Source organism: Musca vetustissima, unplaced genomic scaffold, assembly GCF_032173495.1.
Source record: "Musca vetustissima isolate MV318-11 ecotype Yass unplaced genomic scaffold, APGP_CSIRO_Mvet_v1 utg25509, whole genome shotgun sequence".
Classification (NCBI taxonomy): domain Eukaryota; kingdom Metazoa; phylum Arthropoda; class Insecta; order Diptera; family Muscidae; genus Musca; species Musca vetustissima.
Window position 1 is genome coordinate 1 of NW_026885149.1, and position 52,402 is coordinate 52,402.

Genomic DNA, 52,402 nt, shown 5'->3' on the forward strand with positions numbered 1-52,402 from the left:
ATTATACAGGGTTTTTAATTGTAGTTGGGCAATTTATTTCTTTTGAATTGTGTTTTAATTAGGAAAATACTCGATATATTTTCAAGACGGAATGAAATAATATAGTCCAGAGGATAAGGCGGTCCTCCCAGAATGTCAAGAGTAACTTTGGTTTTAAAATGTGAATAGGATAATTATATATGAAGATATAGCAATTCCAGATTAAATGAAACCTTTTCCAAATTAAATGAAACCTTTTACAAATGGAATGAAACTTTTTCCAAATTAAATGAAACCTTTATTCTTATCCAAGGAAATATAATATTTCCAGTAATTTTAATTCATATTTAATATAATCATAATTTTATTTTTAAAAAATGCTGTTTCGATTGGATTTACCATTGGAGAATAAGGCGGTAAGAATTTAAAGTTGCATCTTTTGGATTCGATCAAATCTTTTATGTCATGTCGCTTGTTTATTTGAGCGTTATCGATTATCAAGAACGAATTTTCCAACTCTGATTGTGATTCTTTGATTTAATTTTCAAATATTGATTTAAAATTACTGGAAATATTATATTTCCTTGGATAAGAATAATGGTTTCATTTAATTTGAAAAAAGTTTCATTCCATTTGTAAAAGGTTTCATTCCATTTGTAAAAAGTTTCATTCCATTTGTAAAAGGTTTCATTTTAATTGGAAAAGGTTTCATTTAATTTGGAAAAGGTTTCATTTAATTTGGAAAAGGTTTAATTTAATTTGGAAAAGGTTTAATTTAATTTGTAAAAGGTTTCATTTAATCTGGAAATGCTATATATTGAAAAATGTATGCAATATATCTTCACTTTCCAGCAAACCGGAATATAAAATTACAGATACTTCGGTTGAAAAATGTAACTACCGTAACCTGATATATGTCGGGATTACGCAAAAATGAACTCATATATCCCATTTTTAATTTCTAAACTCAGAATGAAACTTTTCGGCATTAAAATCGTAGAATCGATATTGTACTTCTGGTTTTCCAATGTTGATATTTTCCATTGATGATATTTCTAGCTATTGACATTTGAAGCTATGAATTTAAAAAGAACTGCGTTAAACAGTGTGGTTAGTAATTTACCAAACCATTGGTTGTGATTTCACTTCCATATGACAACATGCTGAAATACAACACTGCTAAGCATGTAGTCGAAATTAAACTGAAATACAGATGGCGCTACAGGTCTTAAGATAACATAAATAAAGATATAAAATATGGCCAAGATAAAACGTGATAAGATTTTACAATTTATTTTTTAATAATAAAAAACAATATGCAGTAGAGTTTCGATATAACGATTTATATACACACTGTAATGGAATTGTTCCATCTTTATATTACAAAATCGGTTCATATTTAGATATAACTCCCATATATAATTTCGTCCGATTTAATGTAAATATTGCACCAAAGTCCCTGTATATCTTCGATTTGCACAAAATTTGTCATAGCGTACTTTATTGAGTCTAGAATGATGTGTGCTTAGTTTCGTTGGAATCGGTTCAGATTTAGATATAGCTCCCACATATATTTTCGTCCGATTTTATGTTAATTGACAATTCTTTCGATTTGCAAGAAATTTGGCATATCGTACTGAATTGAGTCTAGAATGATGGGTGCTAAGTTTCGTGAAAATCGGTTCAGATTTAGATATAGCTCCCATATATATTTTCAAATGTTTTGAAGAGGTACACCTGCCATAAGGATGAAATTAAGGATATTGGAAATGAGAAAACATTCAAATATGTTTAGGACTCTTCTTTTATTATTGAGATTTCGTTTTACTTTACAACTTAGACATATGTTAAAAGCAATGTTAATTAATTATAAGCTGTTAATAAGTACAGTTAATAAATAAAAAAAATAAAATAAAAATACATAACACAAAATCAAACTAAAATTAGGACGACATTTATTGTCATCAGCAGTGAAGAGATGTGAACACAATAAAAGTTAATTATGTTTCGGTTTGTTTAAAATTTATTTACAATTTATTGTAGAATTCTTAAAAAAAACGGACATTGTTTTATTTTATTAAATAATTTAAGCTTACAGGTAAATGTTAAAAATAAAATCAATAAAACAGTATAACAACATACGAAAGCCTATTAATAAGTTCGTCTTGTCAACGAATCGCTACAACTTATTTGAAGAGGGGGTTTCTTTTGTACAACCGACTTGAGAAGACCGACTTATTAGATATGCCTTGCATCATACATACATACGAACAAAATATTTTAGGCTTGCACTTGCAACAAACATTATTCGCATAATCAATTGTGGATTCTAAGTCGTTGGTTAACTCCATCTTTTGTATAAAATTAGTTTTATTAGTTATTGTTTAATAATTAAAAAAATACATAATTAGTTTAGCACTTTCTTGACAAAATTATATTTCCAATAGTGTAGTTGTGCGTGCGTGTGTGTGTTATGTAACTTATTCTATAAACACATCCAGATGAACACACTGTCAATTTATAAAACACACAGGACTGCAGTGATGGTCATTACACTCGACCGATGCACCTTTCACAGATGTGATTAACAAATAAAAAGTTCTGAACACCACAAATGGGTTTATCTTGGCTTAACTAATCGATGCTAAACGTTCGTTTTTTATTATGGCAAATATTATTTTAATTCAAGTATAAAAATCATTATTTTTATTTTTTTATTCGTTTTGTTGTTGTTGTTTTTGGTGACTAGGAGCCGTTAGTTGAATATGAAAATAATGCCAGCATTTCAGCATTTTTGGTTAATAGTGTGAGAAAAAACAGGAGATATGTTCAAGAGATTGGCGCAATCCGTGTGATCCGCGCTAGAGCAACTTCGGTATAAGTTCAACATGAGCTTTTTTGAAAAGTTCATGTCGATTCGCGTTTGTTTTAATTTCGTTTCGTAAAGGAGTTTGGATAACAAAGTTGCTTCAACTGTTATTTAATAAAAGCAACACTTAATTGGGCACACATAACTCTAGGAGTTCTTTGCTAATTTTGACTGACTCTTTACAGATGCTCATCGCCGTGGTAACCATTTCTAAGAGGCTGTCGCTCCATTGTGTGATCAGCGGGACGATTGCGTTTGAAGAAACCGACCTATAATAAAAGAGAGCAACAATTTAGTCAAATCACTTGATATAAATTTTGAGTACATGGAATGTGACCAAGTGTATTCAATAATCGATTCGAATATCTTACCTTGTACAGCAGATATATGAGCAACAAAAGAATTAGAGCACCAGCACAGGCGGCCAAAACAACAACCCACAGTGGTACCACATCGGGTACGGGTGTGGGTTCTGGTATGGCTTTGTAAAAGATCTCATGCGTCCTAATAATGTCATCGGTGGGTGTTCCAATGTTGGGCAATTTGGTAACATGTGACACCGCCATTGTCGATATATTCAATGGCACACTGCCGGCTATTTTCTCCATGGTCTTGGCCACCATGCGCGTACGTATAGCCACCCAAACACCCTCATCTTTGCGCAGATTGCGGGCCACACAGCGCAGTGTCTCACATTTTGTTGCTTTGCACGGCGAATTGATGCCGATTTCTTGGGGCTCTTCACGGCGTGTTCTACTGTGTACAGCTGAGGGGTTGTGCGCCATTGGCATGTCGGAATCGCTGATGTCTTCGTAGTAATCGGTGCCATAATATGGTTTGCTGTCGTAGTTTATATTACTCGAAGAATAGTGTGGCGATTGCTGATAGCTGGCATGGGTCTGTTGTGGTGTTCCGGAGGAATAGTGATACGAATAACTGTTAGACTGGCCGGGACCGCCGTGGCTGCGAATTTCTTCATCGACATTACTGCGGCCTAAAGCACCAAGGTCCATTGTGTTGGTACGGAAACCATGGCCACCTGCTGCCACCTTACCAAAATCTCCAGCAGCATTATTGCCGAATTCATTGTAGGCAGCACCACTGCCTACGCCGTACTGATGCTGCTGCTGGTGATGTCTTTGTTGTTGCTGTTGTCCAGGATAAGAACCACTGGACGAGTATGTGTAGGAAGTTCTTTGCGGTTGGCCCGATGTTTGTTGGGAACTTTGTTGGTAGCGGGTTTCGCTTTGGGCAGGGCTGGCCATTTGAACATATTGGCGAACATTGTGTGGTCCTGAATCCTGACTTTGATGATTGACATTCACCTTGGCATCGCCAGCTCCGCCTCGTTGTTGTTGATAATTAGCAGAGTGTTGCTGCATGCCAACACCCGCAACATAGGGCTGTCTGTGGCCATCATAGTTTGTCATTGTTCCATTCCTTGTTGTCACCGTAACTGTACGACCATCACCACTCGTTGTAGTGGTCGTATTCCAGTCCCAATTCCATCTTCCACCCGGTACAGATGCTCCAACATTGGCGTTAGCTGCTTCGTTAGCACGTTGAACATGGATTCGGGAGCCATCACCCAACTCAGCTTGGGCATCCTCCGTCTCCAAACGTTTAGTTTCTTCAGCACTCAATTGTTTACCCTGACCAATGGTGACAGCGTTGGCACCTCCAGTATTTCCGTACGATTTCTCAATATGGGTCCATGACGATTTCACCACAGCACCACGTTCAGTCAAGTAGGATTTACGCACCAAGTTTTGGTCCAATTGCAGATTCAAGGGATTCACGGCCACATGGGGATCACATAGAATACTTCCAGAGGTTTCGGGCTGATTTGTCATGTACATGAGCATATCACCGGAGAGGGTCTGGTAGGGGTAGTGTATGAGAACAACCGCTTCGACAATATCGGAGGGGCCATTATTGAAAATATTGTACAAGTGTACAACTTGTGGACCCAAATCTTCTTCTTTGGTTGCATTTTCAACAGATTGATAATCGGAGGCTTTGTACAGTTCAAAGTCGGGCACCGATGTACCATCAATGGCCAAATCAGTTTCAACCCAGATACTGATATTCTTGGAAATAATGTTGTCCAATGTCGAACCGTCATTTTCAGGATTTGTCGAATTGGCTTCCATGTAGAATTCATAGCTGGGGGACATACCTCTCTTCATCGAGGGCATCATGTAAACCCTGAAGTTGGCCACCTTTTGGGCGGGCAGGGGGTTGCCTATGTCACATTTCAAGGTGTAGTTGTTATCATCGGAAGGTGCGGTGCAGGTGATGGTAGCATCATTGGTATCGGCAATCTTTTCCAATTTCATGTAATCCAATTCCTTGGGCATGACCAGGTAGAAAGCAGCCTCGAATGCGTCTTCGTTGTTGTTGGATATGAAGACATCAATGGTCAGTGGATCAGGAGAGCCGGACAAATATTTATCGACGGTCCTGTGGAAGAGAGTGAAAATAAAGAACACCATATTAGCACCTTAAAAATTGTCGGATCATGGCAGGGTTACTTACTTAATTTCCAATTTAAGATCCGGTACACAAATATTATCTGGACCACAATTCTTCTGAATGTGGACGGCATCTCGTTGTACAATTTCACGATTTTGATCAATGACTGGTTCTAGGGCTTGACGGCGACGTCTCACCAATGATGCTGGCGCCATATTACTCGTCAAATTGTAACGCGATTCTACCTCCAATGGTGTCAATTTGTCCTGGACATTGTCAATGAACACCTCTTCGGTGTGACAGAATTGCTTGCCAAATTCCAATGTGATGAGCCTCGAACGCATATTGTTCAAATTGGACATGAAGAACATACGAGGATTCTTTGGTTTCTTGGCATCCAAAAGCCAGGACACTGTAAAGTTCAGTCTGGGAGGCAAATAGTCCCCAGTGTAACTCCAACACGTGGTGAGACTGGTGCAAGGTACTTGCCGACCATCACGTTTCGATACACAGTTCTTCTCTTCCAGGTTAATCAGTTTGGAAGGACTGGAGAAATATGTGGTGGATTCTACAGCTGCTACAGGTCGAGATTTGAAAATGAACACTTGGGCACTGTTATAAGCACCGACAGCCAAATCGGGATAGGTATTGTCATCCATGTCGAGGCCACCGGACAGGGAGAAACCAAATGTGGTAGGGGGCTGAACGCCAACAATGTCTTCGGCTCTGATCACTTGAGAAGGTTTCTGCAGGGGTCCATTGGCCGAGCCATGGAAAATGTAGATGGCGCCACGTCCAAAGGGACCATCATAAGGAGCACCCACAGCAAAATCACCATAGCCATCACGATTGATGTCACCCAAAGTGGTGAGAGCCAAGCCGAAACGGCCCTTGCTGTTGTAGCCATCACGGATGTGCTCCACGGACCAACGATCAACCTAAAAGAAAAATACCCAAATTCGTAATCGGAATCATGAGATTATATTTTTGAAGAACTTACACCACGTTTCTGCAGCAGTACATAGACACGACCGACATCGTATTTTCCCTCAGTATTGCCCTGTTCACTGTACATGGGGGCACCAATGATCAAGTCATCCAAACCATCACCATCGACATCGGAGGTGGCCAAGGCATAGCCAAAGTATTCGCCAATTTGACGACCGGTAATATTGAAAATATTCACCATGTTCCATTGGTTAACAACAATTTTACCCAATAGACCAGCACCACGAGGCATGCCAATGGCCACATCCTCAATGCCATCGCCGTTGAAGTGACCCGATACCATGGAATAGCCCAAATAGGAGTCGTCATCGGTGGAACTACTTTCAGCAGTGGAGTAAACTTGATTTTCGGGACGCGTAACATCATTTGAATAGGTTTGACCTAAATCCAAAATAAAAACGGGAAATGATGGAAACTCAACATTAGCGGATGATCATACGGCTGTGTGAGGTGAATTAAATTAGGGGTTAGTAGGTGAATTAATATTTTTACAATTTGTACAAAGATATAATCACACATATATATGCATGTAGGACCAACACCCTATTTTCATGCCATCAACATGCAGACATGCCCGATAAACAGAACTCACAAGCGCAACATTGCATTCGAATGAATGGATCCGAACTAAGACGTACATAGATGATGCGATAAAATAATATGAATGATATCAGATCCAGGAAATACATAGATGAAATAAAGGACAATATGAAAACATAAAAGCCCATATGAAATAATGATGATATATGAGAGCATAGTTTTATAACAAAATATTTGATACAGCCTAGAGATGGTATGTAATTTTAGTGATTTTGAAACACATTTTAAAATAAATAATTGAGATTCATTTGGGGAGTTTTAAAACACTGTAAACCACTGTATGACGAAATGCCCAGAGTATTATTGTCATTGGATTTTATAATGGATCGACAACCAAAATTGGCCAAGTCTATCTCTGCATAATTCAAACACTGAATTTTGAAAAATAATTGAGCAAATGATAGGTTGTAAAACACCCCAAATTATTCGAATCAAAATTTATAGAAATATGCCCTTAATATATTTATATAAAAACAATTTTTAAAAATTATATTTAGTTAGCTTATTATATATAATAAATATATTCAATTTGTACAAAGCATTTAATGAAAATGATTTATGTATGTATCGTATGTTTAACTGATATTGATGGTTCTATAAAATACGTATTTGAGTGAATACATTTTGAGTGTGCAGTAGGCCAGGTTATTTTTATTTTTGACAGGCAGCCATAGTGCAATCTTATTTTATATTTTTTTGTTTTGTTTTTTATGTATACATGTATGAACAGGATGTACACCAAATAAAGAAACAAATTTTATACTCTAGAGAAGCATTAACGGCGACTACAATTAACGATTAACTTAAAAATAAAATGGAGATTCTTAGTAAACTAAAAAAAGCATGGTTCCTTTAGCAGTTCTCGTTTTGATCCAGATTCGTTTAATGAATTTACAAAAATGGTAAAGCGTTCACTTTTTCCAATCTGTGTATGTGGTTGGGTTTAATGTGGAAATTTTGTTGTTTATCGGAATGCGTTTTTGTATGCAATAAAAATGATATTTTAAGGCGTTAATGTTGGTTTTGATGTTGTTGAATTTACCTCCAGTGCCAAAAGGCTGATAAAAAGGCGGCTTATATGGGAAGGTGGCATTTGGTGACACGGAATATGTTTGTCCTTTAGTTTAACATATTTGTGATTTATTGTGGGATTTTTTATTTGTTTTTAATATTCGAATAAATTGTTCATAACCATTAAAATTACAGGGTGTTCAATTGTTTTTATTTTTAAGGTGAACGAACATTTTAACATCAAACAAGGAGCGTCACAACATTTTAGATTTAAAAAAATATATATGGACATTTAGAAGAAAATTATTTTCAATGTTGTAGTGGGAGAGTAGGTGCACGAACAAAATAATAAAAAAAAAACAAGAAGAAAAAATAGAAATTAACAAATTGAAATTAACAATTTCGGCGGCCACAATACAAGCAGTAAGAAATATATATTTATATGCATTACATTTAAATACAGTTATAGAATATTTAGCGCTTATAATAAATCTTTAATTAACAATTTAATTATTAAAATGGCAATAAAACATAAAAATACTAATTATTATGGAAATATATTTTTAGAACTAAAAATAGAGCGGGTATGAAAATAATTGATCTGATGAGTTTTTGATAATTTAATATTTTAAAAAATTATTTTTTAAATTAATAATTAATATATAGCTCATTTGGTGCAAAACGGACATAAATCAAAAAAGCGATTTTTGCAGAAAATGCGTTTTATGTTTTCAATTTAATCACACTTAACAAGAAACAGAGGAACTTCTACAGGTTCTCAATTAGAGTATAAAAGAGATATTCTTCTGAGTTTTTGCACAACATGAAGTGGTCAATTCTGCATCAATAACTCAAAAATCACGATTTTTGATTTATGCCGCCATTGCAGCAAATAAGCCATGAGTGATTATTTAATATATTTATGCTTATATGCAATAAATAAAATATTGAGATCTTCATTATAATTTTTTATTGAACTCTCTATTATTCGGTTTTGTAATTCGTTTGATAATCAAATATGGCGTAAAATTATCATCATATTTCGCATAATGCAATATTGAAATATCTTACATTTACCCTACTGAAAAAATATTTTTTTTAAATAAATGAAATGCACACTTGCACAATAAGAGATAATGTGCGTTCTTGAGATTTTCATTTGAAATTTTGTAGGGAAATTATTGAATTAGGAATAGCTGAGGAATAGGAGATTCGAATTAAATAAAAAAATAATTAAATTTTTTTTACACCGAGAATGGGGGGATCCCCTTAAGTGATAGGTGTGTATTTTACGAGTTTTTAATCCTATCGTTTTATAACCCCGTACATGTAAATGTTCTTTAAAAATTGAAATAGAAATTCAAATACAATTGATTTATAGCCTAATTAAATAACCCTATGACAAATATTTTGCGTTAATCATTTTTATCACAGGTTATTATCTAAGGTATGTCTAGGTGTATTAGACATGATAACAATTACTAATTTTTTTTTTAAATAACAACAATGGAGTTTAGATAATTCGGAGGTATGTCGGATATTTTTTTGTTTAATATTCATAATACGTTAATTATTAATAGTCATTCTTATGAAACGTGTCATAACTATATTTCGTATGACTTATTCTGTAGTTTATTCATAATTCGTCCATATTTAGATGTGTAATTATATTTTTATCAATAAATATTCTATGCTTTCCAAATTTACATAACTAACTGGTAATAGCATATGTTTTCAGTATAATAAAATATACTAGAAATTGGATACATGTTTATTTAATTTTAGTTTTATAGCTTATAAATACTTTACTGAAATTATATATACTTTTATATATATTTTTGGAAAGCATCATGAATTTCGATACCTATCGTAGTATTGAAATGTAGGTTTTAATTATTAAAATATAAATAATATAATTGTCTTATACAAGTATATAATTGTCTTATACTTATAACAATAATAACTATTTGGAATTCATGCAGATTTCCACTACACATTTCAATACTAGAAATAAGGTCAGTATATTGATATAGGATTTTCGTATAATTTAAAAACATATATATATTTACGCACAGGAATACAACATTCATATACAAATCTACGATTGCATTTTATTTTTTTTTTTTTTTTTGTTCCAGTTACATAGATATACACATAAAACATGCAAATTCTTGGAGATCAACTAATCTTTAGATTGGATTTTATAAGGGAAAATAGATTAGAAAAAGAAAGAAGAGAATAACTTAGAAGAATGGGAAGCGAAAAATAAGACCAGTATGTTGTTTGATATTTTTGTTGTTTTCATATTGAAAATTTACTCAAATTTTAACACAATTTCAACATATTTTTTAAATGACATTTATTTTAATTCAAAATTTTCAGATTTAATATTTTATAAAAACAATAATTTTAAATACATGTGTGATCAAGAAAGCATAATATTCCTTTCAAATTTTTGTGTGAAAAGTTTAGTCTGACCAAAAAAAAATTGCATTTTAATAAATATGTTGGAAATGGAAAAAATAATTTGATTTAATATTTCATATTCAAGTAATATTTCTTGTTATTTTTTTTTTTAATTTGTCTTCATTATCAATTGGCGCAGAACAACGTACTTGGTAATTATTTGCCTTCCCAATAAGTAAAGGAATAGCTGAGGAATCAAATAGTTACGGGTACATATATAACGACAAAAATACAACAACTTCTATACAAAACTACCAATATATAATATTTAAATATCTTTAATTTAAGGGTAACGTTATTAAAGAAATTAATGGGATAGAAAGAGGTTTCTTTATAAATTTTGTTATTATCAAAATATTATAAATAAAAACCCCACATATATGTATATTTTTTAAATATATTTATAAAAAAAATACGATAAATAAACATTTGAAATATTAGCTATAAAGGAAATGCAAATAGTTTACCTTGCCAATACCAACTGCCTGGAGCTCCAATGTACAAACGATCGCCGTTCTGTAAAATTTCAAATAAAAAGGTTCTATTTAATATATACATTTGTATATGTGTTTAAATAAAATTTGAGATTTTTTTCTTTATTGAATTTCATGATTTGCCACTTTTTTTGGCCAACCACCACATTTGAATACAATGACAGAATTTCATGTCAATCGATGAGGTGTTAATGGCTATGGTATTCCAGTGGTCTCGTGCAAATAGTTTTTTTGGTATTCTCAACACGTTAAAAATATCAGTTATTGTTTGTATCTTTTTCAGTTTTGTCGAAGAAACGTGTCAATGATCTTTGTATTATTGTTCTTTTTTTTTGGTTATTGATTTGTATGCGTGAGTGTATTTGTTTTGTTTGTTTATTTTTGATTTTGTAAAATTTTCTTAGAAATAATTTTTTTTTTGAAGAATGGTTAACATAAGTGTAGAAGTGTATGGGAATACTTACGGCTGTGGCTGCAGCACTAAAACCAGCTTGACAATAGCCTTGGCGGTGATAACCCCAGTTATCTGAAAAATAAAACATTAGAATTATATAAGTAAATTATCGATATATAGGTTGATATTTGCCAAGATTTGGGACCTTGTTCTATAGATTGCAACAATTGTTTCCATTCTCACAATGATCTTCGAACTAACAGTAAAAATTCTGATCTGATGCTATTTTGCGAAATTTGTTTATTGCATGTCTTCACCACACTCAGAAAACTTCAAAACAGATATTAATATTATCTCTACGATTTCGAAAATTTACATTTGTATGCGTGCCACAAGTAAACGATGTTAACTTTGAAGAAAACATAACTATTTCCACGGAATGCCAATCCATAGAAGAAATACACATTGCCATTGTTCCCTGTCCCTCTCTCTCGCTGCCAGTACTCCTTTAAATGCCGAAGATCTTGCCGTGTGATTTGAATCTCTGTTTATGGTCACTTCCTGAACGAAAACAAAAACAATTCTGCATTCTTGATTGAAAAGTAATTTGTTAATCATTCCTTTTGCGTTGTTGTTTCTTTTGCACCATAACCATAAAAGGATAATTGTCCTCTGCGGAATTAAAACATTTAAAGGAATACCGAACAGAAAAACTATGCAATGGACATGCAGCCAACAAAGTAAAAACGAAACGAAACATTTTGGGTGGGAACGAATTTGAAATGCCCTTCCAAAGGGCGACTTGTTTTAGGGGAGTGGTATTTTTTATTTTGTTTTTTAAAAATAGATATAGATCCATAGCTATAGGAGTTCATCGAATTCCACCTCAGATAAACCATAAAACCCAATATGGACTTGTACCTTTTCTACGATTTTTATGGAGAATACACCAAGGTGTTACATATGCCACGACAGAACCAAATACACATTCTATGTCTCCTCAGATGGCCTCGCTGCACAGGCACACATCCAGAGTCCAGCACAGCACATGTTCCCGTCTTTGCTGCATTGCACAAAAAAGGAATAAAATAAAATACAATTGCCATCCAAGGCAGTGACGAAGATGTCGAACTTCAAAGCCCTTCTCAGCAACGCCAAGTAAAGTGTGCAAAAACACATGCGAGCTCTATGTACCTCCGCCGCAACACTGCAGAGCGATCGTGCGCCAGATCAAATTAAACGATAACAATTTGTCTCCGAAGTGTTTCAATTTAAACATTCAGCATGGATGGAATGGTTTGGCTGGAGGCAGGCGATCGAGATTGCGATTATTATGGCAAAGGAAAGCCCGCCGCAAATGTGTCACACCGACAGCACAAAAGCTGAAGGTTGACTTGCCAGCTACTGCTTGCCTCGAGCAAAAAAGCCAGCTCTTTAGGAATTACTGGCCAGCAAAGGAAAAAAACAGCCAAACGACGGGAATGTCGAAACTTTGTTCGTCGTCATCGGCCCCTAGCCAGTGTACTTGCTTGGATTTGAAGTTCGCGCTTGGTTGGATGGAAGAAAGCTAAAAACAAAACACTGGGCCGTGTTTGTGGCCTGGCTCCTGCTGGCGAATGGGGGAATCTGTTGTATGGACTCGAATGGCTGACTGACGCTGTCTCTTGTCTGTTTGCTAAACATTTCAGAAGTTGGTAATTCTCATAATAAAATCGCCCCCGTATAGAATTTCAATTAGTTGTAACATTGCGTTTCGAGGTTTTTTCTTTTGTTTTGTTTTTATTATTTATTCTCCTAACCTGAAAACATACCTGATGGATGGATGGATGGACGTACGGTGGGATTGTTTGGAATAGACTAAAAAACCAAAGCAATGGTCAGGCGAATGTTCGAAAGGGACATTCGACACACATCCATGTATGCTATACATGTGTGCGAGTGTTTTTTTTTGTTGCTTTTGTACAAACAATTGTTTGCTGATTTCTTGTTTAGCTTGGAGAACTGGGAAGAAAAAAGTTTCATGTCACATGAGCACTTGTAATTTCTGAAATATTTAATGCGTTAACTTGGTATTTATTGCTTTGAGTAATGTCGGAATGCTTGGAGGGCTTCTTCAGCGTCGTTGACTTTAATTTACAGAAAAAGCGATTAATCGTTCGAGGTTCCGAAGAAATGACCGACAGACAGACATGAGTGTATAAATGCTTAGATGGACATCATAGCATAAATCGAATTGTTTTTTAACTTTTGTATTTATGTTTGTCGTATTGTTGTTTGTTACTGTTGCACAATGGGATTTATTAGGATGGCATACATATAAATGATTTCGATATATTTTGTATAATAACCCTTAACGCAGATGACGCCAGAGATTTTTACCTCACATCTAAACATTTTATTATTACTATAGAATTTTTGAATATAATATGATCTTACTATTGATCTACGTTCCATTATTAACATTTACTTTAATGCAATTTTAAGGTCGGATCGGGAGATTTTATTAAAATCGAAAGTATTACAATAACATACTTATTTATTTTGTCAGGTAAAATACAAATCTACACGATTCCATGCCAGTCAAACTTTATTTCCATCTCTACCTTAACTCAATTTCAATTTTCTTCAAATTTTATTATTTACAAGTGTCCAACAGATGGCATTTTGTTTGTGTGTGCGTGTGTACCCCCGTAATAGCAAACAGTAGTTTTCCACATCTTTCCCCCCTTTCATAAACAAAATTGAAAACTGACTGAAAAATGATCTGCTATTTTTAGGAAACTATTTTTAATGTTTTTGTTTTGATGCTACTTTTTTACCGTTGCCGCTGTTAGCCTGACTCTCAAGAAGGAAATTGAATTTCTGTTTCCACACCACATAAACATTGATGGCAGAAGACAAGAGACATAGTCATTAACATAGACTTCCTATGGATTGGCTGACGATTGTCTGTCTGTCAGTCGGTTGGTAGGATGGGATAGGATGAGTACATTGAAAATCACTTCCAATTTTATGATTTGAGAAATTTAATTTTAGTGTTTTTTAAGGATTCACAGCGGCAGAACATATTTGTTTCACATGAAACTCAATACATTTTAGGTGGCGATACGATACACAACGAAACCTCAATTTTAATAAGATCGAACAACAGAAGACACACAAACTGACAGAACACACATGCGTACATTTCAGCATTGACAGGGTGACCATCTGTATGTCGAAAAAATACTACCTCAATTTATGCATCGAATAAAAACGGGGATGACGAAGGTAAGGGGGGATATGCATTTTACTTACTTGTACGGCAGGGTGAGACTTCATTGAAATAGGTAAAGTTCCTGGTTGTGAAGCATGTACCAATGGGATCCCAGCGTAAGTTCTTCCTGGGTGATATTGTATGGAAAACATATCGTGGAGCACAGGCCTGCAAAATACAACAAAACAAACATCAAATTGCAAATCAGAAGCTGGTCGAACTTTTAGTTCGGCATAAATATTATTTTATTATGTAGATAGGTTAGTTGGGAAAAGTCAATAAAAGTCCACAGCAATAAAATGTTTTGAGAATTCTATATAAAAGCCATAACCATAATAATAACCATCATCGTGATGATATCAAGCAAAGCCATTAAGCAGGAAACAAAGGATCCCCAACAATTCAAGGAAAGGCAAGTGAGCATCAGACAGTCTTACGAGCATCACATGAACAAGTAATCATCCATTAATACATACATAGATTCACACAATACAAATGTAGAGGGGCAAACTGAAAAATAACTCCACCCGACTGTCCGAATGTCTTGCCAGTCGCAAATATCAGAAATACCTGCCTACACTACACAGCAACAGTCGACGAAGGCAAACAACCTGCTTTTGCTGTTGGCTGCTCCCAACCAAATATGGCTTGCCAAAAGCATTGATCATTTCCTTCACTTGCCTTTCAGTCTGTCGTCATCTTTGCCGTTTGTTGGTGACTTGCCCGCCCCAGAGAGAAAAAAACAAATCCTTCTCAGGTTGAATCATAAAACAATTACCTTTACAAATTTATACGAAATCTTTTATCTTCAATTGTCTTGGCGGAATAGCAGGAGATGATGGCCAAACAACAATCTCAACTCAAGAAAGAAATAAAAAAAAAACAAACAGTAGACAATGGAATTTTTGCTTTAAAACTGTGGATTGAATTTCAAATGTCTGCTGGGTCCAAGTACCGTCCTGCCCAGTGAACTCACTCAACATAGTGATCTATTGCAAAGCTTTGCCATACTTCGTAACTTTGCAAAGTAAATAAGTTATTCGTCCTGTCCATTTTCTTAAAAAATGTTGTTTTAGTTTTATTTTAGATATTTTTTCGATTTGGAATGGATTACGAAATTTAGGGATTCCAAGTTAAGTGAATAATTCGATCATAAGCATGTCTAGAATTGGCCCAATAAAAGGACAACTATTGGTGTTAATTATTTTTTATACATTTCCCCCAAACTGAAAATTTCACTATTCGGGACTTTAAAATTTTGCACTATTTGTGGACATTTGTAATAAAAAATATTCATGTATTCGAATGAACGTTTAACCAAATGGAAATTAGACGTGCATTGCATTGAAGACTTGCAACTTTGTATATAAGCACTTGAAGACTTAATGGATAAGGAAATGAATTAACATAATTTGTTGTTGTTGGTTGTAATAAGTGTAAGTTTTTGAGTTATCGTGGCCGCTATTTGTAAAAACACTCTTTAGAGAAAACCGCATTTAATATTTGAGAAGCACATCGGCTATATCTTCAAGAGTTGCTGAGATTTTCACTTGATTTTTAAAAGAAAAATTCTTGAATTAATGTTCGAGTTAAATAGGAAAGGAAAATTCAATTGTTTTTATAATTGGTTAATTTTTTTGAAATTTTATTTTGTAATGTATCTCCACAAAAGATTTTGTTGCAATTTATTGCTTATGCATCGACCTTCCCAATCTATCTTGGCTTACTAAAACTTGAACTTGAAATTATTTTAATTCGTGTCAAATCCAAATCAGTTTAAAATAGGCTAGTTTAAAAATCTTGAAAATACTGTAATACATCCAAGGAAATTATCTCCCAAAGTGCTATATGGCATAAATATTTCGTTTGCCGAACCCAAAAATAAAAAATTACAAATAAATCGATTAAAATGTGTTTCAGTCCGAAACGGTTTGTTCATTATATCCCCGATATTTAAATAGTTGAAAATTTCTTTGTGCACCGAGTTGTGATTTCTCTGTGCTAAACCTCTATCGACAACATTGGACAACATAATTTATTCTAAAATAATATTGTAGAACACAAATACAGCTACAACAACAAACAAGTTTTGCCCCACCGAAAAACAGTTTGGAATCTGAAATGTCCAAAACAATACCAAAGACAATTTTCAGTGATTTTATTGCAATTCATTGAAGATTTGGCGATTTTTCGTTTTGCTTGCAGTGGTTTCTGGTGTCTTCCTCGCTGCACCTTAGATGGTCATACTGACCATTTTTGGTAAATAATCGTTGTATTTCGTTGTCGGTTGTTGGTACAAAACATCATCAACATAATAATAACAACAAAAACAACAACAAGGTAAAACTAAAACAACAAATCATATACAACAAAATTTGAAAACCAAAAATAAAACCACGAAGAGCAATGAAGTTTACAGCCAAACACTCACGAATATTGTAGTAGGTACAGTGTTCAACAAATTTGAGATGCGAAATATTTTCTTTTTTTTATATCGACAACTAAAATGAAACCTTTTCACACAGCATAAACTGTTTTATGATATTTGAAGTGTAGCCATAAACAAAATATATTTCGAGTTTTCTGATTCATTGCATTAACTGTTCGATAAATTTTATAGAAATCTCTGATATTTACATATCAAAAATGTTACTTCAATAAAGTGCTAAAATGTTGAATATTTTTTTTTAAGTTTAAAAAAACTGATATAGATTGATATTATAGGATTTTCTTTTGTAAGATAGAGCTAAAAAAAAAAAGATTTCACATCATTGAGTTCTAAAAATGAACATAATTCGTTGGTCTGAGGGAAGTTGTCATGGCCCTTTAAAATTATTTAAAGTATTGCTATTCTTTTGTAAAAAAAAATCCTCAATAATAATATAAGGAGCCATTTTTCATCAGAGTTTTCAAACTTACCAATCCAAAAAGACCTCTTGCGAAATGAAAATATGTATAATTTTCCTCTGCCCTGAAAATCCCAGTGATTTTATGAAAATCTCACACAAAGCGTTCATATCAATGGATTTTTACAGCAGTGTTTAAGATATCTTGCACTGACTATATGAAGATGCATAAGCCACTACTGTCACCATAGATACCCACTACATACATACATATATGTATGTATGTATACACATATGTATGTATAAATGCACATAGCTTGTGCCTTTGTTTTGTATGTTTAAATATTCGCATGATTATGTTTATCGCGGACATTTATGTTTTATTTTGTTGAATACAATACTAACCAGCGAACCAACCAGCCAGCCACGAAGCCAAGCCAATCCAAAACAACCAAACGCTGACCATATAAACGGTTCTTATCGTTGGCGTGTAGATATTCCTGTCATCGTTGTCAGTTTATTGGAATGAGAAATTGTGAATCGACAAACACCCGCACAAACATTAACTGGCCCAATGCATTCCCTGAATGCCAAGACAAAACAAAGCTGCTGCTGTTGTTGTTGTTGTTGTTGTTGATCATGATGTGGATGTGGATGATGACAATGGAAATCACATTGACTTGCCACAAACACTCAAATAAAAACGAGAAAAGGGTATCAGTCGTGCAACGAATATATCGATTCATTGTAGACTGCGAAATGTATTTCTTCAGAGGAACAATAGCACTGCCGCAAAGGAAGCATCACTGATAAACAGACTGAACAGAGATTCACAATTTTGAATGGGGTAATCGATGATTGTTTAATTTCCAGCCATCCAATGGAACTTCATTGAATTTGGAAATTGTGTGGTGCATCATTTGCACATTTGTGGATTGTTGCGGATGCACATGATTGTCGACATGCAGGCTCCTAAAACTGTCGTGTCACGCTGTCAATTCCATGACCGGGCTTTTTTGACGCTGCATGTCTGTCCACGTTTAAAAGTCGTCTGCACCGTATTAGGTGTGAATATGTTGCAAACAATATAGCGTGTGGAGCGATCGGTTTGGCGAGCAGACGGACAGAAGACAGCATCTGTTTGCAAATCACTGTATGGTGGATATGACTGGCGATGGCGATGCCATTATATTGCAGACAGGAGTGCCATGTCAAAAGTCAACACGATCAAATCAATGATCTCTTGTTACGTTCATCGTCTGATCGGCTTTATGGCTCTATAGGTTCACCACAAAAGATTTTTATCCAGTTTGTGCTAATTCACAACAATTGATTTGTTAATGGCATTTAACGGCAAAATGCCGACAACCAAATTTAATATTCATGAAATTTTTAGTTATTGTTTGCTGCTTGTGTATAGAGGAAATGGACTAAGTCACATATTAAAATAAAAGAATAAATAAACTTTACATGCACTTAAATAGTTGTGCATGATATAAGGATAACATTTTGTTTTGGAACTTTAAAGGAATACAAAACGAGATAAAAAGTTTGAGCAATAACATTTTTATTAAAAAAAAAAATTACTTGGTAACTCAAGATGAGCAAATTTGCTATTTAGCTTAAAAATATTATAAAGAAAATTTAACAGATATTAATAAGTAAAAATGTCATTCCATTTATTATTATGAAGGATAATTTAAATTTATCCGTGCAATTTAAATGCAATAAATGATAGTTGATAAAAAATTTAAATACAGATTTTAAATATTCTATTGTCAGCCTCGTCCTGGTGTGACATAGTCCATAAAAAATAAACCACAATATAATTTTGTTTGATTATTCTTTTTTGGTTTTTGAATTTACCACTCTGCTGACATCGAATTGACTGAATGTGTCATCGTCAATTTCATTTTAAGAACTGGTCATCAATGAAGTCTCAGTCATAAAAATACGAATCCATTAAACCACACACAACAATGAAATAATTGTTTGCACACGGCCATCAGGATTCAATTGGAGGTCATGTTCGCCACAATAAAGCGAAAACCAAAGGCAACAACCACATTAAACACAGAACTTTAAAAGGCCGCAAAGAAAATGCCTCCTTTAAATACAACCTGTGCACAGCGCGTAAAAAGAGGGGAGCGTTCGAGGGAAATAACTACGACCCTCGATTGTAAGATACTTATCGCACATTAATTGAGCTTTCATTAGTGCAAAATACCAACAAAGCAAACAATAGCTGAAGGAAAGCAAAATTAATCACAACATAGATTACCTGACACCGACCACCACTTAAACTAAATAACACAGTAATCCGCTAGTAAGGATGAGGAGGAGGAGCTGCGTTGGGATTAACAGTAAATGGCGAAATGACAAACAAACAACAACAAATCGTTAACAATTAAAAATCATTTAAACCCAAGACCCAGTGCCCAGCGCAGTTCACGGGACACACCTTAAACTAGCGAGCCATGGTGGGGCAATGTACCATATGACCGACCTGTATAGGTTAGCCCATAATTCCACTGGTGGATAACCTGATGATGACAATGATGATGTGATAGCAGTGCAAATGACCCAATAAGATTTCCTCCCCCACCACCGCATAACTGACACAACATTTACACATTCCGTGCCGTGTCATCGAACGAAGTTAAGTGAATGTTACAAATTCCTTTGCAGGCAGATAGATACTCGACCGGGATTACACATACGAGATAACTAACGGACATGTCGACTCTGCAGGTTTTTACGTTTTAATGAAAAGTGAAAACAATGTTTATGGCCATTTGCTCGTATATTTTGGTTTACCGCCCGAACACTTTGCTCTTTGGCTCCGTTCGTTCGGTCAGTCAAAGCAGCCAAAAAGGTAAATGCTGAAGACATGTTTATTTTGACCAACTCCCTCCCACTCTGATAGCATTGGGCGGATTCATCACGTTGTAAGCGAAAAAATGTGATACGAATGGTCGCCGACCGACCGACTGGCCACCCACTCACTTATTCACCCAGACATATTCTTTGGTTTACGGTTGCACATAAATGTGTCACAAATTATTGTTATTTCTGTTGTTGTTGTTGCTGTTGTTTAACGAAATAAAAGCCCACCAAGAAAATTTAGTTCATGGTTATCGAGACACAATAACAACAAAAGCAACAACAACACATTTATAAAGGCGAAAGTAATAAAGACATAATCTTTAAAGCTGATTATAAATTACAATCACCGCCATTAGCCACTTTCATTGCTCCAGATGAGGTAGGTCTGGTCATTAATTTATGAGAATTCCAATATGATTTTCATCATATCAACCGAATATAAATTAGGAGAATTTAGTATTTTTATGAGGAAGTTTAGAAATCGTTAATTTGTTGTAATCTAAAAAGTTTAAATTGTAAAGTCAATGTTGAACAAAAAATTAAATTTTAATAGAAAAGCAGGAGGGTGAGCTATAGTATGAGGCCCCGAACAGATATATAAATTATTGATGTGACACTGCAGTGTACAATTTATAAATTATCCAATGTAAGCCCGACTAACACTCGAACCTAGGTTCCCAGAGCAACACACATGTTGTCTGACCACTTAGCGTTCTGAACCATCAAGACACTTCCGAAGGTTGCTCAAAAGCATGGGTGGACAAATATCAATAGCTAAACAAAAATCTGCTCTGAAAAGCACTACTTTTGGAGTGAAGTCGAAAATTTATTGAATTACTTCGCAGATGCATTGAATTTGATTAGAATCCACAGCCCATGTTCTTTTTTATAAAAGTATTATGCACAAAGTGCATAATGTGAGCCCTCATTTTTCAACCCTGATTTGCATGTGTTCCTATTGTTTGTTTATTTTATCCTAGAATTCCCTATAAAATATAAAAATACTGCAGCGATACAACTGTCAGAAAAAAATATTGTAAATATAGAAAATGTTAAGAGTTTGCTCCTTAACAAATACATTTGTAAATATTCCTAATCATCCATGAAATGAATAAAATGACAATTTATTACCAGTTATTCGCGAACGGTAGAGCTTTTATGGTACACTTATTATAATATTATTGCTCCATCCATCATATATTTTGTTATTAAAGAAAAAGCACCGCCATGGACTTATTATTTATATGATTGTTATTTACACATACTATGTATGTTTGTAACTATGTAACTGTTCATTATGTATTTATTAATATATCGATTGATAGCAATACAACTACTTACCACAACTAAATCACTGTCACGACTTGTCGCTACTGTTGCACCCAGCCATTGATTCGATTTGCGATCAATAACATCGCCTTGTGTATTCCGATTATTGCCTGTGGGGAGGGAGAAGAGAGCAAAATAAAAATTACAATAAAATATTAGCATTGAATAGTGCAGAGAATACAGGCGTGTGTCTGTCTGTTCTCTATCTACTGACACAACTACAGCTACAACATTTTTTTAAACAATTAATCAAAAAATATAATCACAAAAGAATGGCTCAATTAAAAAGTAGTTAAACAAACAAATATTAAAATAAATGGACTCGGCGAGAGTTGTTGAGTTGATGATGCTGCGATGGGATGTGGAATGGGGAACTGCGCATACATACACATGTACATATATATTTATTTATGGCCATGTGTGTATTTACTATTGTTGATGGTCCACAGCCAGCATCAGCGACACACTAGCTCGCGTCTGTCATAATAATAATCGTAAATAACAAAAACAACAAGAAAGCAAAGCTAAAATTGAGTCGAGTGGAGAGAATTTGAATCCAAGATTTATGCATTTATTTGTTTGTGGGGCTGTCGCTCCGGTCCGGTCCGGTCTGATCTGTCTGTCTGGGTCGTTCGGTATGCTTCGGAAACATAAAAGATCAGCTAGGCATTTGAACGGAAGTGTTGTGCTTGTTGTTGTAGGCATTTGCGACAAAAAAAGCCCAAAAGAAATAAACCAAAAGCAGAGAAATCAAATCAAAGAATCTTGAATATCGAACACCGATGAGAGAATGTTAGAGAGTGGGTGGCAGTGTTGGGTGATTACATGGGTGGGGGTGGTGTATTTACATTAGTTTATATGGTGTTGTGCGTGACGTTGTTGCTGATGACTGTTTCTGTTCCTCTCTCGATAGATTGGTTGTTAAGAGTGGCATTGGTTGTGTTTACATCGATATTTCATGTTTTATTTTTTTTTGTATTTTTTGGAAGGTGACAATCCTAATGACAGAGCATTACCTTTAAATTTGATAAAGCATTTGTTGCCATCTTCATTGGGTTAGCATTGAATTGGGAGTGGGAGAAATCAGATAAATTGTCAAAAATAATATTCGAATCATTAATGACAGATATTAAATGCACGATGATGGTTATGGTCATGGTGATGATGATGACGATGCTCCTATGGTGATATGTTAATGTTTTGTGATCTACATATTTACGATGATAAAAATGTATTTGATCCACACCTTTCTTCATAGGGGAAAATATATGAGTATTTAGGTCTGGATGTTGTGAACTTTATTCGTTGTTTATCATTTTCACTTTCGTTTTTTTCTTCGAAATGTGGAAATGTTCATCCATCATATAACAGATAAATACAACGTATTCAGGAACGGAGAAAAACATGTTCACTTATATGGGCATGTGCAATGCCGAAAAACACAATCACTATGAATAAAGCTTCTTATATAATCGAAATTCGAAGACAAATCAATAGCTCAATAGGGACAAATTCAGGAAAATATGTTGCATAGTGTACGGCTGTAAAAAACAACAGACGAAACACTCGAAAATTTGACTGTAATTATTAAAATTAGTGCTCGATCAGATAAGTGTTGCCATGGATATTACGAGGGCTGTTGACAATGTTTTAGACCATTCAAGGTATGCATGATCATGGTATTTCCATATATCGGGTTATTTTTAAGAGTGACATTGTTTAGTTTTGTTTTCATAATTTTTATTTATTTATATTATTACTCCCTACAATAAAGTGTTAAATTAATTAAACGGAAGCTTTTGTCATGTCCCCTTTCCAAATTGAATCTGAACAGAATCATGTTGTGATATTCTTTGATTCATTCTCTTGTTTTGCAATTTAGCTCAGCACGGTGCCTTGGCCCTCTTTTTTAAGTTTTCGCTTCGCAGTGACAACGCGATGACGATGACGACAACGACTTACGAGATTTACATATGACTGTGGCCACTTCCTAAATTGAATGGCAAACGGCTTCCGCTTTTGTTAAATTGGAAACATAATGGCGAATTGAAATTCAATTGACGAAGTCACATATAGAAGTAAATGATGTTGATGTTGAATGTTGCTGGTGTAATTCAATGGACTGGCCGACCGAGTGACAGGCAGAGCTCTGTTGGAGCCCAATGTTGTGTCGTCTGCTAATTTTATTGGCGGTTCTTGATGTTAATCAGTCAAATCACGTTGTCGACTTAGCCAGTCAGGCAGCAAAGCGTCCTCCCGGCTCGCTGGTAGAAACGAAAGCAACAATGCGAAACAGAGTGCAAACAGTGTATTTACTTGTGTGTAGATGTACATAAAATGGATACAAATCCATTGATCCATCAATCAATCAGTGATGGACAGGAGGGAGTTTTCCTCCAGTTGCTCTCTATGAAGATGAGGAAGAGGCAGTGTTAAGTACCAGTTAACGTGGCGATTATTATTATTGTCATCAATATCGTCATCACCCATTGTCTTCTACAGAAATGGATGAAGCACAGTGGGCCGAAAGACTAACAGCTGAGGTATTATTTAAAATAACTTGGTCAGTATTGATTGTTGGTGAAATCTACAAAAGGTGACATCACAAATAGACAATGACGTCCATTAGCTTCCAAATTTTGCAATCAATCAAGTCTGCGATGTCATCATCATTATACGCCCGCTTTTCTCAATGGCATTGTAATGTGCTCGAACCAAAAAATAATATTACACCATTGCTTTATTAAATCCTGTAGTAGTGCTGTCAAAATGTTATGGTATTTTGCCATGCGGTTTGATCTCATCGATACAAATAGGTTCTATTGGAGTTAGAAAAAATAAAACTTGTCAACATTTTCCCAAGTTCTTTCTACGATTAGTTATTGATAAATACTTGTATACATTTCCATTTAACATCCCTTTAATCACGGTCCAGTGTTAAGACCTCTTTCATTCACTTGTAAACACTGGCAATTTTACATTAATTATCACATTCGTCTTTCGGCTCGTGGTCATTGGTGTTGGATTTGTGGTCTGTGTAAGCCTGTGTGTGTATTTTACGCTTCTGTTGCCTAAAGTCATAACTGAAAAGTGTTAATGTTCGACACGATCCCAAGATCTTTGTTCGCATGATCTATGCTATCAAGCAGTAGCGTAACAAACAAAATCCGATGTATACTTCTTGTTAACATCCCCACCGAACAGTGTTAAATGCAACGTCTCTGTGGTTTAAAATTATGTGAGTGAATGCGTACATTGGCTATGTTATGTTTGTTTGTTTATCCTTGAGGCCATTGGTGCATTCACTGTTATACGATAATCATAATCATGAATTAGCTTATTTATAGCACTTCATGGACAAGATGCCTCCCCATTTATGGTGAAGATTTACTGCCAAGTTTTGCCTGAAGTGCCCAGCCACCACCACCGCCGCCATAATCAATGATCGGTTAGAACACTAATGACCATGCACTTGGTGATTATTTATCCTTTGGGTGATCGCTGTTCTTGTTGGTTGTTGGTGTGCGGCAAGGGAAGAACAATGTGCTGCGGAATGTTTCCACCAGTCTATGGAGCCATCACCATCATCATTAGTTATTATCTTCCTGTCGACGAGCGAATAGACGACCACATAGGCATTATTGCGTTCTTCACGGCTGCAGACAAGATGTTCTGCATAAATTTACATTTTACGCACACAAATTGTTATGGTATTTTATAGCTTGCCACGGGCATGTGGGTATTTCCATATGCATATGGGTAATGAAAGGATTCAAATTAAAGAAGTAATACTGGCTGGTAGCAGGTGGAAATAATTGAGGGGCATAACAAAATGAGTGTCAATATTGCTAAAATTCCGAATCTAAACCACTAGATTTGGTCATGTCTTTTTCTATCAACAACTCAAAATCTGCTTTCTGATAACTTTGGACTTTTTTACAAAAGTTTTATTTCGGCCAATATTTTTAGAAAATCCATATAATCCGATTGTGAATATTTGTTTAATGTGTATGCCATAGTTTCCAGCAATAGTGTTGGGCACTGGTGAAATTTGTATATAAGATGTGTGGTTTATTTGCAGAAAGTTCCTCAAAAATTGATCTAAATTTTTGTATAGTCCACATCAATTTCTAATATCCCCATATTCACAAACTTCTTTATGCAATTCATGCCCAGTGCTCTGCAATGCAGATCTCCATGAGTATTTTAATGTTGTTGTTCTTATTTGCAAATTGTTGATATAACTGAGGTATGCAGTTTGCGGCTATAACCCTCTTCTGGCAAATGTCGGCACTCGGCACTGCATTGGAAAACTCCAATGAGGCATCGTCACACGGTCTGCAACATGTGATGTGTGGTTTTTCGGTTAACTATTGTCGGTCTTCGTAGGCTGGGCGCACGCGCTGGCTTTCATCATCAATCGCATTAGCCACAAAAAAGCATATAATTTTATTTGCACATCCGTAAGCATTTGCCGTCCGCTATTCACCATTCATTTTCCATGCCACCGCAAGCCTGGATGTGGAGTACTTTTTGCCGCAATTTGTTTTTATTGCAACACATGATGATGCTCCAGCAATTGTTGCATGGGTTTTTTCATCTTAAGTGGGGGTAAGTAAATTGCCAACATAGTTTTCGCTGGCTGGCTGACTGACTGACTGGCAAATAAGTTGCGTATCAACAACAACATAAACACAAGAATCATGCTAAAGACCATGTTCCAGCACATAGACCGCTACAAAATAGCAGAGCATACATAGCAACTTGTTGTTGTTGTTTCATTCTTATGTAAGAGAAGTTGTTTGTTTTTGTCTGGCATGTGCTTTTTTCCCTTTCGCTGGTTCGCAGGCTGGCTGGCTGGATCGGTGGGTCGGTCATCTCAAAAACAAACAAATGCGGAAATGTGGCAAGCATTTGTATGTTTATGGCCAGTTTTATTACAAACAGATTTCTTAACCGTATTGTAGAAGTTTATTTCATGTAGTTGCCCGGCAAACAACATCTTTTACTTTGCAGACATGTTTCTTGACAGGCATGGAAGGCATAGTGGCTCCGAATTTATTTCAGACGGTTTTTCTTTATCTTTTATTTTAATTTAAATTGTCCCACATTTAGATTTATGTATTTCAGCAGAAAGTAATAGCAACTAGCAGTGACAAAAATAATTCAAAATGATGATATGCTAAAACTTGAATAAATACCGGAAGACTTGTCCGAAGTTATTTAAGGTTATTTCTTTAATGAGAGTTATGTTTGTTATGGTACTACTCATCAAACTTCCGGTTGGACCAATCAAATTTCTGGTCGTAGTCGTTTCCCCCACCTATTATGTATTTTCTAATTGGTAATATAAAATTGTTCCAACATGATCGAAACCACTGTGTAACCAACCACATCCCACTGATGGGGGGCAATATTTTCTAAATTTGTTTAGAATAGATTCACCGTTTGCCAATTGTGGTTGGCAAAGGTGGACCAGTTTTGCCCTAAATGAAAAACTACCCGCCAAATAGAGAATAAAATGTGTATTTCAGCATAGTTTCAAATCATAAAGATAGATATGAGCAAATAGTACAGCGAGATACCTGTGTAGCCTATATTCGTTGTGTATGATGTATGGGGAATATGCATTTATGCATACATTAACCAATGGGGAGCAAAACTGGCGAGGAGAGGGGGAATGTTAACACATTGGATGCGTAGGTTTCACCTTTGTACAAATTGTGGCATTTTTCTGAACATGGCATGTGTGTGTGTGTGTGTGTTTCTAACGTTGATCTTGTTGCTATTTCTTTGATATCATAAATGTGTAGGTTGCATGTTGGAAGGTGAGGAAATATGAAATATCCAAAAATACCCTAGAGAATTTGGCGTTTTGTTTGTGTTGTTGTTTATTCAACACGTATAAATGATAGTCATCAATCTGACAAACAAACTGAATGGATTTGCTTACAAATCTACAAAAGGTGCAACTGACAAACCAAATGAAAGCTCCAATGTAACAAATCTATTGTAAATCTTTCAAAGATCACTGGGATAGGAGAAAATACCTCCCAAAAATTATTTGTATTAATGACATGTTTGCCCAGGGGATAATTAAAAATAATGGCGTGTGAAATGAATGACAATTGAGTTTTTTGTCTGTTGGCAGGGTATTTGCTTGTCACGAAGATGAAAATGTTTGATCATGCCAGGCGCATGTTCACATCCATGTATCAAATATTTTGATAGCCCACATATTATTGTAAAACACACAAATCGACAAAATATTGTTAAACGCCCTATTTTGAATCCATTTATTATTATTATTTTCAAATTATATTTATGCTGGTATTTGTTGTTCAATATTAAAGCTAAAATTTGATTATTTTACTTACTTGAAGAATCAAATCTCACCAATGAGCACTGATCATCCTCCATACCGCAATTGAATACCGCACCTGCTTCCACCACGCCTTCCTGATAAGATGAGGTATCAAATTTGGGTGCACCGACCACCAGCCTGCAATAAAAATACGAAATATATTAAATGAAAATAAATTAAAATAAAGATAACCCATTTCATAAAAATTATTTTTTTTTAATTTTATTTGGGTTAAGTTGGTTTTTAATGACTCAGATTGATGACAACGATGATTGGTTGACTAGTGTCGGGGACAACGACTTTGTAGAACACCAGACTTGCAATGAAGGAAATTTGAGCTTACGATATACGTTTGTTGAAGTTCATGGCACCAGTGGTGTTGTTGTTATTGTCATATCAACAATTCTCCAAATAGTTTTTTATTAAAAAACTGATGATGTGGGAAAATAAAATTAAATGCACTTTGTAATTATGATTCAATATATTTCCCCGTTTCAATGTCAATAAAGTGCTAAGAACCCGGTTGCTAAGTGTATAAATAATAATGTAAGAATGCGATATTCAATCTGAAATGTTCAAATGCTAGATTTTTTTCGACCTACCACACTAGCTGAAATGTTTACCATGGGTTTAGCCTTTCATTCTGTTTTTTAAAATCCTACATATTATTTATCCCTTTCCCAAAAACATTTTTAAAAGTCGAAACTATAATAAAATTCTAAAAATATTAAACTCAAATAATTAAAAAACTAATAATTAGAATATTTTCTTACAACAAACAAATATTGCAGGCGTCAATATTTCCAACTGCTGAATATTGCCTCATTGCCCTATTACATGAAATGAATTTCAAGTGGATTTCCGCCGACAATGTAAGGCGAGAACATAAAAAAGTGAGAGATTGTTGTTTACACTAGAAAATAATTAATTCGAGACTAATTAAATGCTGTCGACATTTCAAAATCTGTGGGAGGGGTACTTCCACACACACGCACACACCCATCGCCATAGCCATATGTGGCCCCCAGTCACAGCGAGATACAAAATGACCATTTGTTTCAATTTACAGGTTTATTCTAAAGCTCTTTACTCTTCTCGGTACAGGTGTGTATCTGTGTGTGTGTGTGTGTGTGTGTGGAAGGGAGAATAACTACTGGACTGCAATGCAAATGAAATTCGACTTTGTAAAAACAGAACAAAAGCCAAAGAAAACATTACAAAATATAGAGCAGCGCATATGGAAATTGTGCAATCAATTCAATGCAGTCGACTGAGAGAAACTAAAACTACATACATACACACATACATAGATAGTTATAATGAAATTATGTGCCTGCCAAACAAAAACAAATGCAACAATAAAACTAATTATTTACAAAATAAAAAAAAACAAAGCGCCGGCAATCTTTTGTTGGCACGTGCTATAAATAATTGTATTCGATTTCAACAACAATAACAACAAGAGAATATTATGTAATTTCCTCAAACAAGCACAAATATATTTATAATTGGCAATGTCCCCTCTCTGTGTAGAATTCAATGACAGATGTTGTGTAGATGGCGCGAATAAAATATACGATGTGTCAATAGGTTCCATAATTTCATATGGATCGATGAAGAAATGTGCCATGTAAATCATAGATCATAAAATATAAGAATGGGTCTATGTTGTTTTCCGTTGCCTACAACAACAACAAATAGATAGCAAAATGTTATATATTCCCCCTCTAAATGTTGCCTACATTCCTTTGCATTCCAAATAATTTAAAATAAATACTAAATTATTTGAAAACCAATTGGGTGTAGCAGGATAGATAGTAATTTTTTATAGTAGACGAATATCCTATTAGGCCGTTCAATTAATTAAATGATCATTATTTCTTTAGGGTGTATTCGGTGAATTCCAAGAACTAATTGCATTTTTTTTTTTGTAATTAATGCATTTACTGACCAAATGATGCAGTAATGAATGAGTAATGATCAATAGGTAAGATAATGAATGATCACCTCCGCCAACACTAATTTCTCATTCTTTATTTGCTAAATAAATAAACAATTGGATACGAAAATAGCACACGTTTTTCTAACGTCAGCTTCTGACTCATCGATGAAAACAAATTTCGTAGATATTCTCTAGAGAATTGTTTATTTTCTTTTATTCTATGTATTTGTTGTTATTTTTTTTCTTTTTATTTGTTCTTGAAATCGACGTTGTTGGCAGCCTACAAATAAATTAGGAAATATTGGATTGAGTTGTGGCATAAATTCAAAAACAAAAAAAAATCATAATCATAATCATAATCACCCATGGTACAAACTCATGGCATTGCGTATCGTTTCGTTCCAATTTTTTATAAAAGAATAATGTTTCAAACAACAGATTTTTATAGCGGCTATTTGGATCAGTGAATTTTATTCAAATTGGCGTTCCTATGGTCGGCGAACATGTGTTGTTTGTATTCACGGACGTGTGCAATGGAATTGTCATGGTCAATTTATGTTTTTGCACATGTTTTTATTTCGATACTGAAATTTCACTGCAAATATTGATTTTCCACAAAAAAAATTAAATAATATTTATTAAAAAAATAGGAACAAAACAACGATACACATCATAAATCCAATTCGCCAAAATTAATTAATGATGTTGTTGAAAATAACAGTATTTTGCAAAATTTGAATTTTGTTACATAAAAGACAAATAAATTTAATTTCAATAGAATTGAAATTGGCGCCAGCTATTATCAGATTCTATTGCCATTCCTAAACTTGCTACATTATATTGTGATTAAGTAATCGACTTGTTTTGTATAACCAGTTTCGTTTCGATTCCAGTTGGATATTGAAATTCTATTGAATTCAATAACATCACAATTTGACAATATTTTATGACAAATTTCTGGCGAATGTTTAGTTCATAGAACTAAAATGAAGACAATGGGTATGGGCGGTCGGTCGGAATGACAGATATTGGATAAACAAATAATAAATACACGGAGAAAAATAATAATTATATAAATTTAAAACAAATATCATTAAAAAATTATTATTAATTAATGAAAATCAAGGTTTTGGTTTAAATACTTTTATTTAATTAATAAATAATAATAAATAAATTTAATTAATAAATAATAATTAATGACGTACATCGATTTATTTCTTGATATTTATTTTTCACAGTGTAAAATTAAAAATGTTTGTTCGGTTAATTGTAAAAAATGAATTAATTTTTATACAATTGTTGTATCTATGACTATATGTATGACGACATACTGTATTTAGTAATCGGCTAATTGTTATTGCTCATTTATGAGATAATATTTTTAAAATAATTTCCATTTCAGAATAATACAATATCGAATACAACAACAATATTTTAATCGATTGTATATTTATTTATTTTACCATTGTTATTATAATTTGTTCGAATTGGCTGATAAATATTGCTTTTGATTAGTCAACATAGAGTAAAGGAAACAGAAAATAAGAAAACACATACAATAAAATAAGTATTTTATTAAATTTACGATTTCTTGAAAATCTTAAAGAAGTATTCAAGTATGAGTTTTTTAATAATATTTTCTAAGGGTTATTATATGAAATATATCATTTGAGCTCAATTTTTTTTGATATTTAAAAGTTTACTGGTTTGGTTTTTTGTTTTTTGCAAACTAAGATCGTCATGATGTATCGATGTATGACTTTACATTAATGAAATGATTTATATATATTTGACCCTAAATGATTTTTTAGCAGATGTGCCTCTTTGAAAGTATTTTTTTGATCACTTTTTATTTTGCCCTATAGCATTTATTTTTGTTATTAATTCCGTGAACCGCCACCCTCTTTTTTTCTCTCGGTTAGAGGGTGTATTGCTCTTAACTGCACAAGGTCTTCCTAGTATTATTTTCTCCCCCACCCTCAATTCATATGAAGTGCTTAATAAGTCGAAATGTTATATTTAATCGGATTTAAAATATATTTCTTCTAATAATATCCACAGTTCGGTCTTGAACATATGATGGCTATCAATTTTAATTAATCTTTACTCTCTCTTTATGAGACATCATTCTGTCGCTGTCAATATTTCGTTTGGATTTGCTGTGACATTTATGGATATTTAATGAAATCCTAAGGGGATGTCAGAAATTGAAGCCCAAATCTTGTGGTGTTTGGGCTTAATACTCGCTTTTTTAATTCAACATATCTAATAAACACAATTGATATTAAATGTCATCGAAATATTAATGAAACTATGTATGAGCGAAGTGTTTCAGCAGGGCAATGAAACTCGAAATTTTTAATACAACTGCGACTTCAAAGGCAGCAAAACTTCCGCAATTATTTTCGACAACAATGGCTGTCATCCACAAAATCCATACTCCATCCACCCATTAATACAAATTCTATTCCAAAAAAAAAAACATACAGGAAGAAAATTCAGTCTAGAAGTCTTAGGGAATGTCATCATGGCATGAAGGCGTAGCAATTTTAAATTGAAATTTGAATACAAATATGTAGGGAAAAAATAGATGCCATTCTTTATAAAATACAACACATGGCTCATAGTCCCATGGCCTAAGGGATACAGGCGACATCCACCACAAAGGCATTTGCGTTTAAGATGCGCCACATCACACTCCGACTGCAATTGGTAATGGTAATGCACATGTTAATGTTTTCTTCCTTTATTTCAGATGATTGGTTGCTGTTGTTGCTGCTTTTATTTTTAGAATTGAGTTGTAAACATTTCAGACAAAAACTGCAGCAACAACAACAACAAGAGGGAACTCTAAAGGAACTTAGACAAGAAAAGAGGAAAATGAAAACAAAAGGAAAATATCAATTTCCTATCTCTTGTGGTTGAGCTCCTTGATTATTGTGCCTGTACTGCTACGACATTATATGGGGGAACATTCGCCTGCAAGAGGTGTGTCCGCATGTGCAACACAATAGACCTACAATTACATGTTTTGAACGAAGCCTAACCTTTGTTAAGTACGCCTAGAAAATAAAAGTCATTACTTATTCTCTATTGTCTCTCAAAAGAGAAATGTTAAAGAGATGTACAAATATTACTCTCGATGCACCGTGGCTCAGAGAACGATCATTTAAGAGCTCTGTATTTATTGATTTATATTAATGTGTTTGATAAAACAATCATTTGTAAGGTGTTCCAATTTTGACTAGAATTTGTTCGAATGAATCCACGTACAAAATGTTCGTTTGTTTGATCAGGTGTCATGTCGGGTCAACTGACACAAAAATTAAAAATTGATAACAATTTTGAATATTTTCCATGTTGAAACAAACTACATTGTGTTATATCAATAAATTCAATGAAAACACTATTGTATCATTTGATATTCACCGAATTCAAATAATAAACATTTCACAACATTCATATTCGTTGATTCTACATTTTACGGAGTTGATATAATTTGCAAATATTATTATTAATATTAAGTTGGAAACAAAGAGGCTTTAATTTTGAAGTTAGTATAATTTTGTAACTCATTTTTTGGTACAAAAATTACGACACTGAGTTTGACTTCTTTGTTACAAATAGGCAAAAAATTAACTTATATAACTTATATATAAGTTCTGAAAAATATTATTTTCGGTACCATTTTTATTTCTGTTCTTCTATGGGAAATATTTCCCAAACGTAACTACTGTGCCATGCCGTTCATACCCGCCTTTGCTTCCTGGCAACGATGACAACAACAAGAACAACGCAATATTGATTATGATAATGATGTTCAAAGCAAAACATTAATGCTGGCTTTGACATTGATCCCTTACATGTGTTCAACATCCGTTCCACTGTGGATAATTTTAGACAGCCATCGATCTCGTCGATCGGCCTGTCGGTAATTTTTACAGAAAGAGCCCGAACACCCAATATGAATTTGAAACAATTTCCAAATGAAGAATTAACCCATAACGAAATGTGGCGTATGTCTGTATGGCATACACGTGAATGCAAAGAATTAAATCTCTTTCAAAAATTTCAAGAGCAAGAAGACGTCTTTCTTTTTTTTTTTTTTTTTTTTGTTTTTTCCCTTTCACATGTGGTGAATTTACAACTGCTTCGGTGACTTATGAATGGGAGAATGAACGAACGAACGACTACCACTACCTTCAGAGTGCCAAGTTCAGTTGGAATTTTATGAGATATTTCGCATTGTTGTTGTTATTGTAAATCACAGTGGGCAAATTGTAGTCTGGCCTCCGTGTAAGTCATGTTCCAGCCCCTTTGTTACTGCTGCTGATGATGTTCTCGGGTATACGAATAGAAGAAAAAGTGCTTTTGTGGATTGTGGTAACGCATTTGCTTTTGTACTTTCCCTTATTACAGTTGCCATGATCCGCTCATGGTTTTTATGGGTTTATTACATGACATTGAACTTCCTTGGCAGAAACACAGAAAGAAGTGCAAAGTGACTACAATAAGACTTTCTTTGTAGCGGGGCAAAAAGAGGCTTAAACACACACTACCAATACGACAACGAGAACGACAAACGAACATTTAACTCTCATAAAAACAACATTTATGCGATTTTACGGAAATTACTAATCCAATAGACAGAACGGACAGACAGACCGTTGAACATTCCCATATGTTCTAAATAACAATAACAACAACGTTGAGAAATTAAACGTATTGGCTGCGCGTGTGTGCCCTCGACCCTGAGCATGGATAATTTGAAATTGGAAATTTATTCACTCTAGTCTACCTTCGTGCAAGTGAATGGCCCTTGTCCACTCGAACGCTGTCGTCCGGGTTGCCACTATCCGTGATGGTGGCGATGTGCATTTCATGTGTGTGTTGATTTCCCTTATTTTCCAATTGAAAGGGGCGTTCGGAATGATATTAAATTTTAACACGCCTGCTTGTCAGCCCCTGACCATGTGTGCATAGCGGGGAAAACAAACAGCCCAGAAAAAGGGAAGAAGTTTCCCAGAAGCTTGTTGTTTATATTTTTATTCCATATTGTGTGTTTTACCTCTCACCTCTTGACGGAAGAACAGCGCAATGGGAAATGCTAATCCATACATTTATGCATGCATGGCATGCATGTTGACCCAGGTTCGTTTCGAACATTTTTAATTAATGTCTTTGTTTGATAACAAAAGTCACTCATGCGCATATCCAGCCAGCAATTGCTGAGTAAGCGTTGTAATTATAATCACTTAATGCGGGAGGCAAATGACTTTATGCGCTCCGTTTAATATGCAGTAAAAAATGGGGTATTTTCTTTGAAACCACAAATAAATATAAATTCGGGAAATTTATCACTGCGAACGAACATGTTGTGACTGCTGTTTACTGTGGGCCTTCAGGTGTTAACCGGCAGTTTTTAGAATTTCATTTTGCCACAAACTCATGTGGGAGATAAAACGTTTATCAAGAATTATTTTCAAATTGTTTGGGGGGGAAATGTAAACGTTTCAACAACTTTCTTTCTGTATTCCCTGTGTAAATATTTTAGCACTTTTCCTGCCGTGGGATAATTTTTCCATAAATGATTTCATCGGCGATGTTTGTTTGCTACATTTCGGAGAAACAAAAGAATTCAGGAGAATTTTTGAAACAGCTTGTTATCAACAGAGTTCAAAGAGAGAAAGAGTAATAGTAGAGAATCGATACAAAAAGTCTTAACAGAGAACACATATATCCTCCATAGTGTATTGCTATCGATTATATTTTCTGAGGACTGCATTTGCATATCTCTGGCTTAACATGAAAAGTGTACAAGTCAACTATCTCGCTTTTAGTTCTTGTTTTGTAGTAAATATTTCGATTTATATGTAAGTCCATATTTATATTCTTTATATCCAAAGCCATTAATTTTTATAATAAATATTGTGCTGATAGTCAATCAAAAGCTCATAGATGTGATTAAATAGTTAGTTATAGGAGGAGGGGATATGTTAAAAATCCTAAAAACCTATAATGGAATCGTTTTAATTCAAAAGTGGCTCTTGGATAGATTCTTGGGAAACTGTTGATCAAGCTTGATGATATTTGATAATCGATTGATGATATTACGGTATGTTATTTTTTTTTTTACAAAAAATAAAACAATTTCAATTGAAATTCTCCTTTAAAATAATAAAAAGGAAAACATTGTAATCAAGTACTTAAAATTTCAGACTTGCCACCACAAACTGTGGTCTTGATCGTGTCGTAATTGTTTGATTGTCATTCAAAGATTAATCGATTGTTTCTGGTTGTCGCTGTTGTTCCATTGAACGTTTTTAGAATTTTTTTCATACGAAAATGAAGTTAATTGTCTGGCACTGGAGGCATTCTGATTGAAGTACAGGCATGATTGAAGTACATGCATGCGTGTAGGACAATGGAGTTATCTTGGCCACAGGCCAAACAGAAACACAAGACATGCATGTTTGATTTTTCCAACCTAAAACAACAACAACAACTTGGGAAAACACCGATAGGCTGGGGGAAACCATTTGACGCCAGTTATCTGACACAACAAAACTTAAAGGAAAACCTAGCCAACAATTGTTCGATGATGGCTAAGCCGGGCAACAATTATGTTGTTTAACAACAATGGATAAACCTTATCGCGGTAAGGCTAGTTGTGGGCAGGCGCATGGGCGCTAAATGTCTTGTAGGTACATATAGGTGAGGGTGTGTGTGTGTGTGAGTGACTATAAGAAAGGTAGGATAACACAGCCATTGATGAATATCAACATTTAATCAGCGAATACGCATCTATCGGATATTTGTTATTCATGTTGACGTTGTTATTGTTGCTGTTTGTGTGATGCTCTTGACACTTTGTGCCTACCTAGGCCTTGTTTATTTGATTTGTTGACGGTTTTAGTGGTTCCATCCCTTTTTGATAACCTTCTGGGCCATGTCAAGCAAAATGCAATGTTTTCAGTTGTTTGTTGAGATTGTGTTTTTTGGTGGTAAAACAATTATTGTTTCATGTTTGTCAACTCTATTTTGTCGCCGAAAGTGAAAAATAATAACAATGCCCTGCAGCTATTAACTAAACATCAGCTATGCCGACAAGGCAGCCTGCCTGGCAGCCAGTCAGCCAATCAAACAAACAGGAAAACAGCCTCAAGGAGGAAATTGAGTTTGGTTCCTTGTTATTACTCATGCATGACATGTCACGTCCAGTAAAATACACAGATAATTTGTTTGTTTAGGTTCAGTCCCGAGATCTATTATCGATCTCGATATTTGGTTTGTGTTTGCCCACCGAAAACAATGCAGAACGCCTTTGGTGAAGCCATTCAAGCAAACAAATATGAAATGGAACTATTTTTCTAGGAAAATGGGAAATAAAATATTGTTTTAATTTCATTATTTATTACAAATGAAAACACCATTACTAAAGCAGATGTATTCCAATGGGTCGTAGGGTGTGTGTGTGGGTAGGTATTTATAAATGAACCATTAAATATATATTTAATGATATTAAGTGTTGGGATATTATGTTAGACATAGACATAAAAATAGTCCTTACATAAACACTTTGGAAAAAATTCTATTGAATATACTGGATTTTGGCATGGACTGGTAACATCATATTAGTTTCGTTCCAGAACCTAAAAGAGTTTAGAAACTTTTTACTCGAAACCCGTTCCTGAACCCACAAAACTGGTAAAACATTGAATCAAATTTAAGAGAGCACAAAACAAAATGGCGTTCTCTTTGTAAACTTTTTACTCGAGAAATCTGGACGAGTAAACATGGTAAGCAGGGATGCCTACTTCTGATTGGCAGTTATATTGATTTTGAAGTATTGCCATCTAATTTTGGCATATTTACTAGATTTCCGTTCCCGAACTTTTTAAATTATTTTGTACTCTGAGAGCGATTTTAAAATGTTTCCCTTTTACTAGCTATACTATTAAAAAAAAATACTGGAACAGACCAATTAATTGTTAATATCCAGAAAATTATTATTATTATTATTATTTTTTGTTAAATTGTGATGTCTCTTCACAATTATCGCTGATGCTTGCATAAAATTAACAAAACTTTGTTTTCTATATAGAACATCGAATTATTATGTATTTATAATTATTCTTTATTTAGAATATGATGTTCTCGTTATGTTAATAATGTTTCTCGCATCAACGACTTTGAAGCCATAACCTTCTGTGTGCCCCTACATAAAAAAATAAAACTTTCCATCAATTGTATATTTCCAGAAAGTATCGCAATATCAAATCTTGTCTACATCATACTAGACATTGTTAAGTCATGATACAGGTCGAGTAATTGTTGCCATTTATATATATTTCCTACATAACAAACAAGAAGAAGAAGAAGAAATAGAGGAATGTATGTCAAAGTCCGCAATGCGACTCTTTGAGTACAAGATCCGACCAATCCGACCAATCCAGCCAATCCAACTATCTATCAGCCGCATAAGGCAACTTGCAGGCAATACGCATCGAGTGTGGTGGTCATTTAAACATTAAATCCATAACCAAAATTGGTCATTTGTCCATCGTTTTCGTAGTCGTGCACTATTTAACCATGTTCGAACAATGGCACAACAACATCTTTTGCACCACCTGAATGGGTCATCATCATTGGCAATTGATGTTATGGCTTAAACCACAATTTGTTCTTGGCCATCATACTAATTAGGTGGGCTACTTGCTGAAGTATTGCCACATTGACTGCAACATGTATGCTGCTGACCAGTTCTTTTTGAACGCTCCACAACAACAACTCTTACCCGGTGTTTGTGTGCGTCTGACATGGTTGGCTATTTGGATTTGGTTCTTTTAAGGAAAGTGTGACCCAATATTTGGGATTTGTTGACCAAAAGTGCATTGTGTTAACGTGATTGCCCACTCTTGACTTACGGCCAATGACGGACGACTGTTCGTTGCCACTGCTGTTACATTTGGCTGCTTCGTTATTATCTGAAGTGCTAACTTCTCAAGTGTTCAAGTGGCGGATTGAATGGATTTCCAAAGTATTTGCAGAACGTTAGGAACACATGTAGCCACTAAATGGTTATCACTTGTTTTCTCAACAACTCAACATAGAATGCTAAACAAATAAATTTGCACCATCGGTAGCTGGTTGTCGTTGCAACTGGAGAGGGAAACAATAAAGTTCCCTGCAGCCAGCCATGGGTTTTATCTAGTGTCAACACAAAAGTGTAAAAGTTTAACAAAACAAAGAATAAAACACTTTTTTCATTGGGGATATGTTGTTGTTGTTTGTAAATGCATTTGAACATATGTAGATATGAAGACAAATATGGGGAGAAGTGTTTTAGTTTTTGAAAACTGTATCATGTCCCAAAATATCCAAGAAAATTTAAAGTATTCTAGTAATTTTAGTAATTTTATTTTAACAATTTTCTTGATTATTTTTTTTAACAATTTCGGCCTTTATTCAGGCCATTTTAAGGAATTTGTTTTAAAAAGGAAAAAATACATTTTACAAGAACAATGTAAATATTTTAGCAAACCATTAAAAGCTATTTGGGGCACAAATATAAACACACAAAGATTTGGTAAGTTACAGATTTACAGCATGTATTCACTAAATGTAAATATATTAGGGTGTCACTTCGTTTCCAATAAATATGAAGCCATGAACTGATGGTGTTCTGCCGCTCACCGAACAAATTATCCGATATGTAAAGATATTTTTTCAAAAAAAACAAATAATTTTTTTTTAAGATTATAGACATTTGAAATTGATATAAAACCATTGTGAATGTTTTTTTATTCAATATATCGATTAGAGCATCCTAATATCTTTACATGAGCACACAACGTTAAATCCAATGGACCAGTCAACTAGCCACTACAACACAAAAAGCTTGTACTAAAATGTGTGTGTATGTATGTGCCTGCGGTTTACAATTTTCATTTTAAAAATAAACAAACAAAGAAAAACGAATTAAGAAACAAATATTTCTTAACTTTTAAGGTAATAAAAAGAAATCCCAAAAAAAAAATTAATGGAAGTTTATTAAAGACTTTTTTCTTTTGGCTAGGGATATGTATCGTACTACATATATGGCCCCAAAGAGGAATGAAATTCTCTTCACACATTCTTCATGTAAGTGCATCGATTTATCGGTGTTACCTTGCCAATATCTAACCCTTGTTGGAAAAATCTCAATGTGCGACTTTTGACATTAGACAAGAAGATTCGTATATTCAAAAAAAAAAACAAAAGAAATTTTTGATTAATGTAGTCAACGAGTTCAAGTGAGAGTTCTCCGTTTGTAGGCAACAAATTCAAAAACATACACACATACTCGTATGTTTGCATTCATAGCAAAAAAAAAATAGACATAAGCGAGCAAGATGAGCGATCAAAGGCTATCGTATTAAACAGATCATAAGCAGAATACAGCTGTCGGCTTACCAAGCAAACGACCGGCCAGCCAATCAGTCAGCCAACCATCTAACTAATGGATCCATGCATTTTACATTCATATAACTTTGTAGGCTTGCTCGACTTAAGTGTTCATATTTCATATGACTCGCAAAAAAGTCTCACGTTGAAATAGTCATATTTATTTGGGAGGGAGTGCTTTACTTAAGGTCATATGTGGGGGATGTGGTTATACAATGTGATTTCATTTAGTATTTAAATTGTGTTGTGGTATGATTGTTACAAAGATTCCACATTAAATAAATATTTGTATTTCGATTTGAAATTAAACTCAAGGATATGAATCATAGCAGATATATACATCGATGGTGTAAGTCCACTTTTTCTAGAAATTGAGATTTTGAATCAGACATGTTCAATAAGTAAAAACCATCGATTTAGGGGAACCATAAAGTCCAATTTATCACATGTCACTGACTGTCAGTCCTTCAAAATTGTAAAATATAAACTTACGTGTTAAGCCAACAATTGGGGACTCATGATAATTATAGGAAAAGTGGTCGGGATGAACAGCTGACGCTGGTCGAACAATTGAGTCCCAAGAAGTCGGAAAACTCCCGATATGGAATTATACGAGATATAATGGAGGTGAATTGGTTGGCCTCGGAATTGAGTAAAATACATTATCTGTGTTTCGAACCCCGATAAGATATCCAACCAAGATAGCTCCCACGAATTAAGGATATAACTGAATTCGTGATTTTATTCTAATGCGGGTTTTTCTTTTTCAGCTTCCCAACGGCAGGTTTTTCTTCTCTCTTATACCAAAGTATGGTTATTTATCATTTTCCCTCATTTATCTGTTTCCATGTAACCCGACAACAACAAATGCCTTATCTTTTGTGAGAAGGGGGTGGGGTAAGAAGTAATACACACGAATGTGCTTGTTTACTTATTGTTATATCTTCACTTGAATATTTAAGCACAATTATTTATCTGCTTATAACATGCCGCATTTTCATATGAAGAACAAAAACTACACCAACACTCTATGACGATAAGCGACCAACGTTTATCTCATCGGAGTTTGTTTTCTGTTCTCTTGAAATAAAGTAATTTATTAAATTATCCAAAAAATGTATGAAGAGATTAATTCCAAGAGGAACCTAAGGGATTCTGTAGGGTTCGTTAAGACACCCCCAATAAATCAAAACTCAGGAAAAAAAAACTAGGTTACCAAACAAAGCGTGGCGAATTAAATCACTTTACAGGGAGATGCGGAGGAATGTTATAAATAGGATAATATTAATATAGAAAAAATTACAGACACTGTATTTGAAACCTTACTCATAAGGTTCCAAAACATAGCCGTTACTAAGAACCCTAGACCATAACCCTAGATTTCCAACTTTCAAATATTAGTTTGATGGGTTGTTACAAATTTTTTGTAAAAAAAAACTTTTATCCACAGATTCATCTGATTTCCGTCAACCAACACGACACTTCAACTTGACACCTCTCATTACATTTCAAAATTACTTAATAATTATATTGCTAAAATTAAGAATGAATTTTCAATTGGATACTTACGAATTTGTGTATTGCCCCTTGTGCAGGGCAATGCTGAAACCAAACATGGAATCATGTTCTGGCCGCTGGTGTATTACATATGTGGGTATATCAACGTTGTAGGCTGTGGCCAGAGGCCACACTAATGTTGAACAACAGATGGCCAAGATGATCATCCAGCCCGAGGTAGTTTTCGTGATGTAATAATTGTTGCTGTGGCGTGCGGCCGGTAAGGATCGATGCCGTGCCGTTGTCGTCGATTGAAGTTTTTTCATGTTGAAAATGTGTTGTTTTCACTTCTAAGAAGATTTTTTTATATCTTGAAGAGGTGATGGCGATTGCGTGATATTGGTGTTTCCGAATTATTTATTGATCGAAAAGTAATAGATGAACACACACACAGACACAAAGATTTTTTATTTATTTCGAAATCCGATTTCTAATATATATTTTTTTTTTTTTGGATAACTTAATTAGAATTCGTCATTATTTGTTGCGTTAGAATAAGGGCTCGTTCGTTTATTAATTTTCCAAGGTTACAGATGATGATGATGTTGTTGCTGTTGTTATCTATATAAAGTGGAAAAACACAATTGTAAAATTGATAAATTGCTGCTGCGGTTATTGTTCTATGATATGAAATAATTCTACATTCCATTCAATTTAATGTTTTTTTTTTTTTTTGGGCGGGGGTTTCATTCAAATCTTTCTCAAGGTCTTTTGCTGTACATCATGAATTGTAGATGGGTACATTCACCAGACTTGCGATGTTTTTTTTTTTGTTCTTTCATATCTAGACGTTATCACCCCTTGTTAGCAAAAAAAAAAACGAAATATAGTCTGAGAAACAACAACGAAGATGCGCCAAACACCATAAGGCTTTTTATAAGCAATTAGAAACGATCAAATTACCTATCTTTACAGAAACATTGTCGTCATAGGCCGAGGTAGACACTATTCAAGAACACAATTTAGGCGAGAAAAACATCAGATGACAGTGGCTCAAAAAATACAAAAAACAAATCATTTTTTCATCAGTCATACTAGCGATTTGTATACCACATATATGAATTTAAACATTATCGATTCATCAATTAAAATGTTATTCAGTTACCCCTTTTGAGGCACTGTCATTGTTTACTCTACATATTGGTGCTCTACATATTTACACAGATACAAACATATTTCAGTTGTTTTTTATGAGTTTTTATATCTAAAGTAACAAGTCAAGGTTGGCCTAAAAAGACAACTAGCTGAACCTCAGAAAACAAAAACATAAAATACGCACACGATCATATAAACAATAATTGTTGTGTATTTTGTCACATTTTGAGTTTGTCAGGCTTGGAAATTGAGCGCCCCAACGTCATAGCTCCATTTTTTGTGTCTCTCTTAACCCACTCTGGTCGCTTGTGTGGGAGATTCGAAGGAAAAAAAATATTGTATGCTGAATATATGAACTTGCCAATCTGAAGGACTGCTATGTGTTTCTATAATCCTTCAAGTATATCTTCCTATTATTACTGCAGATGGTTCTGATCCATAGAAGGCCTAATTTGCATATTCTCTCGTTGTATACTTTATGCATGCAAAAATAAATTTATATTAATCTCTATTGCATGTTTTAAAATCAGCACAATTGATAACATAAAACATTAATCCACATAACTGCCAAAACCTAGACAATTTTGAAATTCAAGACGGATGGAAATTTCAACTATAACCTTCCCTGTTAACACAATTTTGGTAGTTACGTTGACATATCAACAAACCCAGGTTCATTATAGGTATGATTCGAGTTTTAAAATCTCATATCTTTCGATAACAATGGGTTAAATGTCCAGGCAAAACATAGTATTGCTACAAACAGTGATATAAAAAGTTTAGCACTGTGCTGACGTAATTCCGCAAAAACGAAACACACATTAACTTGTTCAATACGAATACGCCAGCGGCGTCGGTAATGACTGCAAAAATAAACAACAGAGACGCCAACCAAATGTTTGGTTTTGTAAATATGTTTGTATGTACGTACGTATGCCAGAGATCTGCGAGAATTTCGATTTCGATCATGATCAATGTTTTCATTTACTCAAGACGGCAGCAAACGCCAATATTATACGATATGTGTGAATGTATGTGTTCGTCTGCGTGGGGGAGACGATTGGGGACGTAGGTGTTATTGGCGTTAGGCATAGATGCCGGAGGTTAAGTGTCGGCAATGTCTGCTGATTGTTGGTTGGTCATAAACATATCAATGATCATCTATTGTGGAGCTATTAAAAACTTACTCCAAATTTGAAAAAAAAAACAACAACAATATGTTCTCTGCCACAATCATTCTCATTAACACTCAATGGAAATATGCGAGAAGAATATTGTATTTGTGAATGTGTATTTGTGCAAAAATCTAACTAATAAACATTTGCCGCGCCAAACGATAGAGCCCCAAACAGCAGTAGTGTTTCTTTACTCTTGACACAGCACACACCCATACAAACACTCGACCTCTGCTAATAACCGTTGTCTCTTTTCCTTTGAAAACGAATTGATCTCGTGAGCACCACAGTCTGGTTGGTGTTTTGTTATGAGTTGTTTTTTTTTTATAAATGTATAAAATACATGTATGAGATGTAGAATTAACTCAAATGACAGCATCAGATCTTGAGAAGACGAGAGCAGATAACAACAACAGCAACAACGGTAGAACAACGAATTGTTGATTTCACAGTTTTTAAATATTTTTTATTCGATTTTTGCTTTATTTTGTTTCTTTCGTGACATCACTTTTGACTTATTTTTATAAATTTATTTCACTTTTGTTTGTTGTTTTCATTTTTCATTTAAGGTTTGCATAAAAAACACACACACGTACAAATATGATTAAACGAGTTGCACTTGTTTTATTTTTTACTATTTTATGTTCAGTGTCACTTTTTTGATTTATTTTGACAATTTGCATTTGATTTTTGTTGTCGATTCGTTTCTTCTAATATTTCTATGAATGGTTGTTTGGCTGTCTTTTTGACGGACTGACTGACGGACGGACCATCCATCCGTATCCGTTCAATGGTGAGTAGGTAGTGGCGTATCGTTGCTGTTTGGACTGCCTGCTTTTGCCATTATTTTGAGACCAGCGTAGGAGGTGTTGTTGTTTTTGTACTGGTCGTAATAAATATAAGTATGTATGTATATTTTTTTGTTATAAATCTTTTCATAAAATGACTTTAAAATCGTATTTATTTTTTGTTATAAAAAAAGTAAACAATAAATTTATTTATCTTAATTTACGTTACTGGAACTTTTGAAATTGGGGGTTTTTGCCCCTTTTTTGCAGTTATATTTATTTTTTTATTTTACCAATTGATTTTTGTGTTTATTTTTTAATACTGATTTTAATAAATGGAATATGGTAAATTTTACTATATTTAAAATTACCCTAAAATCAGATGTTTTTGAAACATTTGTATAACATTTCTAAAAAAACCTACAACTTTAAATTTAATTTGTCGTAAATTCTGTGATGCCTCGTAAGTCAATCTATTGTATCCGTCATTAAAATAATAAATCAAATTTATTTACACTTTAGAAAAAATAATAGAGCCAATAAAAACATAAATCATTAATGGATTCAAATGGAGCATTTTTCCTATACCAAAGTCACGCTCCCATACTCGTTTATGGAGGATTGTAATTAATGTGGAATTCCTAATCATTCACAAACACACACTTGCATATATTTATAGAAATGGAAATGAATATCAAAGTCAATTTTTTCCACCAAAAACTATAATGAACTTTTTTTATTTATTTAGTCTGCCAAAGAAATTTCCCAGTGAGTGCCGCTGACTCGAAGCTCCCTCCTTGCCAATGTACACACATAGGTGATGCCAATGCTACAGCTGCTGACTAATACCCAGTCGAAAACAAAAATACGTACGAATCTTAAAATACAATTGTGTTGCTGATGCTGATGATGGCGATGCTAATACTGTATGATGATGAGCAACGCCATATACCAACAACCACAACAAAATGCTGCTGCTGAATGTGTTGTTCTATAATAAGAAACAACAACAACAACAGAAGAAGAAGAAGAAGAAGAAGAACGAAAAAAACGAATTCATTTGGCTTTCTAACATTTTGATCAATTTGCGTATCCGACACAAGACTCAGCGCACAAGCTAAAACAATTCTATATTTCATGGAAGTAGCAAGCAAACACATAGTTTGGCGTCGTACGAATTCTAGCCCACAACAACACCACCAAATAAAACACACATCTGTCCAACTTATATAATTAATCGCCCAAATGGCTATATACTGACTATTCATTCATTAGAATCAATGGAATTGGATCAACATTGGAGTCAATGACGTTTGATCGCTGTGGCATTGTTAGAAACGGCTCTTACAAGCGAAATCAGCTCACCCACTTCTTTTTCTATTCCACTTGGCCACTTAAATCAGTTATAACCAACCAACGAATATGAACGTGGTTGGCATTTTTAATTGAATGTGAAAACTAATAAAAAATAATGCCGCATTTAATTTTTCTATTGGTTGGTTTGGTATTCCTTAGAATCAACTGCGTGCCAGACCCCACTCTCCTCTCTCTCCATCACTGCATATATCACCGAACAATACAAGTGACCATTTAAGAGACAGTACAATTTTGGCTCATTTCAAGTAATGACGAATGCCTCAGACATACAATTTGCCCAAACTGGCGATCGGTTCATCAGCAGTTTTCCTTTCCTTGTATGCCATCGATTAGCTTAACGAGTTTTTCACATACTATCATACCACACACTTGGACTCGGTTAGACATTAGAGATCTGAGTTGAAGCCAAAAAGTGAGTTATTGGCGCCCACGTTTAAGCGTTTAATCGGCATTACTTTGTCTTTATTTCTTTTCTGTTTCTGCTTCTTTAGATATTTCGTTTGTGTTTTATGTTATTACATGCTACGTACCGACGACACATTAACCCTTCAATTACAATCGTAACATTACGACAAAAGTGCAAAGTCGCGTCGCGGTCGTCAGTCAATAAGCAAAAGTTGCATTGCCGCTCACTTTAGTGGCGAGTTCATAGTTTGACGAATGACCATTGGCATTGATTGAGGAAATATTAACTATTTTTGACAAATTGCCATTGCCAAATGTGGAATGAAAGCCAGTAAATAAATGGGGGAGTTCAAAAACAAAAAAGGAACATACTTCTCATATCGATTACATTATAAGGTGACAAAAACTTATCGGAAGGAAAGTGATTTAAATAAAGTTAATGGAATACTAACACGTATCTATAAACATATGTATGCATTTAGGACAGTAATTTTTAATAATAATATACAAGTATATATGTTTACTTTAAATAAATTTCTTTAAGACTGAAAATCCTATTCTCTGTCCTTAAATATGTAACAATTTCCAAAATACTTAGTTTTTAAGTATTTTATTCCATAAGTCCCGAAAGAAATCGGTCCTTTATTTTATAAGAAAGATATTTTTCGGAACTTGTGGCTACCATCTTTATAATTGAAGAATTAAAAACAATATTAAAGACAATTTTTATATACGTGCATAAAAATCTATATAAACAATTTATCTTCCGATATAAGTCGGAAATATGTCGGAAACATGAAGCTACCAAGAAACGTATGGCTCTCAAAACCCAAGTTAGATCTTAAAGGATAATAAAAAAATTAATAAATTACGGACATTTTAATCAAGTGTTTTGACGGAACATGGAAGAACATACCCAAAATACGTTAAGATTTCTTTAAAAATGTTATAAAAATATTTTAAATCCGGCTACAACAAAATATTGATCACTATTAGAATCCCAAATTATCGCAAATTGGCGATTTTAATTTTTCCTGCATAAATATATTTGTGCAAAAATTCCATTCCACCGTGAGATGAACAGATGGTTCAGATCGACTCGCAATATTTAAGATTTATTTTTAATTATTTTTTTGTTAATGTTTTTTTATAATTTTATATATGTATGTATATTTATTTGGCTTTGATCTTGACATATAGTAGGTGCTTGTAATCAATTTGATATGATGACAGTTGTCTTTTTTCACATTTATTAGTTGCGTTTCCTTTTATCACGGTTTTCATAATTTATTCATCGATCTGAAGGTTTTTTATTCTTTATTTTTATATTTCACAAACATTATTTATACGTATATTCACTTCAAGACAGACACAACCGAACAACTAGTGTCCGATCTAAAAGATTTGCTCACTTTTTTAGAATCTATTTCTATGTATAGGTATTTTTTTCATGTATGTATATTGTATATATATATATATATGTATTGAAATTTACACTCTGATCTTACGAGTCGGCAAATGTAGAATAGATAATTTTGATCTAACCGCCGCGAGAATTCAACACCAACTGAATTGACTCGACGATTTTGAAAATGTTGGAACTCTTGTTTTCACATTTCGTTTTGAATTCGAGCGATGTACGAAAGCGGCAACAGTCTAAGCAAAACGCCAGCGTTGGCAGCAACGGTAAAACAGCATAAACAGCAAACGGCAAACGCCAAATAACGACAACAACACCAGAAGAACACTGTTCATTTGTATCTCTTCTCTACCTCAACAAGATACTCACGAACTCTTTAATATTCGATGTTGGCGTTCTGTGTTCACTTGGCCGATGTTTGTTTGGCTTTGCTATTTTTGCCTTTTTCACTCCCTCCCCCCATTCACAATACAACAAACATAGTTGTTAGATGATGAGAGATAGCATTTGCCGCTCATTGTTCTTCTTTTGGATGTTGGCGTTTAATTCGAGCAGCAGTAGTAGTTGTTGTTGTTCTTTAGAACGTGCTTACTACTTCATTATGCTGTGGTTATTATGTTATTCTTGGTATTGTTTTTACATTTTTTTCGGACAAAACGAACAGCGGAAACATAAAATCATGACAACAAAAATCAGCAAACATGTGTTTTTTTTGTATTGTTTGTATTGTTTTGGAATAATTTTTATTTTTAACTCACATAATTAAAAATAAGCAAATAAATTCACACTTTTCATATAACCGTTATTTATTTTCGTATTTGAATTTTAAAAATAGTAACTATGTCATTGCTGAGATAGCTTTCGCGCGCGCTTGTTTCTTCGTTGACGTTAAATTAACGAATGATTCAAGTAACTTCAGTCGTTTGCTAGTCCAACAAACCAACAGCACACAGTCATCGAACATCAAACATGTTCGTCTTCCCTGTTCTTATGCAAGCGTACAAACATAACAACAAACATGGTTGGCACGAAACAGAGTTAGTAAAGAAGGAAAGGATGAATAGAATCACTACCCGCAACAATTTAGTTGATGTCCGTTGAAAATACCAATTCTGAAAATTAAAAAAAAATCTATTTGGGAGTTGTATAAAAATAATGATAATAATAATTAATATTAGGTGGGAATTTACATTTTAGTATAAAAATAAATTATAAAAGTAGCATTCCTGTTAACAGCTGGGATAACTAGGGGATTCAGTGGAAAGTGCCGATTATTTGTATGGTGCTTATTATAAGCCTTATAATGTTTTTAATTCCTTGGCAATATGGGTAGTCCGGAGATCTTTTCGCATAGACGTTGTTGTGGACCAATGTCATCAGTGAAGAGCGTACATTAGTAGCATTGGGGTTCGTTTATTATTATTTTTGTTTTAATTTCTGTATTTGGAAGGTCCCGTTTAATTGTCGGTATTGTTAAGTTCGTACCTCAGTTATCCAACCTCAATGCAAGTTAAAACATTTTAATACATACCATGTGTTATTACAAGTTATGTCCGGTATTTATGTGAAGGAACTTCGGGAAAGGTAAAAATTGTTTGAATAACGTAGCAAGTATATTGTCTTAATGTATTCCAGGTCAAAAATTATATACAGCACAATCATGAATTGGAATTCGGTAAGAAATATTTCTCTTTTCATTTCCCTACTATAATGAACAAATAAATCTGCAGAGGAAAATAAATCATCGTGGGAAATATAGTATCATGAATGCCCTCAAACTTGCGTTTTCCTTCAGATAACAAAACTCCCTTAAAAAACTGAAGGATATTGGACAAAAAATATATTTTTTCGAACAAATTTTGAAGACAAATTTTAAAATTAACACTTTTATTGTATTTTGTACCAAAAAAAAAAACAAAAACACTATTAGTAATTTATTTATTTATTTCATACAAAGCAATGCAGAAGCTGTTACCAGCCTAATAATTACATTACAATAAATCCAAATATATATAGCGACAATATAAGAAATTCAACCAGTAGCAATAATAAAAACTTAACAATATTGATAACAATTAGCTGGTTCCCCAATTATAATAATTTACAAAAACATTATGTAATAATAAGTTCAAATCAATGCAAAGAACTACTATAATTTACAATTTAAGCAGCCTATTGTAGATCAATCTTGATTTATAGCAAACGCAATGTACTTATTTTTAAAAATTGTAGCAGGGTACGAAAATATACGCAAAAATGAAGGAAGTTGGTTCCAAAGACGGGCAACTCTAACCGTAAATGATCGTTCAAACATTAAAGAGGTAAAACGAGGAATTTGTAATTGTGTGTTGCGGGTGGAATGAAAAAAAAAAATTACTACGCAGCAGTACCGGACAATTAGAGCATATTATCTTATAAAATGTGTTTAATATACGCAGGTCAATGTAAATGTGAAATGGTACACCCAAAAACTGCAATGAATAATTTGTAACATGGTCCCGTCGTTTCAAACGAAAAACAAAGCGCAGAACCATATTATAAAGTTTCTCAATTTTCTTCAAGTTCTCTTGACTGCTACCAGAAACTACTTCAAGTAGTTAAAGTGATATTGCTTAAAAGCGAATTATTGGCCGCAATACAAGCTCTCTTAAATGTTTTCCCCGATCAAGGCTAGGATGAATAAAATGTATCACATATGCAAACCGGCTTTTTATACCCTTTACAACGCTGTGGTTCAGGGTATTTGGTATTTTTTCATATGTTTGTAACAGGCAAAAAGAAACGAGATAGACCCATGGTTCCTTTTGAGAATAAGCATAGAATCCGTCTGTCCTTGTTAAATTGTAAACAAAGTATAATATAGCTCTAATATATATTCTCGTTCGATTTTAAGTAAATTGTGTACCAAAGTAAGGCCGATTGGCACAACTTTTTGCACAACGTACTGAAATTAGTATAGGCTAACGTGTGTCCAGTTTTGGTGAAATAGGTTCAAATTCGGATATAGCTCCCATATATATTCTCCTCCGATTTTAAGTAAATGCAGCACCAAATACTCAAAGTTGCAAGATAGTTAGTACTGAAGTAAGTCTAGCCTAACGTGTGTCAAATTTTGTCAAATCGGTTCAAAACATATGCAACTGAAATTGACTCTGTGGAAATATGTAGTAATATGTTTATTTGGTTTCAAAATATGATTTGACAGCAAACTTTATACTCACCCGTGCTTACTGGCCGACCTTATATAGGCCTTGATACATATTTTGTGTATGTATGTGTACTGTTTTGAATACTATGTCAAATAAATTGAAATATATTCAAATTTAACTGAAATGAAAATTATGTTTTTAACACGTTCGCCTGGAAGTAATTATTTTGTTATGGATGAAACAAAGATTTGATGGTATTCCCTACTGGATTTTGGGAAGAAATCATATACTTTCATTCATTTTTCGCGTTTTTAGTTTTGTGTTGGAAAAATGTCAAACACAAACACTTTTTGCAAATATTTATTTATTTTTGGCAGAAGAAGCCACACGTGCATAGTTGCTTTTTTGTTATTCACCTCAAGCTGCCATACCTTGTTTTATTGTACCATGCATGGTGTGAATGAAATGTTAATTTCATGCCCTCATTTCCGGAGGTCCTAACTTCATCACCAGAACGTAGAATACCTTCGATATAGCTCCCCAAATGATTCCCCTTTATCACGGCTGTCGTATTTCGAAAACTGTCGAAGCGTTGTCGAATTTAAAATTTTGAGGTTGTTCGTGAATATTTATATCGTTTCATGATCACATTTCTATAATTCACTTGACTTACCAACATGCAATAATAAGTAGAAATTTAAGAACAAGTTATCCTTTAATTTTTCGTTTTTATTACAACTCGTAATCAGTATGGTTTGCAAAATAAAAATTAAATATTTTCTTAATAAAAAATACACTTAATATTAGAGAAGTAGTAGCTGTGGTAGTAATATTAATATTTTGTGTGTATGTGCTGTCATTCAATGTTTGCGTTTCGCAGCAGCTTATTATTTCAATATTTATGCATTCTTTACTTGTATGACATTTAATATATATCCTTTCCACATTGCCTAACACCTTAAACGGAAGGAAGACAAAGAGAGGACGAACATTGTAAGAAATAATGTTATGAATGGAATTATGAAATAATTCATTAAATTTGATTAGTTTTGTTCACATTTATTTATCATT

At 34.0% G+C, this 52,402-nt stretch overlaps 1 protein-coding gene across 1 annotated transcript; it reads right to left on the reverse strand.

The window, feature by feature from the left end:
- Positions 1–3,027: 3,027 nt before the first annotated feature.
- On the reverse strand, positions 3,028–42,218 carry LOC133332275 (integrin alpha-PS2). Its single transcript, XM_061540676.1, has 11 exons — positions 41,935–42,218; positions 27,991–28,115; positions 21,626–21,723; positions 14,594–14,720; positions 11,367–11,428; positions 10,876–10,924; positions 7,974–8,048; positions 6,324–6,712; positions 5,387–6,261; positions 3,220–5,311; positions 3,028–3,117 (listed from the first exon to the last, which is right to left on the reverse strand). Exons 1-11 carry the CDS (start codon positions 42,186–42,188, stop codon positions 3,028–3,030), a joined length of 4,236 nt encoding a protein of 1,411 aa, XP_061396660.1. The 5' UTR covers positions 42,189–42,218.
- Between the last annotated feature and the right edge of the window lie 10,184 nt (positions 42,219–52,402).

What these genes read in the sequence shown, in the direction of transcription:
- LOC133332275 (XM_061540676.1), bottom strand. Translation starts at nt 42,188, where the DNA reads ATGAAAAAACTTCAATCGACGACAACGGCACGGCATCGATCCTTACCG. An exon ending in GTGACAGTGATTTAGTTGTG is followed by an intron (nt 14,721 to 21,625) that starts GTAAGTAGTTGT and finishes TGTATTTTGCAG; the next exon opens with GCCTGTGCTCCACGATATGT. An exon ending in AGGCAGTTGGTATTGGCAAG is followed by an intron (nt 8,049 to 10,875) that starts GTAAACTATTTG and finishes GTTAAACTAAAG; the next exon opens with GACAAACATATTCCGTGTCA.